At 40.3% G+C, this 50,615-nt stretch overlaps 5 protein-coding genes and 1 long non-coding RNA gene across 17 annotated transcripts; 2 read left to right on the forward strand and 4 right to left on the reverse strand.

Moving 5' to 3' along the window:
• Positions 1–1,019: 1,019 nt before the first annotated feature.
• On the reverse strand, positions 1,020–6,134 carry gltpa (glycolipid transfer protein a). 2 transcript variants are annotated; one of them, XM_084946027.1, is made up of 6 exons: positions 5,979–6,134; positions 5,558–5,685; positions 3,379–3,437; positions 3,174–3,307; positions 2,484–2,634; positions 1,020–2,381 (listed from the first exon to the last, which is right to left on the reverse strand). In XM_084946027.1, exons 2-6 carry the CDS (start codon positions 5,658–5,660, stop codon positions 2,199–2,201), a joined length of 630 nt encoding a protein of 209 aa, XP_084802153.1. In that variant the 5' UTR covers positions 5,661–5,685; positions 5,979–6,134; the 3' UTR covers positions 1,020–2,198. The 2 variants fall into 2 exon arrangements, with proteins under 2 accessions (XP_084802153.1, XP_084802154.1); XM_084946028.1 differs by lacking the exon at positions 5,979–6,134 and having other exon boundaries at positions 5,558–5,922.
• tchp (trichoplein, keratin filament binding) lies at positions 5,970–12,345 on the forward strand. 4 transcript variants are annotated; one of them, XM_084946025.1, is made up of 13 exons: positions 5,970–6,054; positions 7,214–7,408; positions 8,725–8,935; positions 9,024–9,080; positions 9,431–9,499; positions 9,830–10,003; positions 10,101–10,213; positions 10,311–10,377; positions 10,469–10,641; positions 10,733–10,814; positions 10,913–11,098; positions 11,514–11,657; positions 11,747–12,345. In XM_084946025.1, the coding sequence occupies exons 2-13, from the start codon at positions 7,218–7,220 to the stop codon at positions 11,777–11,779; spliced, it is 1,500 nt and encodes a 499-aa protein (XP_084802151.1). In that variant the 5' UTR covers positions 5,970–6,054; positions 7,214–7,217; the 3' UTR covers positions 11,780–12,345. The 4 variants fall into 4 exon arrangements, with proteins under 4 accessions (XP_084802151.1, XP_084802149.1, XP_084802148.1 ...); XM_084946023.1 differs by lacking the exon at positions 5,970–6,054 and adding an exon at positions 6,695–6,849; XM_084946022.1 differs by lacking the exon at positions 5,970–6,054 and adding an exon at positions 6,864–7,032.
• Positions 12,346–12,381: 36 nt separating this feature from the next.
• On the reverse strand, positions 12,382–27,871 carry git2a (G protein-coupled receptor kinase interacting ArfGAP 2a). Of its 8 annotated transcripts, XM_084946021.1 has the most exons (22): positions 27,683–27,871; positions 27,484–27,565; positions 24,661–24,794; positions 24,191–24,303; positions 23,928–24,033; positions 23,712–23,798; positions 23,467–23,597; positions 23,282–23,376; positions 21,968–22,013; positions 21,507–21,558; positions 21,347–21,419; positions 21,121–21,218; positions 20,876–20,987; positions 20,634–20,773; positions 20,392–20,541; positions 17,558–17,806; positions 16,594–16,683; positions 15,210–15,292; positions 14,896–15,090; positions 14,475–14,606; positions 13,891–13,954; positions 12,382–13,746 (listed from the first exon to the last, which is right to left on the reverse strand). In XM_084946021.1, exons 2-22 carry the CDS (start codon positions 27,533–27,535, stop codon positions 13,534–13,536), a joined length of 2,415 nt encoding a protein of 804 aa, XP_084802147.1. In that variant the 5' UTR covers positions 27,536–27,565; positions 27,683–27,871; the 3' UTR covers positions 12,382–13,533. The 8 variants fall into 8 exon arrangements, with proteins under 8 accessions (XP_084802147.1, XP_084802141.1, XP_084802140.1 ...); XM_084946015.1 differs by lacking the exon at positions 14,475–14,606 and having other exon boundaries at positions 14,896–15,087; positions 27,683–27,869; XM_084946014.1 differs by lacking the exon at positions 14,475–14,606 and having other exon boundaries at positions 27,683–27,869.
• Positions 27,872–28,796: 925 nt separating this feature from the next.
• On the forward strand, positions 28,797–38,560 carry ankrd13a (ankyrin repeat domain 13A). The gene is made up of 15 exons (XM_084946699.1): positions 28,797–29,294; positions 30,358–30,493; positions 30,787–30,911; positions 31,000–31,045; positions 31,367–31,510; positions 31,603–31,792; positions 33,408–33,474; positions 33,563–33,644; positions 35,217–35,278; positions 35,366–35,496; positions 35,592–35,749; positions 35,880–36,008; positions 36,126–36,286; positions 36,387–36,451; positions 36,713–38,560. The coding sequence occupies exons 1-15, from the start codon at positions 29,187–29,189 to the stop codon at positions 36,909–36,911; spliced, it is 1,803 nt and encodes a 600-aa protein (XP_084802825.1). The 5' UTR covers positions 28,797–29,186; the 3' UTR covers positions 36,912–38,560.
• Positions 38,561–38,880: 320 nt separating this feature from the next.
• On the reverse strand, positions 38,881–40,962 carry LOC146376141 (uncharacterized). Its single transcript, XR_014801828.1, has 2 exons — positions 40,768–40,962; positions 38,881–40,556 (listed from the first exon to the last, which is right to left on the reverse strand). It is a non-coding gene; the product is annotated as an uncharacterized LOC146376141 (long non-coding RNA).
• Positions 40,963–43,656: 2,694 nt separating this feature from the next.
• slc6a4b (solute carrier family 6 member 4b) lies at positions 43,657–50,389 on the reverse strand. The gene is made up of 13 exons (XM_084947178.1): positions 50,138–50,389; positions 49,540–49,674; positions 49,227–49,446; positions 48,945–49,083; positions 48,680–48,814; positions 47,621–47,724; positions 46,814–46,941; positions 46,594–46,706; positions 46,305–46,436; positions 46,001–46,100; positions 45,791–45,891; positions 45,110–45,277; positions 43,657–45,013 (listed from the first exon to the last, which is right to left on the reverse strand). The coding sequence occupies exons 1-13, from the start codon at positions 50,337–50,339 to the stop codon at positions 44,933–44,935; spliced, it is 1,758 nt and encodes a 585-aa protein (XP_084803304.1). The 5' UTR covers positions 50,340–50,389; the 3' UTR covers positions 43,657–44,932.
• Positions 50,390–50,615: the final 226 nt, after the last annotated feature.

Raw genomic sequence — 50,615 nt, forward strand, 5'->3', positions numbered from 1 at the left:
TTGCTGTAAAAATAGAGATGTCTTATTGTATAAATATTGACAAAAAAAACTGTCATTGGTGGTCACAGACAAGATTACTATAAAAAGTATTTCATTACTAGTATAGTACAAAATTTGAGCCACCCTTCATTTCTTTTATATTTTGCTAGAAAAATTGGAAACAAGTGCAGCAATTTAGTATAAACATTAAATGTGGAAACACAGTATATAAGGCAAAAACGGAGTTTATAAAATTCTAATGAGTTTGAAAGTCAGCATTTGGAATGGTTATGAAAAAATGTTAAAAAAAAAAAAAAATCCCGGTGAGGAAATCCAAGTAAGTTGATTCTGTTACTGTAACTAAAAATTTCACATTTAGATTCGTCACTCCATGAAACCTGTTGCCACTGATTTTCATTCCAGTTCTTGTGTAATTTTGGCTCTCTGTTTCTGTTCCTTAACAATGCCTATTTGACAGCCACCCTTCCACTGAGATCACCTTATTGGTGCAAAAATACTATTTCATGCCTATCAAACTGTGTTAGAGTTGGCATTTTTCAGCAATTCAGCTATAGAAATAGGGAGAAATTATATGTTTTGTGACAGGCTGGTAGTAGACAAGTTCCTAAAGATAGAATTTAAGATAGTTTCTTTCCCAAGTTGTCTTTTAGGTGGAGCGACAACACTGGCTCATCCCTTGTGTCGGGTGTCTTTTTTATGCATAAATAGGTCATAGGTCAGTGTTAAGTGGTTTAGCAAACAAAAGCACTCCTTTGAAAATGATAAGGTGCAAGGACTGGACTGAAAATGAGTGAAAAATCAGCCAATGGTTAAAGAGAAACTTTGAAAGACCTTCTGAAAGCGTGGAGAACTATTGCTCAAGGCCTCCTTTTAAAAAATGACAAGAAAGTCTGGCTTCTTAGAAGCAAAATATAAAGAAATGGGGGTTGAACAATACACATTAATTACACATTAATTACACACATTAATTCCACAATGATAGGGAACAAATTAAAGAAGACAAATAATTTCATTGATAATCACACAAATTGTCATTTTTTAATACATAATATGAAAGAACAATATTCGTTTTCTTGTACAGTACACACACTGCAACATAATGCGAGAAGACACACCACACTCATCAATCATTTGACATTTACTTGAAATTACTCCTTTAGAGATGTCAAAAACTGCAATGAAAAACCTTTTTAAAATTATGCTTAAAGGGTAAAAAGCGCCTTTAGAATGAGAAACACTGATGAAGCACTGCTTTAGAAAGACAGCACAACTTAGCATAGCAGCTAAGTATATGTTAGGCAGACTTTGCCTTTAATAGTGACGGACGTATAAAACAATAAAAACAATCAAACACAGAAAAGCTGACACAGTCGCTTAAATGAGCTGCACCTCCAGCTTAAGGCACAAACAGGTGTGTGCAATAGAGAATGTTCACGTAGAGCAGGAATAGAGAGAGGAGCCCTAAATACTGGAAGTCATGATAGTGATTGCTGGTTGTAGTGCAGGTAATGATTAAGTTTAACTCCAATCACAGACAGCTATCCAATACAGTGTTTGGTGGATAAGCTGAAAAATATGGATTCTTCTCTCTCTGTATTCACTTCAGTGTAACTACCATAGAGCCCTGTGTTAGAGAGATATTGCTTAAAGGTAGCATGACACTATGACAGTCCCATTATAATGGCAAAATTAAACCGTTTCCCAATTTATATTGTTTCCTCCGTGTGATTAGAAACTTTCTAATTCATAATTAATCTTATATTTTGTGATGACTTGTTACAGGCTGATTAAATATGTCAGCATCAGATATCCCACACATTAACGTCTTGGTCCTCTGGTTAAGTTAACTTTGATTCCTGGTATAGTTCTAACACATTTCTGTGTACTGAGTACTCATAAGAATAGATATAAACACCCAACAATAATTTAAAACCTGAATGCAACACGAATGTTCAAACACAGAGTAAAGAAATGCAATTGTTATGTAAAAACAATATTTACTGTATAGCTATATTTGGATTTCTCGTCCCAGAATCAAATAAGATTGAGGAGAAAGATTCACCAGCAAAGCCAGAAGTGACTATTATGCTCTGTCACAGTGAGCTGTCTTTTAAACATGCGGACTGCAGAGCTGCTGAACATAAACGACTTAATGATTACATCACTCCCACTGAGGAAAACGCAGGGAAGTCCTGCATTCACACTGTGTAGTCTAGATCAGCATTCATCTTATTGTACATGTCGTATATAGCATCAACAGTTGCAGAGAAGTTGATGAGAAATTTTCTGATTTTTTCCAAGCAGTCCTCTTCCTTGACATCCCGACCCTTGGAGAGGGCTCTCAGGAAATCGGACTTATACGGAGCAGCAAAAAGAGCCGCCTATAAGAACAAGCACAGATTTTACTCACAAGCCTACACGTCTAATGAGCTTATGACACATTTATTGTATAAAGAAAATTTTTGTAGCTACTTTGAATGCACCTTGAACAGTTGTTGCACAAACCAGCCGTGATATCTTTTAAGTGCTATTTCATAGGCTTTGGTGACATTGACTCGGATAAGGTTTGGATTGTTCTCGTCCTTTTCACCGTCCACCAGGCTCTGAAGGAAAACTTGGATGAATTTTAGACCCCTTTTGGACAAGAAGACATGCACAGTGATTACGGACGAGGACTTTTCTCAGCTTAACGAAGCAAGTGCAGCACAACAGTCTAAAACAGGGATGTCAAACTCATTTTACATCGACGGCCACATTAAGTGGCATTGACAGAAGAGTGAAAGACTTTTAACTACACAGTCAGTCCCTAAGATATATTAATAAAAGATGAAGAAGTGTTGTTTCAACAGAAAATCTCAGTTTTTATAATGATAAATGTGTAAAATTACAGAAAAAGTTCTGCTAGCACTCTGGGCTCAGAGTGCTAGCAGAACTTTTGCCGTGGTATGAATGGCTGTGGGGGATTCTTTATTAGCAGGAAAATATGTCAAATTGATAGTTGAAAGTATTTTTAAAACTACATTTTAAAATATAGTTAAAAGTTTAAAATATATGCCCTCCTTCATGTTTTAGAAAATCGTCCACCGGGCCTACTTGGAGTCTTTGCTGGGCTGATTCTGGCCCCTGGGCCTTATGTTTGACACCCCTGGTCTAAAATGTAGAGTTTCTCACACCTTTTTAGCCACATAAGTGCCAAAGTTGCTCCAACTTTGGGCCATTCTCCTCCATGCATTTCCTTCTCTGCCTCCAAAATCTGCTGGAGAGTCTTGAACCGTCCGGGGTTGCTATCATAAACGGACTTGATTTTCTGTTAAATAAAACAGTTATTGTATCATTGTATCATCCATTAGCAATGTAGAAGTCAAGGGCCATACTTACTGTGATGTTACCCGATATGTCAGCCTTGATCGGTGCGAAAATAGTAGAGCCGAGGCAGTCTGAGGAGGAATATTTACACAGGCTGTGACTCGCAATTAAAGAAGTCAAAACTTATTTCCCCACACATGTGAACGAAAACTACGGAGGTCATATGAGATGATGAACATTCTCTTTGGAGGTAATCAACATCTCCTACTAATTAACACAAAAGCTAAATTTGAATCTGTATTAAACTTGACTTAAACTCCAGTTTGAATGCACAGGATCATCTGTGGAGACTTATGAACAATCTTACAACCCCTTTAGAAGTTAGATTTTTTTAATTATAGCTGTCCTTCGTGATTACAGTGGAATCCCAAGAGCTTAATCTCATGTTTGCTATTTGACCTGTCCGTACTTGTAGACTGCTGAACAGTAATGTCTTTAAAAATCTAAGTGGTTTACACATTCGTCCCCGATTTGTTTCTGAAAGCAGACACAAATCCCTTTGGAGTTGCATCAGGCATCTGGTTTTTTAAAAGAACTGAAAACTACCAAATCAAATAAATAGAGCTGTGTGCTGTGGCGACCCCTTGTGAATAATGATATAGCTTTAGTAAAATGATGGAAAAAGCATGTGCAAAGTGCCAGTGGTTTTTTTGCACCCTCTGGTTAAAAGTTTTAAGCCTGTGTAACCTCTGACCGCACCCTGCATCAGTGCTGCACGGCAGGTATGTTGTAGGGTGACAGGTGAGCATTGACTCTACAACTATGATTATAAATAAATAAAGTGCAGGATTGTTTAGTGAACATTCGTTAAGAAAGTGTTTTTCCTTTGTTTTCCCACCAGTGACAGGTCAAAATGTCTGCGGTGACAAAAATCTGCTGTTGGACAGCGAGTACCAGACACATCACAGTGTTATCATTTGGTATCTGTTAATTAGGCGATGCTGAGTGAATAGTAATAATGAACAACAAGACATCTCGAGTGCGGACCTCCCATGGCTCATGGCTGACCCGCTAACACAACAGACAGCCTTTAGTTCTTGAGCTGTTAGTGGAAACTACCCATGACTAAGCCTTTTCTATTGTGCAATGCAGTGTAATGCATCGCCACAACACTAATGGCATCATTTAATGTTTCAGATCCCTTTAATTTCCATACACTCCACGGGGAAAAGGTTTTTGTACTAAATATTGGACTTCTGAAACTAATTATTTATTATTTATTACTAATAACAAGCATAAAGTAAAACTTACTAATTGAAATGACTCAGAATGATTTGAGACAAAGCCATGATGACATTTTACTACTAACTTTTACTACTACAGGTTAAATAACAAGTCTCTATTTAGATATAAATAAAAATAAAATACACTGGTGTGTTGAAACAAGACTAACAGGAGAGTGAACGTGCCAGTGGAGTGAAGTCTATTAGGACACTAATTAGGCAAGAGAGTTTCAGACACCTGTGTGAATGTACTATGAGTGTGCGGGATGGTAATGGCCTGTAGGAAAGTTGGCTCAAAAATTTCTGGGTCAGGAAGAATAATGGTGACAAGGAGGAAAGAGCCTAATATCGACATCAGACTTGGTTCATCTCAAGGGTTTCACGTGGCAAATTCAATGGAGGGACTTTGGCATATTAATAGAGAATGAAGCCGCACAAAGATGCCCTGGCGCACCGCGGCACCGGTGAATGGGCATGGGGAACTCAACACCGTACTAATCAATTTTCACAACTTAAAATCCAGGCCAGTGGAGTAAATTATGCATGCTAAAGGATTGTGGACAGGTTGGTGGAGAGAAACACGATCCAGAAAAGATTATCATTAGGAAGAGCAACATCGTTTTGTTAAACGAGATGGAAGTGTTGTGACAGATTTATCTTCACCACAAGTTCAGTGTTTAATAATCAGACAAATTCCAAATGAAGATTCACAGCAGTGGAAAAACACTGCATGGGTGGTAATTTTAACGTAAACTGCACATTTTGTGCCTACTGGACCAGTTTAACAGTCCTGGAAGTATAAAGCACGATCGGTCCGTGGCATTAATCTGTAAACCTTTGAGAGGTTAATCATAAACCACCACAACTATACATTTTCCCTGCTGTCATCTATTTTTAAAATTCGCAACTTCATTTGCAGTCCCATTAATGTAGTCTCCCCTGTGTCACACTGTGGAAACTTCACTTACCAAAGAATGGTGGAAGGTATGACACAGCTTCCAGAAACGGTCTTGTTTCCACCTGTCTGTCAGCTGGCAGCTGTCTGAACTGGTGCTCCATTAGCAGAGCCATCTCTTTAGTCCAGATACACTCCTAACTGTTGAAATGATAGCAACAGGCTGTCAGTCCTCCACTGCAGCTTCACAGTGATAGGAGGAGGAGAACACAGAGAGAGAGAGAGAGAGAGAGAGAGAGAGAGAAAGAGAGAGAGAGAGAGAGAGAGAGAGAAAGAGAGAGAGAGAGAGAGATCTCTCTCTATTCACACACACACACACACACACACACAGATAAATCTCTCTTTCTCTCTTTCTCTCTTTCTCGCCCTTACACACACAAACACACACACACATCTCTCTTTCTCTCTCTTACACACACATGGAAGTCACCTACACTGAACTCCTGGCTGCAGAGGAGCTCATGTGATCGACCTGTTAGTGATAGGTCCGGGCCATCGCCACCTGCCGGGGTAAGAGGGCGGATAAACGGTACCAGACAGAAGAAACAAGTCCAGAGTAAACAGCACCTGATGTGCTCCATCAGCTGACACTGGTCTTTCTCTGCGTTTAATCGCATGTGCCGCTTTGCTGCCAACTAATGGAGTCTGGTGGAATATCGCTCTTTGGTTCCACTTAATTTATCTGTTTATCTGTTAGTTAGTTATAGTTATCCCGGGATTCGTGCAAGCATATAACAACTATGTAATATCTTACTGTAAGAGACAGACAAAATAGTATCACACATGAACTCCACAGTTTGGTATTTTACGTAGATTATTTTATTTTAGTCCTTTTTAGTTTTAACATTTTGTGTTAAATGTAGTTTAGTTTGCAGAGTAGGTCTGCTCGTTCTTATTGTTAATTATTAGTTTCATGTAAGTTCTAATTAATATTATTAATATCAGTAGTAGTAATAGTACTAGTGGTAGTATCAGATAGATGTGTCGAATCATATCTAATGAAAATTTAAAGGAAAGTTACAAAATGACCGAAGAGATAATCACATAAAATCATGACTTATCGACGACGACAAAGACAAAGAAAATTCGGAAACAAACTTCCAATTATGCGTTTCGCGTTTTCCGCCGCTAACTAAATTTGACCTTCACTTCATCCCGTAGCGTGTGAGTAACTAGGAAGTGTATGTATCGGTAACTAAGGAAAGCTGCAGTGAGTAAATTTGAGCTTTCCTTGTTTGAAAGCAAAACGTCGATTTTTTTTTTTTTTAAAAGCCAAGGGGAGGCAATCCAAGGTAGCACCGAGAGGTAAAGTGGCTGCTATCGGTGTAGCTAAACGCTCCTTATATCCGAGTGCAGACGGGTAGTTGGAGCTGGTAGTCTTTTGTTCTTATTGTTTTCTTTATTCTTTACGGCCATGGAATTATATTTTTTTTATGGGCAGAGCACCTATAACAATGAGATATTGAGCTGTCTTCGGCGTCAGTATTTGTTAAGTAACTAATTACTTTAAAAAGCAGCATTAGTGAATATATGATGGGGCCAAGAGACCTTTGACTTGTGATGTCTGCATTCGTGCATACTGACTGGCTACATGCCCTAATGAAACTATGTCTGCACTGTTATTTTTAGCAAATTTATTATCAAGCTTTCATTTGTGCTAACTGTTCAGGTTCATGGCTCTGCCGACACTTTCGACCCGTGTGCCCAGTCGATCTCGGGTCCTGGCCGACCAGCTGGCCCGGCAGCGGGAGCAGGAGGCCCGGTGGCGGCAGCAGTGGGAGCTGCATGCTCAGTACTTCAGAGAGCAGAGCATCCGCAGCCAGAAACAGACGGTGTGGAGCTCCCGTCAATCCTACCAGCAGAGGTAACTTCCTCCAGCATAGATGCTCTCACTCACACGGTCTCCGAAACGTTACACAAATATTGAAGCAATCCAACTAAATAACTACACATTGCTTTATATTTGGTGATTTTATTTTTGTTGCCTCCTTTCATTTTCTTGTCATTAATTTTACATGATTGCCATAACGTACTCCAGCATTATCATCCTGTTTCTCCTTTATTGCCCTCGGAGATGGCTCTGTAAGTAATCACGCCATGTCATATATAAGTTTTGTGTTATAAAAAAAGTGATAGTACTTGACACTACTCCCTACCTTCGAGCAGCCTATGGCAAAACTAGGCTAACCTTTATGTTGAAGTCTCGATTTTACAACAGCCAGATTGGTCTCATCTCAGGCTGGGAGCAGACTGACGGCCAGACCCCGGCACTTTAAAAGTGATCAGAAAAATCTTAAAATCTAAAACCTACAGGAATCCAATGTGGTGAAGCCAGGATCATCCTGGAAATACCATAAATACTGGAATTACAATAAATAAATGTTTTCATGAATTTCTTTGGACTATTAGAATATGCTGGTATGCTAAGAGAAGTAGTGTTCAGTTGTTTGTTGTATTGTGAGTATACCATAGTGTATCTTCCTTTAAATCTGTATAACAATATATATATATATATATATATATATCCATCCATCCATTCGCTTCCGCTTCTCCTTTTCAGGGTCGCGGGGGGCGCTGGAGCCTATCCCAGCTGTCATAGGGCGAGAGGCGGGGTACACCCTGGACAGGTCGCCAGTCTGTCGCAGGGCCAACACACAGGGACAGACAACCATTCGCGCTCACATTCACTCGCACATTCACACCTAATGGCAATTTGGATTTTCCAATTAACCTATCCCCACAAGCTGCATGTCTTTGGACGGTGGGAGGAAGCCGGAGTACCCGGAGGGAACCCACACAAACACGGGGAGAACATGCAAACTCCACACAGAAAGACCCCGGCCTGATGTTGGAATTGAACTCAGGACCTTCTTGCTGTGCGGCAACAGTGCTAACCACCGTGCATATATATATATATATATACACACACATATATATATATATACACACACACACACACACACACACACACACACACACACACACACACACACACATACATATACATATATATATATATATATATGTCATATTTGTTTGTCTGTATAAATTAGTTTAAAAAATAAATAGCCTTATGTTATTATATTTATTGTGTTGCTCTTTGTCATCAGTTGACAAAAATGCTAGTATTTATTTATTTTATTTTTTTTACCCAAGCATTTTTCTTCTTTTTGTTTTCAGTATGTCAGCATACCATAAAGACAGACTGAAGGAAGAAAAGAAAGCCAGCTTGGAGCAGCGCAGGAATCGACTCAGGGTAATGCTGCAAGAGGAGCAAAACCGACTTGAGGCAGAGCTCCGAGAGATGGTGCCCGACAGGAGCACGTTGGCAAGTCAGTTGGTGCAAAAAAGTGAAGAGCTTCGCACGGCAAGAGAAGACAAAAGAAAGAAAGTTGGTGGAATATTGCCCCATAAATATTCACCACAGTGTTGTGCCATGTAAGTTTGCAATCCCCGTTCATTTTTTTTGTCATACCTAGCTTGCACAGGAGCTGCTGAGGGAGCACTGGAAGAGAAACAACCAAGAGCTGAGAAAGGTAGGCAAGTTTAAACTATTGATGCAAATGTGACAAGTTGCCGAGCCCCATACCTCAGACCTCGAGGTGTTACCACTGATGAAGTGTTTGACGGCTTCAGGAATCTAGTGACCACCCCATACGTCTATGAGTTCACCAAGTAGAGGAAACAGACACTTTTTGTCAAGACATCCATTTGATCTGGAAACCTATATGGCCTGTGATACAGATATTCCATGACTTTCTGTTAACCTGATTCCAGTGTTGACTTAAGAAAAAGAAATGTTCTGGTATCCCTTCCACCCAGGGTCAAGGTCATCAGTATCTCTGTCTCAGCTTTGTCACAACTCACTCTTTCAATCTGTCTGCAGCTGGAGTCAGGATTACATAAAGATCACGTTGTCAGCCAATGGCAGGAGCAGATATCTGAGAAGAAACAGGTAGGTGGATCATTCCAGGCACCAGACAAAGTCAGTTCTGTTCATTTCAGTGTTTTAATAACTTTGATAGCCAGTATTGAAGAAGTTGCTTCAGTACTTCATAGTATAGCCCTTCTCAGGCCAGTGTTGACACATATGACCCACAAGTCATTATCTTTTTATGTGGCCAAGTTTTTATGTAACACATCTATTTTTAATTGAACAGTGCTCGTGTACTCTGTGAGCACAGTATCACGGCCGCAACCTACTCTGGTCAGCCCCTCAAAGGTGGTGCATAATTAAGAAAGCTTTGACACTTACTGTAAGTGACCCAGCATGTCAAACATGCAGAAAGAAGTGGCGTACCAGGAGGAGACGAGACGCTTTGAAAACGAGTACGAGAGGACCAGAAGAGAAGCTCTGGAGAGGATCAAACAAGCGGAGGAGAAAAGGAAAGACGAGGAGCGTAGGAGAGGGGAGGAGCTACGCAAGCAGATGGAAGAACTGAAGCTGAGAGAAGAAGAGGTATTCAGAGCATCAGCAAACAGTTTCTTCTGTGCAAAACCACCTTTGCAGACTTTTTTTTTTGTAAACAAGATTATTTTTTATTTTTCTCTTACAGGCCACTCGTCTGAAAAAGGACCAAGAGGCTCTACTGTTGCAGCAGTGGGAGCTGGAGAAGATAGAGGAGGACAGGAGGAAGGCGGAGGAACAGAGGAAGAAGTTTGAGATCGGGTATGTGAAGCTTGTTCTCCAGATGACCAAACAAAAAGAGTGGTATGATACTTCAATCTACTGAGGTACTTTACATATGGGATTCATGTTGCACTAGGCGTTTCTTGATCCGTCAGTATCGAGCTCAGCTGAGAAGAAGAGCCCAGCAAGTGCAGGAAGAACTGGTAAATCATTTTTTTACCTGCAGATTTGACTGTGTGATAATCCAGATAACTTCCCCAGACCTTTTCTTTGAAATCCTTTTTACGACACCAGGAGGCCGACCGTAAGATCCTGGCAGCCCTGCTTGAAGGAGAGGGGGAGGACAGGAGGCTGGAGACTGCAAGAAGGGAAAGAGCTGTCGCTGATGCAGCCTGGATGAAACGTGTGATTGAAGAGCAGCTGCAACTGGAGCGTGAGAGGGAAGCTGAGTTTGAAGTCTTACACAGGTGAGCGCCAAGATTTAGTAAGCCTCAACTCTCCAGAAAGGCGCACGTGCGGCTCTGTGAATACAAATCAATGCATCCCATTTGTTCGTAGGGAAGAAGCTCAGCATGTTTGGGAGAAACGAGAAGTTCAGTGGGAGAAAGAGAGGAAAGCCAGAGAACGGCTCATGCATGAGGTAAATTTCTCTTGGAGTAAAACTTGAAGTAAAGCTTAAAGATGTGAGTTCAAATAAAAGTTGTCCTGTTTTGGGTTTTTCCTGTCTTTTTTGATAAGGTGCTTGTGGAGAGACAGCAGCAGATAGAGCTGAAAATGCAGAAGAACCGTGAGGCTCAGGAGGAATCTCTAAAGAGACGAGAAGAGCTTATCAAGGAGCTTGAGTGGGAGAGGGAATTCAGACATCGGGAAAAGGAGCAAGTAGAGGGCCGAAGGACAGCACGGATGCAAGAGATAAATGCTCAGGTTGGATACATTTTATTTTGTTTTTTATGGGGGGGGGTTCCCAGGCTATTTTCCCCAACTACGCATTAACCTCCTAGGACCTGGCGTCCACATATGTGGACCTCACATTTTGGGTTAAGACCAAAATACTCAATTTTGCTCTACAAGGGCCTGATATCTACTTACGAGGACATTATACTGCTACTGTTCGATCGAAATTTTATACGAATATCCTCATTTGTGGCTCTCATTTTTCTTAGAAACAAAAATCAGGTAAAAAAAAAAAATATCTGGTAATTCTTTGTTTTTACATTCATCAGGTCCCAATCAGCCCAAATATCAAAGAGAAATTAAAATTGCATGCCATGAAAGAGTTTGGTCTTAGGAGGTTAAATAAGAAATCATATGTGAAGTTGTTTGTGTTCATGTTATGTAGGTGGAGCAGCAACAAGAGGCGCCGTGGGAGGAGCGATGTAGGAAAGAACAGGAGGAAGAGGAAGAACGGGAAGCCCTTCGAATCCAAGAAGAGGAGCTGAGGCTTGAGATGCAGAGGATCGCCAAGAAAGGATACCAGGACAAGGTAAAAGAAGAGTGAAGCAGCCGTATTCATGATTCCAAGCTTAAAATTGCTCTTTAATATTAAAATATGCTTGAAATCGTCTCTTTCAGATTCACAGCAGGCCACGATCAGCCTGGACATGAGAGACCTGCCAGACTGAAGTGAAGCCGAACATGAGCTGTTGTATTTTTTCTGTTAGGAATTAGCCTTAAAGGATATTTCATGCTTTTTAAAACAGCCCTATGAAGACTTAAAGGCCATTTGTCACAGTAATTACGCTGTTGGTCAACACTGAGCATGAAGCATTAGGTGTTGTCAAATGATTTCAAAGTGACAGATGCACAAAGAAACTCTCCGTCCAAATTCAGGACAAAAACGTCCAATGTTAAAGTTAAAATAAAAGCTCTCACCCATTGCAGTCTTTGAACACATCCTGTGGAAGCAGGCCTGCAGTGGAATTTTGTACATCTTTCACTTTTGTTGTACATTAGTGTTTTTTAACAGCCAAAAGAAAACTTTATCCTTTGAAAGGATAAAACGTTAAAAAAAAAAAAAAAAAAAACGTAGGCCACATGTGCCTCCTGTCATGCCATATTGATTTAAATTCAATTTCTATTTGTTGGACTCGAATCGATTCGTCTCTGCTCTTAGAGCTCTTGAATGTCTATAAATTTTCTATTCTGTGTGTATTAAAGCTGTTGCAATCAAATCATTTGAGCATTTTGTATTCACAAACCACAACCAGTTATAGTTATAAATTAAGTTTATTTAGAAAATAATTATTTCCCCAAAATGCACCTTCTGCTGCATCACGCATCCCTGCACTCCATGCAAGCACAGAGACGGACGTTACTTAGAACAGATTTCAGAAGGAAAATGAAATCTGCAACACCTGGCGATGATGAACATTGGCTAGCACAGTATTACAGGATCCCATATGTTGCACATTACACACAAAACTAGCAGCAACAGAACGGAGCACAATACACATGGACATACATACAGTATGGTTACTAGCACTAAATATTAACACCAAGAGTGGCTGTAGTATACAGTGCAATGGGTAGCCTATTAGAAACACACCAAATAATCCTAACTTGATGCAACAACATCTCGGTGCTGGTGAAGATGATAACTTGGCCCCTGAACAAGTGTTTCTTGTATTCATTGACTTGACAAATGGGCACACATAAATAGCTGCAGTAAGTGCACTGCAGACTGGATTACACTTGGGCAGGGAGCAGGTCATATAAATAACTTTTTTTTCCCCTCAGTGTAACAAACATTATCAGCATTGCACTGAAACTGAAGCGTGCGTAAAGTCTTCAACTTATGGAAGCTAAGAAAACCATACGCTCGTTTTTTTTTCCCTTTTTTCATATTAAAACTTTACAGTGTAGTGATGCTTAAACAGTGCAATATATTAGAGGAAGCTCCTTTTGCTACAAGAGTGTTTGTAATAGCATCCAATGATAACGATTTCATGGCTCATTTATGGTTTTTCAGCATCCATGCATGGCTTTGGTTTGATAACACTGACCAGTATCATATCGATTTACTGTGCTCTTTGTCCTAATGCAAGGCATTAACTCTTTAATGATATTTTGTAACTCTAATTATCAAAGACAGAACAAGCTATTTCCCCAGCATGTTAGCTGGAAAGTCATACCCCCCCCCCCAATCAGAAAATGTGCTTCTACAAAAGCTGGCTAAGTTTCTGACTTTTCCCTTGACGCCAAGACTTTGTCTTTAAATACTGTCAATGCTTATTCATAAATAATTAAAAAACAAGGCATGCATATACCACATATACAAAAAACAAAAACAATAAAATAATTATAAATGCATATAAAAACAAAACTGAGATGCTGACTTCTTTGCAGCCCTGTAAGTGCTGTTAGTTGGTATTTTCCTTTGTGGTGATGGTGACAAGCTGCTTGGCGGCCTTGGCAATGTCATAAGCACATTGGATGACCTGCTGGGTGACCAGCTGCATGTCCGGTCCTGGGCAGCCCTCTGAAGGCACCGCCTTCCGGCACTCGCCCTGGAGCCTGCACGCACTGGAGGTCAACAAGCGCAGAGAGCCTCTCACCGTCTCTGAACGCGGCTTCTGCAGAGGAAGATTAAATGATCTTAATAAACATAGAAAAAGTCTGCTCACAGGCCTCTTCAGAAAGGGGGTGCAGTGTGCATCCAGGTGTCAAATAACAAACAATTAGCAGATCCATTCTTTGCAAGAAAAAAATCTATTTACCTTAGGAAATAGGGCAGCCATTTCTGTTACAGCCACATGTATTCTTTCTGAGCAGGGTATGAAGCTGTGAGGTGAAAAGATTGAAGTCACAGTCAGAAAGTAAACTGAAAGTAACAAATACGATGGTTATAAAAGTGATACGAATGATCAATTAGCTAATCACCACTGCAATCAGGTTACTTTACAAAGTGAGGTGCAATTTAGTTTTCAGAACACACCATGCACCATCATCATCGCCAGATTACCTACAAAACATGCCATTTAAAAGACATTTTAAACCTTGTAAGTAAACAGCACTTTAATTCTACAGTAAAAAACGTCAAGATCAAAAAAAAATATGCTGTCAGCTGTACGTCACTGCACAGATGCACCTTACCTTTTTTGCCTAACTAAAGCAAAGTCAGTGCTTGAAGATAAAACATGAAATGAATTGATGTTTGAAACTCGGCATACTCAAGCATGCAGCACAATATGAAAGAAAAAGAGACAGCCTGTTAGCAGGTGAGGCAGACCAGAAGAAGAAAGTGTCTGAGGGAGAGGAAAATAAAACTGTGCCTGGGAGGCAGGGACAGAAGCCAGAGTACCAGGAGGTGGGGTCGGGGGACCGGAGGCTGAGCGGCTGAAGGGGAGAGGGGGCCTTCTCAGCCCAGGGTACCAGAGTGCTGAAACATCCCAGGCTGTGCCTGAGCCGACGCACACCTTCACGTTCACATGGTCTGATGGCAGGAGTGATTGGTAGCGACACCAAAACAACATGATAACAGCGGAGCAGAGAGGAAGTAGAGTGAGGAGGAAGAGTGACAAGAGCAGGACAAAAAAAGGGGGAAATGACAGGGCTTAAATGGAACTAATTATAACAGAGTAGCTATGAATGTAGGAGGAACTTGAGGTTTAAAATGAGAGCAAGGAAACTAAAGTTTGAAACACACACACACATATATATATATATATAAATCAGTTGCAGAACTGATAAAAAAAACCAAAAAGCTTTCATCTCATTCTGACCTGTCATGTTTGTTCTCCTGAGCAGCTCGCAGCAACTCCTGGATATTCTTGGTGATCTGTTCGGTCTTGCGGATGACGTCCTCTGTGCTGGGAAGCGTGGGGTCAGAGTCCATCTCCAAATCATCAAGTTCAGGGATAGAGCTACCCTCCCCCAGCCAGCCACTGCTCCTCAGCCTCCCTCTCCTGCAGAACCTGCTAAGTGGGTGAAAAAAAACCCAAACAACAAATCAAGCTCCCTGCAAAAAACTGTTTTTTCCTATTGAACTGTACATGAAGACCACTTTGCCTCACTGACTTCTGGGTGATTTTCTTACCCCGAGTCATCCATCTCCGAGTCATTGAACGTGTTGTCATAGTCACTTTCTGGCATGCTGCTTTGCTTCTCCAATTTTGAAGCCTGGGAGGGAAGAAAGAACAATATGAGAGAGATCCAGTATTACTCACGGCAAAACCCAGCAGCAACTGTGGCGAAAATACAGTTTCTTCATCTAAAAAGCAAAAACATAAGACTCATCTGTGTGCTGTGCCAACATGAAACTGCACAGCCACATCAAAGTGGAGTATAAACAAGTAAAGGTGATGCAGAGGACTGAATCAAACAAGCCAGTAAAGCTGTAAAGCAAAAGCACATCTACAGTTTAAAGATTTCACATTAGTAGAGCAGATTATGCTGAGATCATATCATTTATTTGCATTAGTATGACATTTGTTACCTTTCCTAATACCTTATGAAACCTCTTGAAATGCCAAAGCAAGGCTGGATTTACATGTGACATTTGAAAACAGCCACACAGAAAGCAACAAACCCTAAAACGTTACTTTACAAGTGCGGCACAAGATTTTCTCCTCCAAAATAAAGACAAGTAAACCCCAGAGGGCCCACACTTGCATATGTGAAGTCAGAGCTCAGAGGTGCATGCCACACAACATAGGCACGCTATCTTCATACCATATAGGGTTTGCTGTGATCTGATAGCGTGACTTAACTTTATGCAAATTCACACTCAACGCTACATCTAAAAAAAAAAAACAGGAAGTTCACTGTACTACACAACATGTTCATACTCTGACAGTCTGCGTTCAAGAGTCTGAGCAAAATCCTCTCTGTGCATGCAATACTAAATGCAGCACATTGTGGGATTATCTCATGCTTACATAAATCGTCCTCTTAGCAGATGATCAATCGCTTCACACTGCAAACCACTCACAGATTTCCACTGTTTGCTTTTACTTCTCTGACAACCAAAGTAGCTAAGATTTTGTAAGAAACAGGGCAGAAGGAAACTGTCTTATTCTTAGAGTATTTCAAATGAAAAAAAGTCAAACTAAAACAATATATGTGCAATTTCTTTCCTTTGTCTTCACATAGATTGCTAAAATACTTTAATATCATCTCATATACCAGTTTCTAGAACACAAAAAAAGCAGTGCTGCATGACAAGCACAGATTTCTGCTCAATGCTCAGCAGTGACGCAGAGGTTTTGCCTTTACAAAACCCCACAAATTCCATTTGTTTAGTAGGACAATGAGGATGATGCTGATGAAGGCAGGTATCTGGCGGTGAGGACAGCCGATGGAAGGATGGCTCATGCAGGGCAGATAAAGAGCAGGAGAACAGAGGATGAACGGGTAGAATTGGGCTCCGAGGGGATTTGCGGCGTCCCGCGAGACGCAGACCGAGTTAGGATGTACTTAACCTTTTGAGCACTGTCGTCCTTCGACCAACACAAGGTGGATGGAAATGAGGGAAGGGATGAAGAGGTGGTCACAAAAGCGCCCCTTTCCGTCTAAAGACAGGGTTCAAATCATAATGCAACACAGACACACACACACAGATTTCTTAAAATGAAAAGACCTGTTTATACGGACTTACAAAAAAGCTGAATGGATATTAAAAAAATACTGTGTATGGACTGGAGTCGATGCAAAGCTGTGCAAAGACCGTGAGCACTGAATTCAAAATAATAAAAGTCTTTCTTAGCTTAGGATAAATCAATAGTACAAAGACAATGCAATGGAGCTTAATCTTCCTATTTTTATTCCCTGAGCTCCACTGTTTCCTTTCGGTGTACAGTGCTCTAAAAAAACATATCACCAAATAGCCTGGAAACGAGCTGATAAAGGGAAAAAAATATCAGAAACTATAAGTCACAGGCTTGGATTAAAACCAAACAGAGCAGATGGAAAGTTAAAGTGAGTGTGTAAATGTATCGTGCATTACAAAAACACAGAGTATTTGTATGGCAGTTTAATACTTTATCAACATAAAAAACACAGTACAAACCAACATAAACCATGACAGCATGTTTCTGCGTGTACAACTAAGTCTTGTCTAGCAAAAAAATAAAAAAGGCAGCACTCCCATTAACAACAGATGTTTGCAGATGTGTGTGTGTTATTAAACTGGACACATATTGCGATTGCTCTGGCTCTATCTAACATTGCATCGCATTGTGGTTTTTAATGAGTCAGTCTTTGAAGAAGCCAAAATTAAAAAAAAAAAAAACCCAAAACAAAACAAAATAAAACGTGCATAGTGGAAAATGAGTAAGGAGAGACACAAACACAGGCAGGGGAAAATGTCTGCAGACAGGATGAAGACATGAGGGACAGTCACTGAGTGGAAATGGCAAAGGAGAGCAGGGAACAGGTCTTACTTACATGAGTTGGGAAGGATTGAAGGGTGGGGATTCCCTCCTCTGAGTAGGGAGTTTCCCCTTTAGGGAGATAGGGCTTCAGGCCTGAACCGGTCTCATACATAGACATGGGCCGACTGGCCCGTGCGGACTGCCGGCGTTTCAGGGCAGAGGGACTGGAGGGGTCAGGGTAGTCTGTACCGCTGGGGATCTGATAGATATTGGTAGTGACCTGCCGCCTGAGAGAGGTGTTCTCGCTTTGCAGAGATTGCAGCTGGAAGAGATGTCAGTAATACACTAAGAGGGGCGCTTATCTTTAATGCCACTGTTTCTCTAGATAGCACTATTTAAATTTTGATAGATTGTTGCCGCTCCTACTGCCAAGGTTATAATTTGGCAGAAACCACCAATCTTTCCAGATACAGAGTTTGAAACATGTTCTTTTCTGGCACGTCACCAATATACAAAACCTGAAGCTGTTTTCACAACTATGAATGAATTACAAAAAAAAAGAAAAAAAAAAAGTCCATAGCTATGGAGAGAATGCTCGCTCAAAGCTCTGATAGATTTTCATCACAACACCCCTCCTATAGAAAAGTGTCTTGCTGAGTACCCTTCACTAATCATTACTAATCATTGCCATTCATATTCAAACAGCTTTAGATTCTGTTTACTTGACGACAGTATCCAGTAGTTAAGTATCTATTCAAATTCAAGGTCTCGTCTGAAACAGCATCAAAGGAATAACATGAATTTTGGTTTGGGTGGATTCTTTTTGCCTATCAGTGCAAAGCAAGTGATAAGCAAGCAAAAGATCATTGTACAGGTAAGAAACACAGGTGCAGTTCAAGTCAAAGATTCAGCTGCAAGGAAAGGTTTGTGAACGCTTTGGAATAATCATGATTGCTGCATTAAAAACTAATAAACATGGTCTGATCTTCACCCAAGTTACAATTATAGACCAACACAATCTGACGAAACCAATTAAAAACAAAACAAAAAACAAAAAAAAATATACTACACACCAACACCAGCTTTGAGGTATGGTGAAGAGAGCATCATGGTTTGGGAATGCTTTGCTGCCTGAGAGTCTGGAGGCTGAGGTTGAATGACGTAACAAGGCAATGGAGACAGACTAATTGAAAAAGAGGACAAGGTTTTTCAGGTTTTTGAAAATGCTTCAACCACTTCAGATGTTTGCTCTTCTTCTTGCACCTTGGGTGAAGTTGTCTCAGAAACCTTTATCCTGTTTCCCCATCTTTTTCAAAGATCACGTGAGAATCCGACTTAACCCAGGTAAGATGTTGTAGCACAGCCCAATGCAGGCTGTTCAAGATCTTCCAGAAATCATGATGAACTTTTGAAGAAACTGTCCAAAATTCCTCAATGTTGTGCAAATCTCATAAGAAGCTACAGGAAACACCTGCTAGAAACTATGGTTGGTAAAGGAAGTTCAATAACATTAAAGAGTTCACTTATTCCCCCCAAACCTGAAGTAAGTGCTAACTCGGTGTCAACGAAAAATACAACAGTTTGTGTATTTTTGTTGCATTTGTGGAGAGTCATTGTGTTGGTCTATACCTGTGACTGATATCATTATCGGACCACATTTTATAGCTTAACCAATGCAGAAATCCAAAGCTTTCCACGGTTCTTCTTCCAGGTTTACAGCACTAACAGACTGACTCAGGAATTATAAAGGGATTCAGGGATGCTCTAAACATCAAGATTTGATCAAGAATACACTGGCCTTAAATACTACAACTACTTTAAAACTGTGATGAAGATTAATAGCGATAAAGCTAAAGATTGTGCTTATGTGATCACGAACTGATATTTAAATATAAAAAGCTAACAAAATAAGAAACATTTGTACTTTTGAAACTACAAGGTACAACCACAGTAAGCCAAGAAAAGCCACAGTGCTGTACGTTTTCTCCACTACATCTTTATCTAAATGATGCTGTGTGCTACAGTTTACTGCAGGGGGAGAAACAACAGCAGACTGAGTGCAGCTACGTGAATGCTCTAGATGCTCTTCATCAGCTCTAAAAGTAAAACGACAACATTGTAACATCACTGTTACTTTACCCTGGGTAAACTTTATACCAGGTTTACTTTACCAAATAAGTAAATAGTAACTTAATAACTTCCAATTTGGTTTAGTTTTAGCAAGCTAAAACTGTATAAATCTCAAATGTCTCCCATTAAATCATCAGTTGAGTTTAACAGTATAAGGTGAGGTGTTCTGTGAAAAATAGCCAAACAAAAAATCCACATGTGCTAAAGTATGTTCCCCCAAACAGCTGGAAATCATCCAAAAACATTCATTGCAGTAAACACAGTATATATGACAAAGCAAGGCACACACATACAATTTCAGTTAGTCACTGTGTATTATCAAAGGGATTAAAAACAAAAAAAACAAAAAAAAAACAAAACACCATCATCAATTATATCATGCTTTTTCTTCAAACATGCTTGTTAGTAACATTAGACCGGCTTTAACTTTAATTTATAAATTAGGTGGGAAAAGTGACTTTGGTGTTAAACCAAAACACACACACACAAAAAGGACAAAAAAACAAAACAGAAATCTCTGGTTTACATTCAGACTCTGAAAATTGAACATGCTGGCCATAACAGAGGGTGGACCAGCAGGGTGTCACAGCAGCCTTATCGTACCACAGAGCATTCCTATTCAGGTGGTTCGGCCGTGATTACTAAACACAGGCTGGGCCTCCACACCAGAGAGCGTTCGCACTGTGCAGGAGAAGTGCTCTGCTGACCGCTGTGCCCCCGCCCCTTCTAGTCCGGCCCTCGATGTTAGTGATCTTACGGGTGGAGCGCGGTGGGTACCTTTTTCTGCATGAGCCTCAGCTCATCGCTCAGACTGTTGTTTGCTTTCATGAGTTGCTGGATCTTTACTTCAGAGGCAGAGAGGGCGGTTTTCACCTCCAGGTATTCTTGCATAGTGATGGGTCCGTCTGAGAGGTCCGAGTCCAGGCTCTGTTAAAGACATGCCAAACAAAACAAAGAGGTGAATGATGCAAAAGAGATTTCATTCAGGGTTTTAGTTTGTGAAAATACTGTCTGGGTACCTTGGTCCTGTCTCCTTTGCTTGATGGGAGTTCTTGATCTGTATCCTCATCAGATGCCACACTATCATAGTCAGGCTGGTCATTGTCCTGGCTATCACTACAGTGTCTGACGGCCACGTTCTTCATAAGTTCAACGTTGTCTAGGACAAACAAGAAAAAAACAACTTGTTTTGTTACTCTGTATCTTCATGAGACTCGGGTGTCGGGGGGATTTTTGAAGAAAGTAACAAGAAGACACCGACCTTTGGGACTGACTATCGGATTCCCTTGCTGTCTGCGCTTTGCTTCACTTAATATGTCAATGACCAAAGTTGCAAATTCATGTGCATTAAATCTTGCAAGCTTTTGTCGCCCCTAAATAACACACAGAAAGAAAGAAAAAAAAAACACAAAGAAATTACACAAACAATTCACAACCTTTAAGGTAACAACAGAGAGAAAACCAACACAACCACGTTTGCAGGGGTGTTCTGCACAGCTGACTTGCCTGGTTTCGTGTCGATGAATACTCCGGATTCACAGGAAGGAAAGGAACCACAGTTGTCTCTGTGACCAGCGTGCTGTGATTCTGTGTTGCCAACCACACTGCAGAGAATGAGCAGAGTGCTGTTTAAGGCGCGAGTACAGCTGCAATGCTAGTGGAGGTGTTGAAGAGTGCGTGTGAATACCACTATAGATGCATTTGAGTCCTCTGACAAGGGGTAAAACTCTACCTGCATCAGTCTCTCGCCTGTCCACTTCATCATACACGTCCATGGCCAGCTCCTCAAATAAATGATTACTGAGCTACATTAAATAGAAAAGAAAGAAAAATCACACCTGAGCAAACTTCAGGGGAGAATATTTAAAGTGAAACACAGTGAAAACACTTACAGACTGCAGTTTCTTTTTCGCTGCCTTTGCAAGTTCCGATAAATCTGCACTGCTGCAAACAGAAAATTGTGTTTGTGAACATTTGTGAATAAATTCATAGGTCTGTAGGTCTATTGCTACTATAATGCAGTTTATTTTCAGTAATACTTACATGTTCCTGATCCCAATAAATGAAAGCAGTTAAAACAGATCGCATGTGTCATTTGCCGTGCAAAAGTATTTTTCTGCTCTTTTTCTGCTTTGAAATTAGAGCTAATAATGAAAACTACTTCCCTCAGTCTGTTTAAAAGACTGCAGCAAGCTTAACTTCATGTCAGAACAAGACTCACAACTAAAACAACCATCACTAAATGCCTCACTGCATTCACTCTGCTGGCTCAGTTCAACTTAAACTCATTCACTCAGGCGCATGTTAATTGGTAGACATGCATCATACTGACGTACAGCTTCTGCTTTCTTACCTGTCGGCCATTTGTGGAACGATGAAGTGCTGGCCGCTTTTATGATCTGAAAGGAACAACGCGAAAGTTCTGGATAAGTGCCAAAATCCTTCAGGGCAATTACAGGAAATGTATTCACTTTCTGTTAATCACCATTTAAAATCTGTATTTATCTCATAAGCAAATTTGATCAGCTGTAGAGCCACATCACTAAAACACCTACAGCACTGTGCAAAAGTCTCAAGCCACCCCTTATATTTTTATACTTTCAAAGTAAAAGAAGAAATAGGTGCAGCTATTATATAGTATTAATGCAAAAACAGAATTCTATTGAGCTTGAAAGTTAAAGAATAAAGGACCTATCACCACCTTTATTCTTTAACACAGCCTCTTAGGCAGCTTTCTTGTCATTTCTTGAAGTAGTCTTCAGGAATAGTTCTCGAGGGTCGTTGAAGGACACTCAAAGCTCTTCTTTGGATGTTGGCTGCCTTTTGTTCTGTTCTCTAACAGGATGATCACACACTCCTTCAATAATGCTGATGTCGGGGCTCTGGGGAGGCCAGTCCAAGACTTAGCATCCCATTGTGTGTTTTTCAATCCAGGTCTGCTTTTACTGCATTGCAATGTGTTTGGGATCATTGTCATAATGAAAAATGAAGCTGATGCCAATAGGATGTTTTCCAGATGGCACTGCATCTGATATTAATGTTTTGCTTTCATGAGTCCATCAATTTTGATGCCTAACTAACTAAAATAGAGCCCCAAACCACGACAGAGCCTCCACCTTGTTTCAAGCTCTAGACACTCACTTTTGTACCTCTCTCCTGACCTCCTCTGTATATATCAAAGATGCTTTGAACCAAAACGTTCACATTTGATTGACACTATAACTGTTCTCACTGATGTTCAGTCCTATTCTTGTGTAATTTTGCCTCGGCCTTTTCTCCCAGTTCAGTGAACAGTAGATGGATCAACTGAAGGGCAGGATGGATCTCTCAGGTCCTGTGTCAGGTCTGTGCTGGATTGTTTCACATTTCTTGAGGATATGACTTTTAGATACTGTTCGTCTGCTGTTTTTAGGTCTCCCACTTCTTCTTTTGCCCTCCACTAGTCCAGTTTTCTCAAAATCATTAAGTCCACACTGCACAGCATGCTCAGATATGCCAAGCTTTCAGCCAGAAGTTCTTAGAATCACTTTGTTGGTGCAAAAATACTATTTTATTTTTACAAAAACATCAAGAGTTCTTGCACATTACTGTTCACCCAGCAGCAGCAAATGCTGCTTTTTCAGCTTTTTTTTTTAAATTTTATTTTAAATGACACATCACCGCTTACCTGGTTTTCGTCCACACAAGTAAAACGCCAGTCGATCGGTTAGTTCATACTGAATTTCCACCAGCCTGTCTGCCAGGTCGTTGTGGCCAGCTTCTCTACAAAAACATATTTAAAAAGTCAAATTAAGCTTAATATTTTGTCTTATATATAAAGATTTTTTTTAAATAATAAACACGTAGGCTTGCCTTGCACAGTCAATGGGAGTTTTGCCTCTGCTGTCTGGAGCACCAGGATCTGCCCCATAAACGGTCAACAGTTCAACCTGAGATACTTGCCCAGCCTTTGCAGCTACATGCAAAGGAGTGCTTCCCTTTTCCTGCCCAAGACAATGATCAACATAACAAAAGCCAGAACATGAGCCAGAATTTGACAGAAAAAAAAACATATGCAAAAACACGGAAATGATACTTTTAAATACAGAAGGTCTTACAGGATGAAAGAAATTTGCTTGAGCTCCGAGTGTCAGCAACCTCAAACAAGTCTCCAGATTACCAGTGCGTACGCTTGAGTGAAGTTGCTGGGGAAAAAAAAAAAGAAACAAACAATTTTAACTGTGACTTTAAAAAGCACAACAATAGAGCTCTGTTCAAAAACGTGCTTCCTTTCTTTCCCCGGTGGATCACTGTACCCAATCATTTCTCCTCACCTTGCTTAAATCCTTGGCTGTTGAGCTGTCATCCTCTCGGCAAGGCATGCGATGGACAAACGCCAGCATTTGATATTTGGCTCTTATAAACTCTGATTTGTTTGGACTTTTGGGATGCCATGAAACACACACACACACACACACACACACACACACACAAAAGACATTGAGAGACTATGAATGAGAAAGCAGCAAGAGAGTCCATTGTCATTTTTTTATTAAAAAACAAAAAAGTACTCCATTTCCAAACATTTATGACTCACTGGAGTTTGTCCTGAGGGTTGGCCTTGCGTTTTCCACTCGTCACAGACGCAGGGTCCAGAAGGGAGTGCTCCCAAATTGAATTCGCACCGTTGTTGTATAATGTCTGAACCATCTAGGTTAGATTAAAAAGGAAAGCATCGTGTATAATTTGTCATATTGATTTAGACCTTCGAATGGTGAGGGGAAAATAAATAAATAAATAAATAAATAAATCCCCTTCCTGTGCTGCACTTGCTATATTTGGACAAAAATCAATACACCTCAGGGGATCTGCTGCACTTGATGTCATACAGCTCTACTGAATTTAAAACTGAAGTAATACTAACCCAAACCCAAGTATAACATGCTCTAATGGCTTTAGTTCAGCATCTAAGCACAGAAACTACAAGTAAGACAAGTTCACAGCCAATTGAATAAATATGCATGCAACAGCTGAATGATCAAAATATTTCTGTTGAGGATTATTTACCTGCAGCTGCGTAGGGGGCCATGGCGTGTGCGTCAGGTGGCGCACTTGGGAGCTGTGTCTGCCCAGGCTCCGATGTACACTGCAGCACTCGTCACAGATCAACACGCCTCTGTTCACCGAGGCCCAGCGAGGTTCTGAGCGAGAACAGAAAACAACCAGGTCACAATTATGATAGATAAATTGTGCACTTAGAGTATAATCTTGGAGATCGAGCAGTTCACTGGTTTTACTTTGATCAAGCCGAGGAAATTAATCTTTCTTTCTCTTTTTATCATCATTCAAATCAACTCAGTGCTTCTCTTTCGACAACAAGCTGGACACAAAGAGTCTCCTGTTACCGCTGTTGTAAGATGACTACTACAGGCAGGTGCTTACTTGGTAATAATTATGATATTTTGCTTTTTTGTCCAAGGAAAAAACATCATTTGATAGTTCTTACTCACAAGTACTGCTAATTTACCCAAAGTTTAATACAGTTTATTCTTCTGTGCCATAGGACTCTTGAAAATTATAGCCAAGCCACACTGATATCACTTCACACACCATTACGCACCTACAAAAATGAGCTCTCAAATTTTTAGAGGCACAGAAGTAACTGTTTTACATGGATCTCTCATAATTCTGACAGATTTAGCTGAATTGGGCTTAAGACAACTATCTTTTAGGTTCCTAGCACCCTAAAAAGACTTGTGATTTCATGACAGAAAGAGATAATATCGGAGTTTCGAGACAACATAAGAGTTTCAGTTGGGCCAAAGATCCCACAGAATGAAATAATCGACAGAATCTGATTGTTTTGATAGCATAAATAGTCCCCATATGTATAAGGTATTTAGTTTTTGATTGCTGTGGCATGATTTTATGAGTTAAAGCATATTATTTTGAGGACCCCTTAGCACAAAGCTGTCCCCAGACCCGCTCTGAGAAAACAAACATAGTTATCTATAGCTGAGAAAGGTCCCTGAAAAATATGCTGTTTAATCCTGCTCAAGTGGCATTCGCTGAAAACTAGTGTCCTGCTGGAAGAAATAGCTGAGGCTTTAGAAAATAGTTATTTCATATATTTTATTTAAAAAAATAAATCTTCATTGGCTTTCAACACATGGGATTAACAAAATGTTGGTGTTGGAGTTTTCATTAAATTTCTGGACACTAGATCACAATGTATTATATGTCATATAATTAAACATAATAATATCACAAGATGCTGAGTGGATGCTTTAAGATCTAATGAAGAAAAACACAATCCAAGACAGAAAGAAAAGAAAAAGCCAAACTCAAAACAGGCTGTGAAAAAGGTCACATTCATAGTCATGTATCGCCTTTCTGACTGCAGATTTAGGTGAAGCTATGGGTTGTGTAAAAAGGAAGTGAAGACTAGGCGTCTCATAACAGAGCAGCTTCCTCTTTTAAAGCACTATAAAGAAAATACCTGAAGGACTAATAATCTTAGAACTGAGCTGCAATATTAACCTAATGCGTGGTGTTTTTTGCCCTATGAATTAAAAGTGTACTATGACTCTGTGACCAAAATAAATGTGTTTACTTAACCTTGGCCTATTTTGCATGGTTCATGCAGTGCAAAAGTCACAGAGTTGTCTTCCATCTGTGCACAGACTCTTCTTGACAGCAAACATCAAGACTAGAAACACTGTAAAATGATACAACACTAAAGCCCACTGAGTTTTAAGCAGATAGAGTGACGGGACAGGCGCTGTAAAAATCCCAACAGCAGCTGCAGTGCAGGAGCAACAGATGCAAGAGGTCGCTGGACAGATTGTGGCTCCTGGTCCCCGAGTTTTCAGAATCTCCTTCTAACAACTGTCCCTCAGGACCTCCCGAGTCTCAGTGCTCTCCTCAGCACGTGCTGCTAAATTTAATACCACATCTTGAAACGCTAAAAATATTCACACCCAACAACTGGTAGCAGCGATAAAGTGGGGCAATCCAGGGCAGCTGCTGAGGAGAGCTCAGGGTTAACTAATGACATGAGTGACATGATGACAGACGAGCTTCTTAATATTTGCGTTCCGCTGAATGATGCAAAACAAACCAATGTATTTTCTATTATTAGACTTTGTTTAATATACAGTGCATTATGTCGCCACAAGAAGAAAAAAAATAAAATCTCTACTGCATTGAGTATGCGGTCAATTCACTCAGCATCCTGTTTTGCTTCCTGTGCCTGCTGAACAGCATCACGTCATTTCTATACAAGTGGAACTTCTGTAAGTACAGCCTCAGACACAATACAACAATTGTATGCTCAGCTCTCAGAGCTTGGTGCCATTGGTCCCGAAAAACAAAGCTCTGTTAGAGAGTGCTGGTGTACCCTGATGCCATATAAGTGGTTATAGCACTATTTTTTTACTCTATTACATTACAAGTGACTGGTTACAGATGACACGGACTGCAGATTTGGGTTAAGGATGCAACGACTTTAGTTCAACTGAGTTACATCGTGCCAGAAGACCACTTTCATGCCCCCTTTTTTTATTGCACTTTACTCATGAGAAACAGTTAATCCCAGCAGTTGAAAGTTAATTTTATAACGGGCATATAAAAGGGACATATCATATAATTATAATAGGGTTTTGGTTGGTTATTAAACCAAGCGGCACCCTAAAAACTCCTTTCATGAAGGGAGCTATGGCGTTAGACATGAATACTAACTAGGTAAACTGGATACCCTAAATTGCTGTAAAGAGAAACCAACGTGTCGCCAGCGCTGCTAATCGGATTTATTTGGATTTGGGGTGTTTCTTAAGCACCAAATGTCAGCTAACAGACAAACACTGCATAGATGGTGTGAGTTTTACTTACCTGGGATACAGCAATCTGCGCAGACCTCAGTGTTTCGCAGGCGTTTAGACATCCTCAACTCGGGAAGAAACGCCTTTTAAAACTGAGTAGAGGAAATTGTGTCCGTTATGCTAACCATTGATTACTCTGTTAAGATGCCTTCCGCGTTAGCTAAACCCAGCAAATTAAAAACAATCCAACAACTAACTATCGTACTTACTTCCTTTTAACCGTTGCGAGCCTTTTCGTTTTGGCTAGCGTTGGAGTTATGACCATGATAACATTTCCTCCCGCTACAACGCCGCTCGTCTGCAAGTGAGCTGACTGAGCAGCCACCTGATTAGCTAACTAGCCTGTGCACACTTGGTAGTTTACTCCTCTGCCTCTAGACAGCAGCATTTAGCGCTAGCGCGACCCCAGAGGCAGTTGTGACTGTGACCTATGAATGTGGTTTACTGTGCCCATAGTTTTGACTCTCAGGAAATAAACCTCTCAAAATAATACGAATAAGTCCTGCTTGAAATTTGTTCCGATTCTCTAATTTTATAGCTACGGGTAAACATGAAATATGAATATAACACAATACTTGTGGAGCTCGTTTTTGTCGGTACACAACCTGACAGATTAAAATCAGGGTTTTAATTTTCCCTTAAAGAGGTGAGTTTGATCTACTCACCTTGGAGTACACTGTAGTATTTTTTATGTCTTAAATTAATCTCCATAAATGTTCACCTACCGACAGCCTTGTAAATCGCGCTTTGTACATCTTTAACACTGACGCAATTTTAGATTAAAAAAAACAAAAACGGCAAGTGACCAACCCAGATACAAGATATGAAAACAGTCATGTGTATTAAATCATGTATTAAAATTTGACTCCGTAGAGCAGAAAAAGGCACCGAACGTAACTGAGACAGATGAGTTTTTAATTAATATTGATTTGTGAAGTTTAAAACAATAGGCCGGATACATACAACGTTATATACTATCTTTAAATTTAGCAGGCGTAGTTATGTACATTATAACCTGGCGGTACAGATTTAGATTTTTAACCCGCATCCACCCCCTCCCTCAAAACGTAATATTGCCAATCCCATTTCAATGTTATAGGGCACAATAGGACAATTAACTTTCTGGGAATTTACATGGTTTGCTTAGCTGATGTCTGCACGATATAGCAGCGCTACATTTCAAGAATTCAAATTATGGGAACCAAAGTTAGACAATATAGAAATCACTTTATTTAGTCATAGTACTAACAATGAAGGTTCTGCAACCCCCACGTCGACATGCTAAATGGTTGCTTCCAGACTGGAACTGTCTATTATTTTTTTAAGGCGATGATTTTATCTACGAGTGCAGTTTCATTTGTTTTTAGCCTAAATGATTTTTTGTAAACCCTATATAAAGAAGGTATCGCTTTAAAATTGACCGTTAGGTTACCTTAATCTGGCGATATTTAATGGACTGCGAGTCTGTTTCTATATAAAACACCCCTGTCGTTGCTGGGAACTACTCCTGGCACTTCCTTGTTCAAAAGTTTTATTTAGGGGAAGGCTTGGGGGGGAAAGTTGGTCACCGGATTGGTTATTACTTCGACGCTGCTGTCAGACATTAAAGGCATGGATCAAAGCTTTTTGGCGTAACTACTGTGGCTGTCCCAGCTTTTCTCATGGCTCCAGTTGTTAGAGGGTGGCTAACGTTGCACTGAAAGAAAGAGGAAGATGTCCATGGCTAACATTAGCGAAGACATCAGGGTGAAGTTTCCCCTACATTCCGCAGTGTGGGAGAATGACTACAGGAAGCTGGAGCAGCTATTAACATCAACGCAGGTTGGTTAAAACCACTGGAGAGGTTGGTAACCTTGGCACCAATACTCAGCTAGCCGGACTAAGCCAGGAGTGAGCTGCTGAATTTCCGCAGGCAGGCAGTTAAAGAAGGCCAGTGGTGTTTACAGATGCTCCGCAGGCAGCCACATACACATGACACTGAGTAGCGCAGCTTTTTACGCATCTATAAGTTTGAAAGCTTTAAAAGACAAAAAAAAACAAAAGTCTTCCGGTACAGACTGGTAGCTTGTTTCCAGTTAAAATGTAAGCTTCTGTCCCATTTCACTGGATTCCTCAAATACACTGATTAACAGACAGCAGTACGTGTTTTATCACTCGCATGCATAGATTTGTTGTTTATTTTGCACTACCTACAGTAACTCGGCATTGCTATTTGGCTTCAAAATGGAGATATCCAGTAGCTCAAACAATAAGCAGTGTTAGGGATGGGTATTGATAAGAGTTTATTGATACAAATGCCATTATTGATTTTCTTTATAGGTCAGATTGGTTTTCACTGTCAACACACAGTTTCATTTTCACTGCTTGGACAAAGTGTAGGGGGAAAAAAGCTTGCATGTGACTCAGGTGTGTAAAAAGTGCCGCTATCACGAGTCTGGTGTCACTGTTGTGCAATCTGCAACTTTTGGAAAAACATGCCATGTGTCGTGAAACGATTCGATGTTTTGGGGGGTTTATGATAATCCGATGAATAGTATAAGCTCTAGATTCCCATCCCTACGCCGATAATTACCTCAATACGTGCTTGAGAGTGTATTTTATTTACTTAAAATGGACAATGCAGTTTGACATAGTTGACAGAGCATGAAACTGATGTGGCACACAAAGAGTTTATAGCTGTTCCTAATTTTCAGCCCTTGTTGGGCTTATACATCCAAACTATACAATTATTATGATTCCTCTGTACTGACTCCAGCAGTTTTATATCATTATTAGCCATGACCAAATTGCATGTTGTTGACTGCACTGGTTATAGTAATCGCTTGGAGGTTGTTATGTCAGCTCGGTAGTATTTAATCTAAACAGGCACCTTATTATTTTTCAGAATGACATCGAGGCTGTGGATCCCAGAGGCCGAACACCTCTGCACCTGGCTGTATCACTCGGGCACCTGGAGTCAGTGAGAATCCTGCTGAGACATGGCGGTCAAGTGACTAAAGAAAATGCCAATAATTGGACAGGTTTGTTACAAAGCTAGCTACATAACAGACAAGGAGGGCTAGGATTTGGATTGGTTTGTTGGTTCATTTTCGATCCCTGCTGTCTATAACCCTACCCGTCATCTGCTGTTGATGAGGTTTCTTGTAAATATACTTATCCAAGAATATCAACTCCTACAACAGCAGTAAAATGGTTTCTTTGGTCTTTAATTTCATTGCTGAGGTTTTTAATGGTTAATCATTTCTCAGAGGAAACGGATGCTGTTGCATTAAAAGGTTTAGTGGTTTGTTTCTGCTTGACTTTCTATGGGCAGTGCTGCAGGAAGCAGTCAGCACAGGAGATCCAGAGATGGTTCAGTTAGTGCTTCAACGCAGAGACTACCTCAAAGCCTCCACTGCCCTGGGAGGAGTGCCTGAGCTGCTGTCAAAGATCCGAGTGGTGTGACTTCATATATTTTTCCCTTTTGCTTTTCATCATTTGTAAGTGTGCCTGGAAACATTTATAACATTTCTTTTGCCCTTTCTAGTCTCCAGACTTCTATATGGAGATGAAATGGGAATTCACCAGTTGGAGTAAGTTCTTTTTTTTTTGTGAGTGGAAATATATTTTTTTAAGTAGATTTTTAAAGTAGACAAGTGTATAAATAGTATTATGTTCATGCAAAAACAGCTAGTTTATCAGAAATCCAGTATGCAAAAGAGGGATGGTTTTAAAAGTTTGTTTTATTTAAGGCAGCAGTCTATTTTTAAAGATTGACACTTTTCCTGTGCGGCTTCATCAGGTCACACAGGAAAAACCACATACATGCCTGATGGCAGGTGAAGTATTTGTTTGCTTAAGTGGTGTTTTTCACGTATGGATGCTTTTTGTTTCTGTATCCTGTTGTTTCGCAGTTCCTCTCGTGTCCCGGGTTTGTCCGAGTGATGTTTGCCGCATCTGGAAAAGCGGCGCCTCGCTGCGAGTGGATGTTACTCTTCTAGGCTTTGAGAACATGACCTGGATCAGAGGGCGTAGAAGCTACATCTTCAGAGGAGATGGCATGTGTTTACACTCCCTCACACAGACGAGTTTTCTTTGCTGCTGTTTTGGTTAAAATGGTCTAAGCGACTCCCTGTCTGCGTGTCGGCAGATTCATTTGCAGAGCTGATGGAGGTGAACCACGATGATGAAGTCGTGGATGTCGAACGCTTCAACATATCCCAAGAAATGGAGGATGTGACGTTAGAGTCAATGCAGCCAGCTGAGCAGGAAGTTGCAAAAAGGTTGACGACTCCTATTGTCAACACCTACTTGGACACAAAGGATATTGCTTTTGAGAGGTAAGAGGCATTTATTCTTCCTTGTTCCTGTTTTTCCTCATGTCAGGAATGGATCTAAATTTGTTTGATAAGCTGCGACAGAACTCCAAAGTAGAGCAGGGCAATATGACCAAAAATATTTATCACGATATACATTTGAAAATTTGCGATAACGATATAACTGACGATATAATTGACACTAGACAAAATACTTTACAACTCCACAACTTTATTAGTACAAAAAACCTCATCAATGTATTTTCACTTAAACAAGCAGCTGTTTTTTATGTGCATTAAAGTTATATAAAAATGTAACAGTGCAAATTCCTTGCTGACAGTTTAACCAAAAGGCATTTCCAGTGGAAATTGGCCGACATGTCCTCAGCATAACCATGTATAATATCCACAAAACTTAAAAAGAGGTTGTACACACACAATACGGTAATATTATGTTGAAGCACAGTACGTATCACTCCGCGAGGCGCCTGCCTAATATAGCCCTAATGCTCCGACAATCCATCAAGCGGTGCGGGTTCGTAGCTTAGCAAAGTCGTACTGAAACATTTGACAGATTTTCGAGCGCCGTGTACGACATAAAATCGTTTCGAGGTCAGTAAACACAATCAGAATTCATACATAAGGCACACGGGATTATAAGGGGCTCTGTCGGTTTTCAGAAAAATCAAAGGATTGATTTTAAGTGTGCCGTATTTTCCAAACAACACGGTAATAACGACGGCCCGCTAGCATGCTCTACCAAAAATAGTGCTTTGTTGTGTATCTGACGGACGAAAGCTTAACCAGTTCCACACCACTGAAGTTGCACCGTTTTTACAAACCAATTCTGGTTCATCTGTTTCATTTAACGATCCACTTTAGCTCTTCTCATTCTGCGTCGCCGCCATGTGCGTATGTAAACATAGGCACTGCGCATGCGCGTTTGACCCATATTCTATCGCGATATTTCATTTTCCTATCGTTGCCCAAAATTACACCGGTATTACCGTGAACGGTATGATATAGCCCAGCCCTACTCCAAAGCTATGCTACTTCACCAGAGTTGGCTTCTCATGGCATCTTGTTTCAGTGGAATCACTGCCTGAGCCAGGTTACTGTGTAACCCATTAGAGTTAATGACCACCACCTCTGATCTATGGATGACATTTCCAGTAGTATAAGATAATAAATACTTTATTGAGGCCATACATGGAATATTCTTAATTTTTTCAAAATTAACATGTCAAACCAGAATCTAACATGTTAAAATAGCAGGGTAGATGATTCTCTATTATACAGTATATTCAGTTATTATGGAATTATTACATGAGATATTCAAGATTTTTCATGTCTGTCCTTCTGGAATCTGTAGCATCTAAATGCAATATTTATATTTATCTTTAGTACTTTTTTTTTTTTTTGTTTATTCAACATCCAGCTAGAGTAAATGTTATCACAATGATGATGACACAGGTGACAGACGGCTTCTTATTTCAGCTATCCTTACATTAGTAGTTGCTGTTGTACTGTTGGATTGTGAATGTATTTGAATCTAAAGAACAACGATGGATCTCTTCTATTATGATGATTTATGTTTTCTGGAAATATACCAGTCTTTTGTTTTGTGTTTTTCCTACAGGACTAAGTCTGGCATTTGGGGCTGGAGAGCTGATAAAACTGAAGTAGTCAATGGATTTGAAGCGAAGGTATAGAGAAGTTATAAATCAAACCAAAATGTGTTTATAAAATGTGCTGGTTTTATTACCTGACATTGTATTTTTGTCATTTTCTCAGGTTTTCAGTGTGAACAATGTGAATGTGGTAATCAGGACACGGACGGAGCATCTTACAGACGAGGAGAAAGCCAGGATAAAAAGTACAGTTTTTAAGTATTTCAGTATATATATTGTTTTTGTTTGCTTTTGGGGGGGTTCAACATATAGTTTAAATGAACTGATCAGTGACAGCATTAAGTATTAAGTATCCTTTGAAAGAAGCTCAACACAGCCAGGCTTTCTTTGTGTTAGCTGGCTCACAAAACCTAGAACCTAGTTGACGATAACGGATCTGTTAAGCCAGACTTTCTGCTTCAGGCTCTGCACAGACAAATAAAGCAGACATGGAAATTTCTTTAATTTGTCAGTGGATCAAAGTTGTATTAATTTAATAAACATTTTTGGTGTTTGTTGTGTGTTCTAGCAGCTGCAATTCCTGCAGTGTAAAGGAGACTTATCAGCAGATTGGAAGCAAGCATAAAAACATTTATACGTCTTCTGCATCGCCAAAACAATATATGCAAATTTTAAGGGACCTGCTGTGATTTTACAGCTTTGCTTCTTTCATTATATCAGTAAGGTAGGGCTTAATAACTTAACTTCCACGTATAAAATTCCCCCATCCTCCCAGTGGAGAAAACAAGCTGTAAACAAGAGCACTCAGGGAGATCTCCTTCTGCAGGGCGAGGGCTACACTAAACTTCAATGTTTTATGATGTCTTTATTACAGCACACTGTTTTCAGCCTGTTATGGTGTCATTGTGACATCATAGCGTGTCGTATTTGGTTCATACCTCCCTCCATGCCCTTTCATGTGATGTTATTACTCTCATGATATAGTCTAAGAGTATATTTTGACAGGTTCCTTGGAATGCGTTTTTCACAGTGAACTTTAGCCTTTGGTGCTAAGAATGAAGGTGAAGCCAATCTAGGTACTTATGTGAAGTTTGAAGATGATCTATAAAAATTGTGGGTAATATAAAGTTTTTACAATTAATTTTTCACACTTGGTGTGACCTTGACCTGATTTTTTTTTTTTTTTAACCAAAATGACATCAGCTCAAGAAAAAGATATCTTGATAAGAATGCTAACAAACACACACTAAAAAAGAACCAAATGCATACACCTACCCTTCGGGAGGAGAAAAAAGAATCAATGAAGTCGTGGTATATTTTAAACTGAAACTCTAAACATAACCTTTGCCCCACAAGATTATTCATTCAGCACAAGTTACCATGGTGATTTAGCCAGGTAAAACGAGAGCTGCTCTTGTCACACAAAAAACTCCAACTTTAAGCTTGACCAATTGATCTCGCTTTGTAGCGCTCTGGTATTAATGTGGCTATTATTTTGCCTTGTATCACTCACCTAAACACCAGCACCAACACTGGCAGGGTCGTCCTCTCTGACATGTATCCCTGACTAATTGAGGCAGATCCATGGATGCCCCATCCACTAACCCAAAGGACCCAAAGTGTCAGCGAAATAAAATAATAGTAATAATAAAGTTTAATTGTTGATGCCTTTCAAAACAACATGAAATCTGCTGCCAGTTCAAAATGTCAGGGAAGTGGTTTGAATGTTGTTATAGTCAACTTTTCTTTACACTCATAACAGAACTGAATCTGAGTGCTGATTGGCTGCTTTTCTTTTGTTTTTGTTCTTTCCAAAGGTGAAAGAAACATCCTGGAGTCTCTGCTGGGGACTGTGGAGCAGCACATAAATGCGCAAGGAGTAAGTTGTTCCTTCAGCATTTTTGTAAACGTGATACATTTTGTTGCCATGCACCTGCTTATTTTTTGCGACTTCATCATTCTGTAGGACCTGACTCTCGAATATGCAACTGCCAACAATCCCACTGCGATCACTCCAGAGGAATACTTTGATCCCGACTTTGACCTTGTGAAACGAGACATCGGCCGTCCTATTGAACTGAGCATTCGAACACAGAAGTAATTTCAAGTGTTCTGAACTCAAGTCCACTCATTTTCCTAGTTGTATTGTGGAATTTAATGTTTTACTTTATCTGCAATCTCCTCTCACGCAGATTCAAAGGAACATTGTGGATGAGCGAGGACCATCCCCTCTCCCTGGTGGAGCAGGTAACCCCCATTATCGACCTCATGGCTCGCACAAGTTCCCATTTTGCAAGACTACGAGACTTTGTAACCCTGAAATTCCCTCCTGGATTTCCTGTTAAAATAGGTATTTTGCTGTTTTATGATTTTTATTTATTTATTGTTATTTTTTTTTCACTAGAAATTTTGGATTTGCAGTAGCACTCTGATACCCTTTCTGTTGTCACTTTGGTATCTCATGTGGCCCTCTCTTTCAGAGATTCCCCTGTTTCATGTGCTTAATGCCAAGATTACCTTTGGTAGTGTAAATAAATGCAGCACTGAGGAGGAAGCGAACACATCAGCAGCAGCCACACCAACATCCACAGGAGACGATGAAGCAGCAGGTTGGAAGGCTGATGGTTTATCCAGAATATTTAAACACAAACTGCACGATTGTCATTTTAAACTGCTCAACTGCTGTTTTTTTGGGGTTTTTTTTTTTTTTTATCCACCCTACCCAGCACCACCTCCTTTCCAGGTGTGTCCCTCGGTGTTTGAGGTGCCTGCGAGTTATCACCGTCGCGGGGGAAGCCGCCACATGCCTGTGTCCAATAACGATGAGGAGCTCTTACAGTACGCCATCCATCAGAGTCTCCTGGAGTCTCGTCAAGGCACAGGCCAGGTCAGAGCAATCGTCACTGACACAAACTTCTTTTTCATGCAATTTTTTTCCCCCCACATGCTGAAGACTGTAACTTCCCCTGGTGTTTGTGTGTTTGTAGGAGGGGCTCTGGGATAATGTTGATGGGGACTTCGCTGATGTAATGCCGATTAACCAGAGTGACAGGTAGGAACAGATTAACAGTGTTACAAGTAACTCTGTTACTGAATGTTTTAATAGAAGGTGCTTGCAGCTTAGGAGGCCTAGGGATTCACATGGTTGGTTTTGTAGTGTTTTTAGTCAAACTTTATCACATATTTATTCTGTGCACCTTAAGTCTGTTCAGTGTCCACCTGTGAGGATGATGTTCTGCCTCGCTGCCTGTAAGCATCAGTAAAGGCAACAGGAAAAAAGGTGAATCTCAGTTTTATTCTGTTGACCTTCTAGGAGTATCCCAGAGGGAGTGCTGGTGGATTATAGAGACACCTCCAGCCCTCCCAGCTCTGCCTCTGCCTCTAGCCCTGATTCAGACCTGCGTCTAGCAATGGAGCTTTCTGCAAGAGCTCAAGAGGAAGAAGAGAGAATGAGGAAACAAGAGGAAGAGGAGCTGGAGAGGATATTGCAGCTTTCGCTCACAGAGAAATAAAGGGAATAAGAGGGAAATATAAATATTAATAATACAAATTCTGCTGATCCAGAAAGCAACCACCACACCTCAGTTTTCCTTCCTAACCACTCTCATCAACTATGCAACTGCAGATCTCTTTCTACAACAGATAATTCTTACACAGCCAAAATCAAACTGTCTGTATCCAATATTTTTCAAAAGGTATTTTGGTAAGAGTATACTCTTTTTTTGTATATTTCTATCTCAGTATAGTGTCTCCATCGTCACGCTTCTTTCCTGGACTGTTTGAGATCACTCTGGATGGGTTCTACTTTTTATTTATTCAGTTTCTTTGTTTCAGTTCAGACTCACAGCGGCAACTTGCAGGTATTTCTGTCACTGTTGTCTCGGGTGAGGGTTGAGTCAGTGTAACGTGGTTCTGTGAACAAAAAAAGTTTGACTGACTGCTCAAAGGTGACTTCATATAGTGTCGGCACACAAATGTGATATTCGTGGCCCCGGCAAACAAACACAGCAGTGCTGTCATTGTAAAGTCTCCCTACATAGTCACTTGGTTGAGGATATTGGACTCACCGAAAAGCAGAAAACTCAGGGTTTGCGGTTTTGTTTTGCTTTTTTTCCTTTGCTTTGGAATAACTTTGTTAATCAGCTGTAAAACTGACAGAAGTTAGCCAGGTAAAAGATTTTGATATGGTACCACTCTAGCATATCGTTCTATAAGAACACTATGCCAGTGTTAAGTTGGAAAGGTTTGTTGGGTTTGAGTCAGATGTTCATATGTAAATGTGTCTTCTTGTACTTTGTGAATGTACACTCTACAGATGGAGTAGAGCATGTTGCTTTGAAAGAAATTTGAAATTAGCCGCATGGTGTAGTATCTCTTTGCAAAAAGGATAAAGGGGGGTGGTTGACTTTCCTTTCCTGTCTTGAGCTTCTGCTGAAAATTGACTTCTCTTTTTTTTTCCTTTTTTTTTTTTTTTTTTTTTGTAAACTCTCACTGAGCAACTTCACCTCAATTCAGAAATGCAATAGCAAAGACCAGTCTGTCTGTGGATTTATAATAGTCATGCAGCTGGGAAGCAGTAGTTCCAAAGGGCAGTCTACATTTTGTATCCACGAACAACTCAACACCTCTGTGCGGAAGAAGGAAAGCAGCACAGACCCTGAGGTCAAGCATGAGCGCCGTACGTTGGGGTTTGATTTTTTTTTTTCCTTTTCTTCTCTTCAGCATGTGCCAAGGATTGCTTCACTCTGATAACACGTGGTGGAGCTGAAGCGTGGCAAAATTTATATGCAGTGCAACTCAGACTAAACTGTTTAAATGAGTTTCTTTAAAATTTTGTAGTTTGAAAAACAAGGTGTCTCAGCTGTGTGATGCCGAGTAACACTCATTAACCACTGTCGATTATTTTTACTGACAACCAACTACTTTCAGAGGTCTGCGCGACTGACTGCATCAGAAGCTTCAGCTGAACAGCTACTAACTGTAAAGATCAAGTTGCCAAACTGCTGAAAAGTCAAATTTGAAAATGGTAGCTTTAGTTAATTTAATGAAAATCTTTGCAGTGCGCCATTTGAGCTGTAAGGTTTTTTATAATGTGTTGAAAGTTTCAGAGAATGTGTCAGTTTTCAAAATGTTGTGAAATAAAAGCACTTTATTTCCATTACTGCATGCTTTTTTTTTTTTTAATGTGGTGTGTGTGACCATGAATAGTTGCCTGTCTCTATGTGTGAACCCTGTGATGGACTGATGACCACGCCGATGCATCAGAGTGTGAGTCTTAGATAGAAAGTACTTGCGTAGAAAAAGCATAGAAGGAAGTGCTTGTATGAATGAGTGAATGAGGCGAGCTGTATGAAAGTGCTTTGAGTGCGCAGAGTAACAAAGCACTAAATAAGAACCAGTCCATTTACAGTTTGATTTTATCCTGCACATGAGGTTCAGTCATGACCAGATCAAAACAAAGACAGCAATGACAACTCGCTCTCACTTTTTAATCTCAAAGTTTAATGCTTGCAGAACTTTTTCTTTTCATCAAACAAAAAGTACAACCAATCACAAAATTTCCAGCTTTGAAACCCAAGTAAATAACACATGGTGCTCTCTTTTTATAAAATACAGGCCCAGATTACTACTTGTGTCATTAGGTGAGCATTTTAAATCCGTTTTGTCTCATTCTATTTACAAAAGCAATTTTACATAAACTAATACGCAGTGGAGCCAAAAAGCCTTAAAAATGAATCTGAATTTCAGAATATCTACCCCCTATTTGAAAATGATAACGGCTAATAGCAAATGATTCAAGGAGTTTCTTGTGATGTGTATAATCTTCAAGTAGTTCCTGCAAGCCTGGTGTGTTGGCTCCTTAGCAGTAATAATATTCTCCAAAACCAGAAGGGTGAAGGATGTCTCTGATGAAACCAGTGGTTCTCCTTGGTCAGGGTGGAGTCAACTCAGTACAAGTATCCATCTCCAGAGCACTTTGGGTTTAATGCACTGTTATCCTTCTCTCTCTCTGCATATACCCTTGTGCTACTGACACAAATCTCACATTTACACACCTACCCAACCCAAGAGACCACCACTCCTCCTCTGAGACCAGACTAGACGTGGTTATTTCAACTGCACTTTTTATTCTTCTACTTTTTATTTAGAAATTTCCTTATCTGTGATGGAGTTGCTTTTAAGTGACAGTGAACAGGGAAGTTTAGATGGAGCGATTTCTGGAAAGTTTTAATCTGCGATCTTTGTCTAGTCATAAAATGTGATTCCGTTTCTTTTGCCACTATCACCTGAAGATGACACAGGTGATAGTGGCAAAGCAGTTTTCTGCTGGAAACATGAGGCCCAGTCTCAGATGTTTGATCTCCACTGTATCTGTGTTCACTTTAAATTATATTAATAACTGACCTGAGATCAAGATAAATTAAAAACACTAAAGATACACTGATCAGGCATAGCATTATGGCCACCTGTCTAATACTGCGTTAGTCCTTCTTTTCCTACCAAAACAGCCTTGAACCATCGAAGCATGGACTCCACTAGCCCCCTGAAGGTGCGATTTGAGCTACAGTAGTTCAAATTGCTGAAAATGTTGCATTGGGCCAAGTTGGCCAGCCGTTACTCTCAACGTACATCAGTGAGCCTCCATGCTTGGACCACTTCTGATAGAAACTGACCACCGTACACCGGGAAGAGCCCAAGAGACCCGCAATTCTGGAGATGTTCAGTAGAGTTGGCTATCACAAAGTGGCCCTCAAACTCACTCAAACACCTATGCTTGCACATTTTCCTGCTTCTAACACACCAAATTTGAGGACATAATGATTACTTGCACCCTAATATAGCCCACACTCACCAACAGGTGCCATGATGAAGACATAATCACTGTTATTCACCATCAGTGCTCATAAAGTTACGCCTGATCTGTGTTTATAAACTAACTGCGCACACTGGGCTTTTTGGCAGCTGCTTTTCCCTCGGTCGGTTCCCATCTGCACACGGTTACGGCAACAGAGCGGGTGTAACTTTGCAGACAGAACAGGATTGTCTCTCGGTTCATATGTCCTCCAGATTTCAACGACGAGACAGCGGTTTGTAGACGCAGACAGCCATAATGATCATCAGCACCAGCACCACCGCCAGGACACTCCCCAGTGTGACTATAAGGACAAAAACACGAGCACAGCCAATAAAAACAGACTAACGGGCAGACAAGCGCGACGGGTTAACTGGTTACACTGGTTTAAAGGTTTCTGTTGCAGTATATAGTTGTGGTCGCTGGAGACTAAAGAGAAATAAACACCTTAAACCTTACACCTGGATGTCGGGATCATTGAACGGCCCCTCCACGGGCCTCACATTTGTTCTCACCTAAATTCTGCTTCTGCAGGACCACATAAGCTCTCTCGGCCACCCTGTAGTCGTCGGGCTGAGCGATAACCAGCGCATTAAAGCACATTACTGCAGCTTGTGTGAGAAGATGCAGCATCTTAGCAGTGGAGGATGGAGGAGGATGATGAGGATGAGGATGACAGCGAGGGGTTTCTTCTTCCGCTATAGGATCTGGGTCCTAACGCCGTCGGATTATTGTATCGTGAAACTGTCCAGAACAAGGGTGTCAAACAAAAGGCCCGGGGTCCGGAATGGGCCCGGCAAAGAATTCAGCTGGACGTCTTTGGAAAAGACGAAGGAGGGCATGCATTTTGGACTTTGAATTGTTTTTTAATACGTTTGAGAGCTTTTCATATTGATGAAGATCCTCCCCACAGTCTTTCCTATTCTGTTCCTTCAGTCTTTTCTCAGTCTTTTTATCTTTCACACGTAATGTAGGTGTCTACAGCTGTGTCCCCACCAACTCCCTCGCCCTTTGTTGCCTTGTGTGTGAACATATTGTCCGAGTCTCCCCTAGGCCCTATTCCCGAAAGTGGATTAAATTAACAACTCTGAGCTTGTTTTTAAAATTTTGAGTTTGATGAACACGCTTCGTGGAATACCCCTTTGACTGGTTACAGCTCAACTATGAGACTGAGAGATTATTCATCTCAGCCTAGTAAGCTGAGCTAACTGTAGACTCTCTCAGCAGCTCTGACACTGAAAGCTTCAGGATGGTGGAAATACAAAGTGTATAAACTCTTTTCTCTTCTCCGCAACATAAAACAGTCGTGTGGTGTCTCTCACACTCTCAGTTTCTGAAATGTCAAAGAGCAAAGAAGGCTCGTTAGAAAGGTTGAGCTCCTTGAAGTTATATTTTAATATAATTACTCTGCGTGACTGGGGTATAATCTCATCGTTTATAGACAAGTGCACACCATTGCAAACTCGTACAGCTGTTGATTACATGCTAGAAAGGCATAATGAGTGTTAAGAAATGTCAGTCACGGTGACCTGAATGTAAAATCGAAGGCTTCCTGGATACATTTATCACAACAAGACAGCATTTCATAATAGCATGAAGCCAGAAATTGTATTGTAATGGAAGGCATTTAAAATCATAAAGTTATGACCTTAAGCTTAACACAAAAATATAAAAGGACTCATCATTATCAAATCATTATTGTGTGTTTTTTTAAAGGTTTTTTAGTACGATGCAAAGTGTCTTCAGATAACGGCTGACATGACTTAGCAATATAGAAACCGAATTAAATTAAATTTTAGTTTAATCAGTGGAAAGTATTTTTTAATTCAGCAGTAAATTAGATGATCAGTCAGTTGAGTTGCTTAACAGTTAGACCTCCAAGTGTCATCAGACCATCTGCTGCAGTTAGGATCACCTCAGACATCTGTGAATATCAGGGGCAAGTGAAAGGACCCTCTGGAAGGGGATGGAATCAGAAGTAAATGAGCTAGGGAGGTCGCCGCCTGAGGATTTTGGTTATTTTGGGAGTTTTCATTCCTTTTATTGTTAATACAAGTGTTTGAAGTTTTGCATTCCTTATTCTAGTAGATTACAAGCTTTATTTCTTGTGGCATCTTTGAGTGTTTGAGTCCATTTTTTTCTTATAACTCCACAGTGATAACTTTCAGTTTTTCATCCTGTGTTTTCTTTCATGTATTTGTTTCATGTATAGTAGTAGTTCTGATCATCGTGGTTTCCCTATCTGTTTCTCTGTGTTTATGTCTTTGTCCTGCAGTGTTCCCTCATCTCTGACTTTATGTTCAGTCCTCATGTGTCCATGTTAACTATGTTTCCTTCTGTCGTATTTGTGAATATTCATGTATTTTTCAGCCTCCTTTGTTTACTTCCTGTTTAGTTTTAAGGTTTGTTATCTTTTGTCTCCTGTGTTGATTTTGCTTCTTGTCTTTAAACAAAAACCCAACAAATAGATGGCTCAGGAGATAACACGTGTTGCCTATAGTCACAAGGTTGGTGGTTTAGTCCTCAGCTTCTTTAGACTACCTGTAGTCTTAGCTTAAAATGCTTAGGCTAATCGAGGGTAGAAAAGCATAATACCCAGTATCAGTCCCTTTGTTGTTGAATCTCTTACAACTGTCAGATGTATTTTGTGTCACCACTGGTTAAATCAGCAACTAGAAACTACAGACATGTACAATGGACACCTACAAGTCAGAGAAGAGTACAGTCAAGTCTAACTGCCTGCACATGGGATGAATGAATGTTATTCCTTTATTTCTATTATTCACCCCTTGTTAGAATTATTAGCATTAACTGGAGGGTTTAACAGTGTGTTCGTGCAGTAATTCTTTCCATGTATACTGTTTCTAAAGCTGTCCATATCAAGCAGGGGAGAACCACCTATTTAGCGTTGCCTCTTTTATGTGTCTCCTGTGCTTGCCTGTTCTCTACTTCAATAGCAGTCACTGACACAAAAGGGCTTTGATCTGCACGTCCATCACCCAGCAGCTCATTGGGGAATCAAATGTTTCAAAACCACTTCCCACTCTCGTATATTTTCATACCTGTCAGCCTTGACATGATGGAGCCGTGCTCAGATAAAACTCTGAAGGGTAGCGTTAGCAGAAATTGTACATGTGTGTCTGTGTCAGTGTGAGGGCCTGAGGAGATCAGAAGGTTTAAGCTGCTCTATTCCCCCATATGTGGATGGATTGTGGATGTTTCAAATTAGCTTGTTAATTAGAATATCTAATAGAGGTGAACAATGACAGCCAACAGCCATTACAAAGACACGAAGATCATCATGTGGAAATTACAGTTCAGGAAAAGCACAGGGTGTTTGATATAAATAACGGAATTTAACCGCCATAAATCTTATGCAGTGTTTTTCTTCCTTTTGTCACATTTAATCTGTTCAATTGAAAAGGAGTACAAACGATAAAATACGCCATTTATGCTATAATTCATTTACACACACATGTCTACAGAAACCACACCGAAGAGAACAGAAAGCACAGAACAATCATCAACCTCGGGCATCACATCGTTCCCTAATTGTAAATAAAGGTTAAAGCATTTCAGATAAGGTAACACTAAAACAGAGCTACTATTTATATGCAAAACACAAACAAACAAGCAAACAAACATTTGAACAGTCTCAAATTAGAAAGTGGAAACATTGTCTGGAGAGGCACAGAATCCATAGATATCAATACAACCTTTCCAATTTTTGCAAATACAGTATAGCATGTATTCAAATTAAGGCAAGACAGGCTACCTGGTGTTAAATGAAGCTATCAGACGAAGACCAGAAAATATTCAACAGTCTCATTTAAATTAATCATGAGATTCTTTTACATATTGTATTAGTGTCTACTTTAACTGTGAAACATACACTCACAGTTATGATAAGAAGATTACACTTTTAACACGGTCTTTGTCTGAGAGTCTCACTTACCTCCACTGCAAACACTAGTAGGGAAAAAACAACTTTTTCAACTTTTACTTCTTCAAGCTGCTGCCTTTAAAATCCTATGCAAGCACTGTATTACAGACCTACTGTCTAAATACAAAATACATCAAATACACTGTAATACACTCTTTTGTTATTTACCTCAGGTTTTGGTTGTAAATAACACGAAATTACTCACTCAACCGAGATTAACTATGATAGCCTCACTGCTGCTACAACTGCAACACTGATGATCCCACTGTTAGTAAAGCTGAGCATGCAAAGCAACAACGTACATAAAATATAGGAATGTTCCCATGCAAATATTCCCATGTTCCTTGGCATCATCTATCTTTATAAGATGAAAAGAGACCACAGATTTTACCACTTAACTTGTACAACCACAAGAAAGCAAAACGAGAAAACTCTAAACTATCCTGGTGACGCAGGTCTGAATCGCTCTCTCTCTATCGTTTCTGTTTCTCTCTCTCACACACACACACACACACACACACGTAGGGCAGAGATATGAGTATTGCTATCTCAAATCCTCTCAAAATTAAAAATTTAGCAGCATTTACCTTTATACAGAGTGTACATACGCAGTGAGAGTTCAACACCATTAACTGGTAATCAGTCATAATGTTAGATCATGTTTAGGTTCAGCCATAAACAAACCTACAACTGTGGTTTTAATGGCAATCTAAAAGCACACAGAGATGTTTATCTCTCTATGGTACAGTGGCCATGTTGAGGTTCTCAGCGTGGATGTCTGGTATTGTCCTCTCGGGCCTCAGACACACGGCCAATCTCTGTGGAAAACAAGGGACCCGTGCAAACGAAGCAGAGGTTAGATTAGAAGAAAATGCATCAGAAACAGTTTCAGGACTTTGCACGCATCCACCGACCTGTTTGAGGGAACCAGGGGTCCACACCAGCTTGTAGACCATGTAGATCGGGACCCAAATGAAGGATGATAAGCCAACAATGTAGCCGACTATGATGCTCCAGTCCGGGTACTTGTAATCAAACAGTGCGAGGGGTGGTGCTTTCAGCAGGGAGCTCACAATGATATACTGAGAAGATATGGGATACGCAGCATTTCCATATATGTTAATATATGACCTGTACTGAGTCCATTATTTAAAAATATGTAAAAGAAGTCTTATTGGTGTAGATTTCTAATTCTAAAATGTCATCAGGACAACAACCTTATAGGTGGATGCAAATAAGAGATTAGGGTATCAAACAGCATATGTCTGTGTGCATGTTAGAAATATTTAAGGAAGCTACTTCACAGAGAGAAGAATTTAATCTACAGAGGGGGCACTGAACTGTCTGCTCTCTTCAACTTTAAAGGCCACTGCTGAAGCTGTCTTTTGATCCTGCAATGAGCTTTCTCTCATATCCTTGTCTGCTACAGCTCACTGATCTCTGAGTGGCTTAACTGGATGATGCTCATTTGACCCAAAGAACTATGTGTTAAAGTATTTACAATGAGTGAAGATAACTAAAAGATCTTGTGGTTTTTATACAGCATAACCGCTGATGTTAAGACTGAACCTTTGGGTGTTCAGAGTATCTCTCACCGCCAGAAACGCAGGACTGATAGCAACCCAGCACACTTTCCAGAACAGTCCCGGGGCTTTCCCAAGCATAGCCTGAACGTCATTGCTAAATCGATGGATTCCTGAAATCAGCAAAAATAATACAATCCATTATAGGTCACCAACTTATACTGGTGATAAAAGAAACAGAAAACTAGTCAATAGACTTCTTCTTTTTTTTTTTTTTTTTACCATAGAACCAGGAAACTGCAATAGCCTCAAGGAAACCCACTGCAATAATTGAGCTTCCAACTCCAAACTCCTCCAGCAGCTTCACCACGTAGGCACCACCCTGCCAGTAAGATTTTACAATCATTGATCATCAGTCAGCACTCATTTCCCCTCATTTGAGCAGCAGACAGTAGATAGCACTACTCCAATTTGCTACAATGTATCCAGAGCATTAATTATAATTGAAGGTAATTGTTTTAAAATATTGAAGCGATGCTTTTTGCTCTCTCGGGTTTGATGAGGATATAAAACACGAGTAACTTACATTGGTAAGGGTGCTCAGAGAGCCTAAAAAACAGACAACCACCAAGCACAGAACAAAAAGTTCCCGTCTGTGATAGAACTGATCTGGATATTCATCCAACACAGCAGTGATGATCGCCTCCAGCCCTCCAAACTGAAGCACACAGAGACAGCTGTTATCATTAGAAATGTAGAGAAGTGTAAGGATGTTTGAAGTTCATGAAATAAGAAATATTTCACTGAATTTATGAATTTGAATCTGTGGTAGTAATCATCATGCACTGAATACTTCTAGGTTTCTCATCTCGTACCGTGCTGTCCAGTCCCAGTGTGATCATCATCACAAAGAAGATGATCGCGAAAAAGGTCGAGCCCATCATGTTTGCAATGGCCTCTGGGTAGGTGATGAAGAGTAGGCTCGGTCCTTAAAAGCACAGAAATGAACATGAACAGATGGGAGTGAGTATCTGTAATTATAATAGTTATAATACATTTTATTTAAAACAATGTTTTACTGTTTTGCCTGCTGACCTTTGTCTCTGGCTACATCCTCAACCTCCACTTGCCTCATCTCTGCCATGTAGCCCAGCACCGTAAAGATGACGAAGCCCGACACAAAGCTGGTCAGACAGTTTACCAAGCTGGTCACGATGGCGTCGCTGCAGAGGAGGAAGCAGCGCAGTCATTTAACTTAAACAACAGGTCTGTTTGCAGACGGAGGCAGAAATGACATTTTCAGCATTTCACCTGGTTTTCTTTACAAACTTCTTAAAACTGTCACATTTCTGAGACACTTCAATGCTTTTCGCTCACACACACCCAACAAGCCGACAAGATACTGTTTGCTTATAAAGTATAGAATAAATAACCTACAATTAACAGATAATAAAGAATACATTAATTACCCATGGAGAAATTAAAACTAGAATTTGCATATTTGAGTTTTAATTTGTATCACACTATGTTCAGCTTTTTAAAAAATTGGTTTATTTTTTTATTTTGGCAATTTATTGCTTAAAATTGTATTGTGCAATTTATCACATTTTTTTCTGAGGTAAAAGAAAATCACACCGTCAACGCAGAAATCTCAAAAACTCAAATAGTATCAAATAGCGTATCAAATGTGACACGCTAGGCGTTACGGGGATAATGTTTCCAAAGCTTGTCGTTAAAATCAAACATAACGCTCAAAAGGAGATGTGTTTTCACTCATGCAATGGTTTCAGCATTTCACCCAGAGCATCGGTCTTTACTTGCCAAAATGCTGTTTAAGCCACAACCACAGTTTCAGACAATGACTCAGTGTCTCATATGTCAGCAGGCACTGAGGGATCTTACCGATAGCAGTTGTTTGTGAAAGAGTTGTAGCTTGAAAGAGCCAAGAGGACCCCGAACCCTGGGCCCAGAGAAAAGAATATCTGAGCAGCAGCGTCCACCCACACCTACAAAACACAGAGGCAAAAATGCTCTGGGATGCTGTAGATTATTATGGTATTTAAGAGTATTAAAATAAATTGTCACTGATTTAACACCATCTAATTTTTCTTGTTTTTTTTTTATTTTATTTTATTTTGCCAAGCAGAGATTGGTTGTGTGTCAGTGGTACAGTGGGCGCACAGCTGTACGCAGGGAGATCTGAAGAGCAGCTCGCATTCGGCATTAAAAAGAAGAGGACAGCGTTGGATATCGGGGAGGGAGACAGAAAGGGAGGCTTTTGTTAATGGCAGAAAATCTAAACCAATTATGCATCTTATTATCCTGCTCTGTGGCTTATTTATGCATCTCATTTCATCTCATCCATATTCTCTTCTAACCAAAGCACTCACACATGTTTTGCAAACAACAGCAGCGAGCTAAGAAGGAAGATGAGAAGGCGCGATAGATAGAAAAGAAATACAGGCTGATTCTCAGAGGACTAGTGGGTAGAATTAAATGAATATTTGGAAGATCCAGCTGTGCTGCATGTCTGAGTGTCATCATTTTAACAAGTTAAATATGCATCAGGATTTCTCCTCAGTGTTGGTTAAAATGATCAAGAATATCAACTTATTTGAGTCATTTCACCAGGACCTGCTAAGTGTGAAAGTTCTAAGAGGATATAAGCAATTTTTTCATATTAGCAAAAACTGTACACTCAAAAAAATGACCCTGCTATAGATAAAATGCTGCTCTAAAAAGTGGCTGCATTGATTCTTCTCACATCGGTGAAAATAAATTATTCTTTTATTTACTTAATTTTTACACATGTAAAATGAGCCTACAGGTAACTGAAAAGGTATTCTCATAGAACAAGGGTTTTATGGATCGTTTAAATTAACAGCATTTGTTTGTTTGTTTTTAACTTTAAATAATAATATAATTTATAACAAACCAGCTGGTTCCCCAGCTTCAACTCACACTGGTCTCCAGCAGCTTTCCCCACTGTGGTTTGAGATAAAACACCACACCTCTCCAGGCTCCTGGCAGAGTGGCGCCTCGAATGAGCAGGATAAAAAGCACAATATAGGGCAATGTGGCGGTCACCCACACTACCTGGTGCAGAGGAAGGCGATATATCAGAGTCGGAAACAAAGGTGTAAGAGAACCAGAAATCTAAGACAAAATCTGTGATTCAAGCAAAGAACATCCATTGTTGTGGCAGTAAAGCGATAGCAAAAACTACCTTCCCTGAAGTCTTCACGCCCTTCCACAGGCTGAAGTACACTATGGTGAAAATGAGAAAAAGGCAAAGCATGAGCTGCCAGCGAACCCCACCAACATCTCTCAGCCCAGATGACTTGTGGATCTCAAGAACATTCCTCCTGTTGAAACAAAACATAGAACATCACGTTTTCAGCAACACGATCATATTTCCCAAACAAAACCACCAGCTTGACTGTGTCAAGGATTCCCGCACAGCCGTGTACCTATGTGGTTTTTGCTACTCACACTTACATGCACTTACGTGTAAAATTCCTCTGCCGGAGACCTGGAGGCATTTGTCCAGGTGATGTTGTCCATACCAAAATAGTTGGTGCAGTCGGGGGTGTTCCACACATTGTCGCAGTTAGTCCAAGGCAAGATGCTGGAGAACGAGGAATAGAAGTAGAAGAGGGCCCAGGCGATGATGGTGTTGTAGTAGAAGGACACATACAGAGCGATGATGCAGATGGCGTATCCTATACCTGAAACACACCAGAAGATGAAATGAGCTTTGTAGCTGCAAATAACAAATATGTTTTGTCCCCACATGATCTGTCGAGCAGCTCGGGCCTCACCTTTGAAAATGGGACAGATGTGTTTCCATATTGATATGGCTCCGGTTCTGTGAAACTGTCCCAGTGCCAGCTCCATGTAGAAGAGCGGAACACCACCAAAGATGGCCATCAAAATGTAGGGAATAAGGAAAGCACCTGCACAGAGAGATGACATCTGAGGACATTTGTAAATGCCAAAAAAACACTAACTTAAACCTGATTTTGGTTCCCATCCCAGCTTAAAGAGTCAATCTGCATGATTTAAGTGAAACTGACCCACTTGTTAGAGCAGGCAAAGAAAGAATTGTCCACATAGTCCTGTGATTCTTTTCCTAGTTTTTGTCCCCTGACCTAAAAATCTTATCTTAATACGAACTTGTTATGGTCTTTTTTTTTTTTTTTAAATTATAAACAAAGACCAAATGCATTTCAAAGACTTTTTAATTGAGTTTCTAACGGATGGGTGCTCTCTTCAGCACCATGGACAGTTTCTGCTGTCATCTTTTTCGAGCAGAAACTGTGAGATCAAAATCATTTGAAGACAGAACAAGTTTTACAAACAAAGTCCGCACATCCTAACTTATGGATCGACCTGCTTTTAAACCTTTAGCCTACTTACCGCCACCGTTTTGATAGCATATGTACGGAAACCTCCAAACATTCCCAAGGTCCACAGCAAAGCCAATCACAGACAGGAGAAAATCCATCTTTTTGCTCCATTTGTCTCGGGACTCCGTCTGCGTGATGACCGGCACCGGGACCGCGTTGTTGGTGCTATAGCCGGGGTTCGGGGAGCTGTGGTGGGTCAGACTGCCGGCCATGACCGCTGAGTCCTGTCGGGGCACCGGACTGTGAAAAGTCAGGCAGAGGAACAGCTCCTCAGAGAGGAGGATGCTTCTCCTGTGATGATGACAGGGCCGAGTGGGAGGAGTTGTTGGTGCTACACTTGGGGATACCTGTTAGTAGAAATCCTACCCTCACTTTTTAACCGTCTTTCAACTAAAACGTCCAGGATGATTTACAGACTCTAAAGCGACGATGCTAGAGTTGATCAATGCGATAACTCACTTTAAAGGCGAGAGGCCTGTCTTTGAACA

This window comes from Perissodus microlepis, chromosome 12 (assembly GCF_051167445.1).
Source record: "Perissodus microlepis isolate ML-2025 ecotype Zambia chromosome 12, ASM5116744v1, whole genome shotgun sequence".
NCBI classification, from domain to species: Eukaryota; Metazoa; Chordata; class Actinopteri; order Cichliformes; family Cichlidae; genus Perissodus; species Perissodus microlepis.

Excerpts from the sequence above, each read along its gene's own strand:
- slc6a4b (XM_084947178.1), bottom strand. The coding sequence starts at position 50,339 with ATGGCCGGCAGTCTGACCCACCACAGCTCCCCGAACCCCGGCTATAGC. Across the intron at positions 49,675-50,137 it reads ATGCTATCAAAACGGTGGCG|GTGCTTTCCTTATTCCCTAC; the intron begins GTAAGTAGGCTA and ends CTCTCTGTGCAG. Across the intron at positions 46,101-46,304 it reads CTCTGAGCACCCTTACCAAT|GGTGGTGCCTACGTGGTGAA; the intron begins GTAAGTTACTCG and ends TCTTACTGGCAG.
- ankrd13a (XM_084946699.1), top strand. The coding sequence starts at position 29,187 with ATGTCCATGGCTAACATTAGCGAAGACATCAGGGTGAAGTTTCCCCTA. Across the intron at positions 31,046-31,366 it reads ATGGGAATTCACCAGTTGGA|TTCCTCTCGTGTCCCGGGTT; the intron begins GTAAGTTCTTTT and ends GTTGTTTCGCAG. Across the intron at positions 35,750-35,879 it reads TGGATTTCCTGTTAAAATAG|AGATTCCCCTGTTTCATGTG; the intron begins GTATTTTGCTGT and ends CCTCTCTTTCAG.
- gltpa (XM_084946027.1), bottom strand. The coding sequence starts at position 5,660 with ATGGCTCTGCTAATGGAGCACCAGTTCAGACAGCTGCCAGCTGACAGA. Across the intron at positions 3,438-5,557 it reads ATACCTTCCACCATTCTTTG|ACTGCCTCGGCTCTACTATT; the intron begins GTAAGTGAAGTT and ends ATTCCTCCTCAG. Across the intron at positions 2,382-2,483 it reads TTGTGCAACAACTGTTCAAG|GCGGCTCTTTTTGCTGCTCC; the intron begins GTGCATTCAAAG and ends TTGTTCTTATAG.
- git2a (XM_084946021.1), bottom strand. The coding sequence starts at position 27,535 with ATGTCTAAACGCCTGCGAAACACTGAGGTCTGCGCAGATTGCTGTATC. Across the intron at positions 21,219-21,346 it reads CAGGCGAGAGACTGATGCAG|TGTGGTTGGCAACACAGAAT; the intron begins GTAGAGTTTTAC and ends CATTCTCTGCAG. Across the intron at positions 15,293-16,593 it reads AGGACGACAGTGCTCAAAAG|GCTTCAAAATTGGAGAAGCA; the intron begins GTTAAGTACATC and ends CTTCCCTCCCAG.
- tchp (XM_084946022.1), top strand. The coding sequence starts at position 6,959 with ATGGAATTATATTTTTTTTATGGGCAGAGCACCTATAACAATGAGATA. Across the intron at positions 10,378-10,468 it reads AGCAAGTGCAGGAAGAACTG|GAGGCCGACCGTAAGATCCT; the intron begins GTAAATCATTTT and ends TTACGACACCAG. Across the intron at positions 11,658-11,746 it reads AGAAAGGATACCAGGACAAG|ATTCACAGCAGGCCACGATC; the intron begins GTAAAAGAAGAG and ends CGTCTCTTTCAG.